This window comes from Arachis ipaensis, chromosome B09, assembly GCF_000816755.2.
Source record: "Arachis ipaensis cultivar K30076 chromosome B09, Araip1.1, whole genome shotgun sequence".
NCBI classification, from domain to species: domain Eukaryota; kingdom Viridiplantae; phylum Streptophyta; class Magnoliopsida; order Fabales; family Fabaceae; genus Arachis; species Arachis ipaensis.
This window is the reverse complement of record NC_029793.2, coordinates 78,279,183-78,341,135: the sequence shown is the minus strand read 5'-3', so window position 1 is coordinate 78,341,135 and position 61,953 is coordinate 78,279,183. Positions and strand designations below refer to the sequence as shown.

General features: G+C 37.9%; 1 protein-coding gene across 1 annotated transcript; it reads right to left on the bottom strand.

Moving 5' to 3' along the window:
* Window positions 7,186-26,890, bottom strand: LOC107617179 (uric acid degradation bifunctional protein TTL-like). Its single transcript, XM_021111497.1, has 6 exons — window positions 26,806-26,890; window positions 25,819-25,895; window positions 8,846-9,034; window positions 8,578-8,679; window positions 7,423-7,516; window positions 7,186-7,324 (listed from the first exon to the last, which is right to left on the bottom strand). The coding sequence occupies exons 3-6, from the start codon at window positions 8,852-8,854 to the stop codon at window positions 7,206-7,208; spliced, it is 324 nt and encodes a 107-aa protein (XP_020967156.1). The 5' UTR covers window positions 8,855-9,034; window positions 25,819-25,895; window positions 26,806-26,890; the 3' UTR covers window positions 7,186-7,205.

The window sequence follows — 61,953 nt, the reverse complement described above, 5'->3', positions numbered from 1 at the left end:
AATGAATTTATCTATGGGTCTCTTTAATTATTTCTAATAGAATAATTTCTAAAATTATAAAGTTTAAATTTAATAAGATAAGCAATTTATGCATATTTAGATTTTTCAAAAATGCAGAATGTTACAAGATGCATACGATGAAGAATAAGATTGGGAAGGTAATCAAAGCATTATGCAAGAAGGAATTCGAGACAATACTTCCTTAAGCAATCCTCGACAACACTACTCTCATTCACCAACTCGGAGAAGACTGGGATCTCCATAGGCCCCACAACATTCATAATATCACTCGAGAGTCCACCTTGGTTGTAACAACCCTAGTTTTTGAAAATCAAATAATTAGTTATTGGTGATTTATTTTAAGAAAATTATTTTACTAAAGGTGATTAAATAGAGATTCATGATAATTGAAGTTTAAATTAATTAGAATTTTTATATAAACTATATTAGATATTTGGTATGATTGAAATTATAATTTTGGTAATTGAAAAATAAGAAATAATTGTATAATTTAATTTAAATAAATTCTATTTTAAATGAATTATGTTATTAATTTGAACTCCTAGAAATTATTTTATTAGAAATGATTAGATTGATATTTATAAATACTTTAAGTTTAAGTCAATTAATATTTATGTACAATTTTTATTATAATTAATTATTTTATAAATTGAAATTAAAGTTTCAGAGATAGAAAAATAATAGAGATTTGTATGATTTAATCTAGAAAATTGATATTTGAATTTAAATTGTACTTTACAAAATATAATTAACTTGTTCATTTTATAATGTAAATTAGAAATAATTGATTGAACTTAACAATATATTGATAAATAATGTTCCTAAATATTTTTAAGATAGTATATTTGATTTTAAAATTATCCTACCCTCCAATTTTATCAAAATATCTATTCATATCTATCCATATTCTTTTATAAAATCGTAATTTCTAATCCTAAATCCCAAAATCCCCAAATTCATTCAGAAACCCTAATTTTCCCAATTCCTAACCCTAACAGATGCAGCCTCACCCTCCTCCTTCAACGGAACAAACACACACGAACTCACCTTCTCTCCCTTAGTTTTGCCGCGACATACACACACTCAGAACACCACACCTGCTCAGCCCATGCTCCTTCCGTCACACACCCACGTACTGTGAACGGAGTTGCATCTTGTCCAGCCTGCTTCGCCACCGCCGCCGTTATTATTGCCGACGAAGAGGGACGCCGTCGACGCTGTTCACGGAGGAAGGAGGAACCGAGCGAAACCCAGGGGAGGAGAGAGCCTCTGCTGCATCGCCACCGCGCCATTGTCGCACCGAGGCGTTGCTGTTGAAGCCACTCCTGCCGCTGCTGCTATTAGGGTTTGTTGCCGTTGATGAAGCTTCAGCCGCCGCTGAGGAAGGGAGCCCGAACGTCATTGCCGAACCACCGCATCGCCGTAGCTGTCACCGGGAAGGTTGTTGGAGCTTGCCGAGGATACGGTTCTGATTTTGAAGCAATTCATCCATGTCACTGCTTATCTTTATCCTCTATTCTGCCGCTGGGTTCCGTGAGTTGCCGGAGCCTCTCCCGCCATCAGAGCTGTTGTTTGGTTGATGCCGCTGCTGGAGCTCCGTTGAAGTTGGTCATTGTCGCTTAAGCCTCCCTAGTCGCCGTTGCCGTCCGAGCCGCCGCCAGTGGAAGTTGCTGCCGCCGCTGTTGTGTCTGCCGTGGGGAGAAACACGATGGTGGGAAAAGAACCTGTAACTGTCACTGAGCTCTGCCCCTATTTTTAGAATCTGAGAATAGCGCCACTGCCGCTGCTAGAGTTGATGTTGCTCTGCCTTTACTTTGAATTGTTACCGCTGCTGCTTGGCTGAAGCTAAGACCTTTCACCATCACTAGAGCTGCCCAGAATCATCATGGTAACTGCTAAGAGAACAAAACGGATGTTAGAACTGCCAACGGAGCTACTGGGTTTAGTGATTTCCGTGAGTTTCGACTTTGAGGTAGGGGATTTAACGTTCTTAATTTAGAATACCTACAAAGTTATTTGGATAATTGCAAATAGTTAATAATGATTAAGAGTTGATTAATTAATGTGAATTGTTTGGAATATGTTTGAGAATAGTTAGTTGAAGTGATTATTTTGAATTATGATTAGAATTGAATGTGGTTGTGGTTACTTTGAATTATAATTGAAATTATATGCGGTTGTGAAATGTGACTGAATTATTGATTCTGCGATGAATTGGTTGAGATTCTGATTTTGAGTGAATTATTGTCTTGTTTGATGTTGAATTGGATATTTGATGTATGGGAATGGCTGTGAAGTTTACTTGTGACTAGTTGAGATTGGTTTTGATGGTTATTGAAGGATTGGAACTAAGGGATTAAACTGTTTTGAGAACCTGTGATTTTCTGAGATAACATAGTAAACTTTAAGAGTATATAAATAATTTATTAATGGTTAGACTAATTTTCTGTGTCATGATTTATTGATTCTGACTTGGCTGTGATTGTGACTGGTTTCATTGTTGTAAGCGATTAATTGATGAGGTTGATTTTGGTTTGAGGCTATGCTTGTTACCTAAATTCTGGGTTACATTGATTTCTTAATTTGGTTGTTATTGTTGATTTAAGGTTAACTAGAGGTGATTTTGAGAACGGTTAAAGGATTGGAGGATGATTACTGAAATATTTTCCTAAAATGTGATCTTTAGAATAAAATGGTAACTTTGCTAATAACTAAAGAACTTTAAAAATAACTAGAAATATGAAAGGATGGTGTTTGGAATATTAGTTATGAATTCTGGAGGCTGGACTGATCTACCTTTAAAGGACGGTTTATGGAAACTCTGATTTTAAGTATTGTTAGGATGTCGATTGTTAAACTGATTTATGATGAAATGATTACTAAGATTCTGTTGTTGTGAAAACTGCTGATAAAAGGGCTGGTGATTTGTTGAGAAAGAGGGAACCCGTAAGGGTGGCTAAGTCCGAGTTTTAGGGGAAGTGCTGCCGAAATTTTATAAAATTTGAGATTTTATTTGAGAAGTTATTTTAGAAGATTTAAACTTCGATAATCATATTATTTGAGTTTTATTTAGTTAAGAAAATAATTATAATATTTTGAATTTGAATTACCAAGGAAGGGTTTATGTTTCGAACTTGAATTATTTAAGAAAGAAATTATGTTTTGAATTTGATTCAATATAGAAAGAGTTATGTTTTGGGCTTGAAATAAAGGATTACCTTTTTAGAAATTTGGTGAAATAATAGTATTTGAATTTGAATAGTAAGAGAGATGATTTTTGAATCTTTGTGAAGTTGGTAAACTTGAGAAAGAGTTTTATTTGATTACTTCTAATGAAAGGTTATGTTTTGAAAAGTGTTTAATGAATTTAAAAAATAAATGATTTTCTTGAGTCTTTGATAGAGAACGAAAATGAAAGAGAGTTTTAAAGTTGGCTTGACTAAAGATTGCCATAGCAGAGATTATGAACTGAATTGATGATTGAGATTTTTATGAACGAATGGTAAAGAGAAATGGCTTGAGCCAAGATATTGCAAAAGTGAAAGATGTAAAGTTTGTATAGTATGATTGAACAGAGAAAGAAAAAGATATTGCATAAGAATGTGAATGTGATGACGAATAATGAGAATGATAATGAATGATGGTAATGAGAATGATTATGTAATGATCTGATGCGTGAAGGCAGCCAGATAGATGGTGGTACAACCACTAAGAGCGCTTCCCCGGGATACTTAGCTATAATGCTATTCTGTAAATCAGAGGACTCTTACAGAGGTATCGAGAAAATACATAACTAGCATATGCTCCTGTAAGTCAAAGGACTCTTACAGTGAGTGTATGTGAGTGTGCTCCTGTAAGTCAAAGGACTCTTACAGTGAGTGTGTTGGGCAGACTAGCTCCGCCTTGTAAGTCAAAGGACTCTTGCGATGGGTGTTGCCAACAGGGAAGCCTTACCTGGTCAAAGGACTCCGGGTAACGTTGGGAGCGGGTATGTAACCGACAAATGAGCTCATTACCTGCACTAGGGCTAGACATGCATCATTCTTGTTTGCGCATTTGCATATGATTGGGTTTGCTCATTGTACTTCCCTGTGATTGTGCTGTTTGCCTTGTTGTGACTTGTTTGTATGTTGAACTGAATCTCTTGCTTGCACTATTAGTTTGTGAATGTATTAAATTGATTAAGAATTGATGTTTTGGTTGAGAATTAATTATGTGACTGATAGATGGTTAATGTGACTAGTTTCATATTTAGAATTTGTTTGAGTTTAGAGATTTTGAAGGAGGTAATTAATTAGCTAAAGTAAAACCAAAAGTATTTTCAAAAAGTTTTGATAAAAATATAGTTTCCTTGAGTATGTTAATTATTTTCATGTTAATCATTACTTTTACGGCATTCCCATTCCCTACTGAGAACGTGTGTTTTGTTCTCACCCCAAAATCTTCCACCCTTTCAGTGATACAGGTTCGAAGACTCAGTTTGAAGCTGTGGGCGATTGTTAGACCTTATTTATGAGTTAAGTTTTTGAACTGAGTTGTTTTCATAGAATTCCCTTGCCTTTGTTGCTTAAGATTTTATTTTATAAAGAGGGATAGGAGTTGTATCTAAGTTACACTTGAATTTGTTTGTATAATATTTACTAATAATTATATGATTATTATTATTTGGCGATGCTTGATATATGATTTGATAAATAAAAACAAAATTTTCTGGCATTTTCTACTAAAACTGAAACACGATATCGAACTAAAGGCTCAATAGTAAATAGTTAATAAAGGAAAGCAGGTTGGTAACGCCTTAATTTTGGTACGATCATGACGTTCTGGAAGTTGGGTCGTTACATTGGTAAATCTTGAAAAACTGACATAGCTCCTTTAACTTCCATTCCTTTCGAGCTCTCATCTTAATCCTTCAATCCTTTCAATATGTCCGACTTCATAAACTCTCTATTACCTCATAATATTCCAGTGAATTCCCGAGAATGACTATTCTTATCAACAACAGTTCACATAATTTAGTCTTGATTCATGTCCAATCGCCAACTCTGATTTCCGGCTAACTCACTCGAGGTTTCAAACTCACTCGTCATCAAGCGTCAACCAATTCAATCGATCTTATTATGTCAAAAACCTTAATAATCTGACATGTGCTTAACTACATTAATATAGCATTACCATCTCTCATTGTTCCAATCAATTAGCTAACTTATTACAATTCACTATCTTGTATGTATCAAGCTACTGAAAGCTTAAACCTCGACTTCAGGACATTTTTTTTCAAAACACAAACGTTCTAACTTACAGCATCCCAGACATACTAGTTTCACCTCTTCATCTATTAATCGTTCCCTGAAGAACTAACGCCTCGGTTCCAATTTTGTAGGGATCACGCACGACACTGTGATAAGTGTAAGTATGTTTAAAGAGACACAAATCTTAGAAAAAGAAAGAATAAGCTACAAGGAGAAAAGTTGCATAAATTTGAAAGGATACGTAATATCGCAACTAAGCAACAACATATAGGCACGAGAAAACGTCCTAAGAAAAAGGTCATCTCATATCTTAATAAGAAATTTGAATCCAAGAACTCCACAAGAGACAAGAAAAAGGTACTGATAAATTAGATTAAAGTAAGTTCAAAACTAATTAGAAGAGCATAAAGTTCACAATGATATAAAAGAACGGTTCGAATTAGAAGTAGCAACGAAGGTCAACTACCACAAAGTGTGCCAGAATGAAAATTAAATTACGAGAAAGAATCTGGAATCCAAAGAACTGTGATAGGAATAGTAGGCGGAGAAAAGGTGCATAGTTTTTGAAATAAGGCTTAGCTGAGTCAAGAAATACATAGTTTATAGAAAAATGACTAAAGTCGATCGCATTGTTCATAAAATTCATGAAAACGATTAGGAACACCATCATATAACATATTCACAAGGGATGGAAAAACTTAAGGAGGAATGAATTTACTTTTTCAAAAGGAAAATATGAAACCACATTTTTCAAAAGCAATACTAAAGGTATAAATAATGCACCACGTCAAAATAGATTCAAGTCAAAATAAATCATGCAAAATTTGTAAAATGAGAATTATTGGGCTATAAATTGAAACTTTTGGTCTCAAGAATCTTAAAGGATACTTAGGGGCATAATCATATAAGAATCATGCATAAAATCACAATAAAGTTGGTAGAAAATCAAGTCGGGTCTAAGGAAGAAAGTATAAAGTAAACTTTCTCCATCCATCAAATAGAGAATAAGTGATGCATTGCAACAAACAAATTTAAACTACAATAATAAAGTTCCAAAGTGTATATAAGGGGATGTATGCTGAATTTGACAATGATCTTATCAAAATGTCAAAAGTAGTTATGGGAACAGTAAAGTAAGAGGAGAACTAAGTTGAAATCTCTATCAAGAGGGTCAAAACAAGAACGCCAGGGAGAATTTACAAGGAAAGTCATATTGCACCAAAACACATTCAGAGTTGATCAAGAAATTACATCGTCCACATAATGAAATGCAAGATTGACAACAACCTTGTAGAAGAATCAACTTAATTGTTCATCAAGAGATTTAGTACAAAACTCCTATAGGGTTTCATAAAATGTGACGTATCGCCACAGGCCAACTTCAAGTCGTCTCAAGGATTTCATAGCTCATATGGAGGAATGTGAAGTCAGCAACCATGTTGCAAGAATCAAAAGGAGCAACTAAGAGTGTGATTAATCAAATTATGCATATGAAAACTCGAATCATGTTTTAAGAAAAGGCAATAAAATAGAAAATTTCAAGATGAGAAAAAAAGAAGGACAAGTGATTCGTCAAACAATATGGCAAGAATATAGCACATCCGTTGACATACTCTAGTTAAAAGCAATACCTAATGTTTTCCAAAGTTTGAAGGATTATTGTCCTGATAAAATGAGTTTTATTCAAAACAAGAACAGAAAGTTCACAAGCGAGAGTAGATGAAATCAGGGGTTAATATTTTTAGAATACAAGAATCATTTGTTGCACCAGAACAAATCTAAAATCAAATCAAGGAGCAAGAAATTTGTGAAAAAGGCTATAAATAGTGATAAGGAGAAACGTGTCAAAAGATTCATGATACAACCAGATACAGAACCAAAGTAATTCTTCTGGTGTTTTATTGGAGTCAAGAGTAAGCATTGGAGCATTGTTTATAGTAGAAACAACCTCTTGGAGCTATCGTCTTTCATAACATTTTCTTTCTGCATCGAGTCTTGAACCACCTCCCCTGTTTCTTTTGGAGTCTCTCGAGTATTCTCTCGAGATAAATCTAAAATTTACAACAGCGCCAAGTGAATCCAATGTGTTACCAATTGTCCAAAACAAAAAAGGTTTAGCATAACATTATAGAGCTATTGTTTGGCTTACGCTCCCAAAGTTGTGCAAGCTTTCTCTCTATAAGAATGAATTCCTCCCGAGACGTAATATCAAGTTCTACAGAAAGAGGATTCTCATATCGTGTCTGCGCAATGTCCAACAGAGCATGTATAAGTATTGAAAAGTTCTTGTCTAACTAGCAGTAATGGTATCACAATTCTTGATATTTATTACATTAATAAATATTATATTAGTTGAAAGTACTTTTGGCACTAATACAAAATTTCCCTCAATATACATCAATTGCAAAAGACCGACCCTTCCATAACACTTGGACATTATATTCAACCGTGACAATGTACGAGTGTTAAGAGAACAAATCTTACCTTCACCTCCTCCAGCATAGAATAAAATAGGATATTAAACAAATATATAAAAGGATAAAGACAGAAAGAATTTTATCAAAGGTGATATGGATTTAGTGAATGAATATTATTGAATTGAGTATGTTACAATACATGCGGGTCTTGGCATATATAGACTAGGGATTAGAGACTAGGGATTAAAGAAGCCATGCAACAGAAGGACCAATAATAGAGCCACTGTGTAATTGGATCCGTAGGCTTGTTTGTTCAGTGTATATGCAGCCAAATCAACTAAAGGCTTAAGAATTAACATGATTGATTAATAGTGTATGACTAAATTCAAACACTTCCTCTATCCTTATGTTCGATCTCTCTCATTTAATGTTATTATTATGTACAGCACTATAATGTAGATATATAGATAGACTATATAACATTATAGATAGATAATTAACTATGTGATGGAAATTAAAGTCCTATGATATCAACGGCATTTCTTTTGAGAGAGGAATGATGATTTCTGTACTTGTTTTGATTCCCTTTATATACATACTATTCAGCACCCTTTTGTTTTATGCTGTTATCAAATGATGAACTATAAAAATGAGTCCAGATTTAAGAACTAGGTATGAAGAAAGATTTTGTAGTCTAACCAGAACTTACCATTTATATATATGAAAGAATTATTCCCAATTCACACAATTTTCTTTAAATCTCCCGGGGGGGTGACAAATAATAGGAGATTACAAAATAAAAAATTCATGATGATAAATTATGGTTATATAAACGTGGCTTCCAAATCCATAGTGTACTGTAATTGATTCTTAAATCCAATTCTTACCTTCACCTCCTGCAGTATTTGGTGAGACAGTTTCTTGTCTGTACTTGTTATGAACACAAAGCCAAATTTCCTGCGGTACTTTCTTCCGAATTGCTCTAATTCCTGCAGTGTTGAGAGACTCAAACAAGGTAAGAATTTGGCCGTGTCCTTTGTTTATAATATAATAAGATCACTCAAATTACTGTTGTAGTTTGGAAAAGTAAAAGGAACAAACTGTTGTCAGACATATCAGAGCGTACCAACATAATGGGCCCAGGCGCAAACTTAGCAGCCTCATCTATGTACAGGTGTGCAGAGAATACATTCAGCCAAGATTGAATAGGCGATTTGTTGAACCATAAATCCCTTGCAAACAATGTTGCGTGCTCAAGCGAAGAGAACGGAGATGCCTGAACTATCGCCTTGGAAAACTAGATGCTAATGCCACAAAGAAAGAAGTCCCTTTCTTCCAATTTCCCTGATAAGTCCCATCATGAAACAAGTGAGTAAAATAACTTTATATATTCCTGTCAATCAACAGTTAAATCCTGCTGCTCTATTTTTAAAAAAGCAAAATCAAATATCTGAAATCCTTAATAACACTTGGCAATTATTCTGCCTATCAGAGAACCGTTATAAACCACCAGCAGTTGTGACATTCAATGCTAGTGCAGTAGCAAATTATAGTAGAATAGTGTTCAAATGCAACATATTCTTAAAATTGCAAGATATGTTCAAATGATACACCTTTCAGAGTCTTGCACAAAACACAACGAGCATTCTTCATGCATATGATAGCTCGATACTTAATAATCCAATGTCAATTTCAAAAAGATAAAATGAACATGTATGGTAGAATTAGCCATGTACCAGCACTAGTGTATATACATCAAAACTATTTGCTGGCTATGAGCATACATGGAGAAAGGATCATTATAAACTACTTAGCAAATAAATGTTAATAATTGACTACCACATCTTGGCAATGAAATTTAATTAAGAGAATATGTATCACACCAGCAACATTATGAACCCCTTAGCAAATAAGTTTAATTATGGACTACCCTAAATAGCAGAGAATTAAAAAAATTAGGATCATATAAGAATCAACATCTAGCATTCTTCGTTGCCAAACATATCTAAGAATCAATAGCCTCCTCTCTAGTATCGAAGGCATTATTGGTGGGTTCTTCTAAATCACCCTTCCTTATGAGCGAAAAACCTTCCATGTCACACTCAGCCAACCAAGTTAAACTCGGTTGGGGATAAAGTTCAAGTTCACAATGTTCATTCTTTTCTCCCATGTCGAACAAATCTCTTGGCTTCACATGGACTACTACACTCCAATTCTTATCAACGTCATCTTCCACAAAGTATACAAGGCAAGCCTCTAATGCAATAATGTACGGTTCGTCATCCTCTCGATCATCAGTATGTATTGGATTAGAGAAATTGACCAAATTGTGGCCCAAAATATCTTGCTTTATACCTCTACCAGATGTGGTGTTTGCCCAGATACATCTAAACAAAACGACTATGAATTGACCACTGTAATTCAACTCAATGATGTCTACGAGTTGTCCATAATACGAGAAACTACCAACCGCAACATTACTGTCGTGCTTGCTTGCATAACTTCTAGTGTCGGAAGTGACATGTACCCCGCTATTCTGGGTTTTAAACCCTTCTTCTATCGACCAGGTCCTAAACTTAAATCCATTCATGTTATATAAGCTGTAAAGCTGCAAGCTTGCACATTGGGGCCACATGCAAGCCACTGTAGTTCTTTCGAATGCCTGATGCTTCCTAAGGGAACCTAGTAGAGAACAGTTACACATTTCATATATATTTGAGATAGAAACAAGATAAGAGACCGTTGATAATAGGATCGATCACAACAGGCCTCACCTCATGCTTGAACCACTCAGGAAATTCTCTGTGCACAACACTGTCTATTTGAGACTAGGACCTTGTCTTGCTTCGCAACTTCCTCTTTTTGATGGCCCTAAAATCACTGGATAGATCGTAGCATTTTCATGTCAGAATCTCCATCTATAGTTTATCATTTTAGTATTTCATAACCTCAACCGTACTTACCCTATGAACATTTCCATAGCCGGGATATTGACCAAGACATAATGGTGAGCTTGAAATTTTTCAGCTGGTGTAAGAGCGTAAAATGAAGCAACCCCCATAGCCTTTCCTACCCCTGGGAACATGACTGCACTTTCACTATCCATAGGTTCACACGGTCGATCGTCAACATGCATTGGTCAGTTGATCCTACTCTCGACGTTATTAAGGTATCTTGAACAGAATATGATAATCTCCTCAGATAAGTATCCCTCAGCAATTGAGCCCTCTGGTCGTGCTCTATTAAGCACGTACTGCTTGAGACAACATAGGTACCTTTGAGAATATAACACGTGACTTAGTATGTACGGGTAATCGGGGTAAAAAATGTACATGGGCAATTGTTTGATGATTACCTTTCAATTGGGTACATCCACCAATAATGCACTGGGCCACCTAGTTGCACTACCTCGACAAGATGCACTGTCAAGTGAAACATGACAGTGAAGAAAGAAGGAGGGAAAATCATCTCCATACAACACAGAGTATGGAAAACATGATCTTGAAGGAGAGGTAGTTATTGAGGGTCAATGGATTTGCTGTATATTCGACGAAAAAAGGATAATAGCTCGGCCAGGACAGAGGACACTGGGGTAGGCAAAGCATTCCTTAATGCAATTGGCAGTACATACTCCATTAGAACGTGACAGTCATGGCTTTTCAAGCCCAACAACTTGCAACGTCTTAAGTCAACACAGCGAGAAATGTTGCTAGAGTACCCATCTGGAAAGACCACATTCTTGATAGTCCTTAAAAATACATCCTATTGTGGCTTGGTCATAGTAAAGATGGTGGATGGGTACTTTCCATCGTCCCGTGGCCACAGAGCATGCTTGATCCCCATCAATTGGAGGTCTTTCCTTGCTTTAAAGTGGTCTTTAGATTTACCTTTCCCTTTCAGTATAGTGAAAACTATGTTGTCGCACACATTCTTCTCTATGTGCATCACATCAAGATTGTAACGCAATCTATTATTTTCCCAGTATGGGAGCTTAAAGAATATACTCCTCTTCTTCCAACGAGACTCGTCTTGTATGGCGGTTTGCTGAAGGCGTGTCCTTTTTCCAGTAACTGATTGCACCTTACCAAGGTGGACATGCACATCCTGTAGTTGTCTCGTAATGTCTCCACCAGATAGTTTGACAGGTGGACCTCTATCCTCTATCTTTTCATCAAATCTATCCCAGTCCCATCTATATCTGTGGTTAGAATTCAGAAAGCGACGATGACCCATGAAATACCATTTGACTGTGTGTGAGCCGGTTAGTCTCAGCATCCAAATTGCACGCAAGACAAGTTCTCCCACCATACGTGTTCCACCCAGACAAGTTGTCGAAACCTGGAAAATCACTGATTGTCCACATTAACGTAGCATACATCCTGAAAGTTTTTTCTCACAAGCACTGTACGTTTCAACACCAACCCGCAACAGCTTCAACTCATCGATCAAGGGCTATAAGTAGACATTTATATCATTTCCAGGCATTTTAAGCCCAGGAATAATCATGGAGAGGATAAAAGAGGTGGCTTTCATGCAAATCCAAGGGAGCAGGTTGTACGGAATAAGAACCACTGGCCAAATTGAGTACTTCGAGCTCATGTTTCCATAAGGGTTAAAGCCATCGCTAGCCAAGGCTAGACGAACATTGCGTGGATCGCTGGAGAAGTCGGAATAAGTTCTGTCAAATGCCTTCCATGCCTCGCCATCCTGTGGGTGCCGATAAATACCATCAGAGCTATGACCTCTCTTATGCCACAGCATATTAGCAGCTGTCTTACTGGACATGTATAACCGCTACAAACGTGGAATAAGGGGGAAGTAGCGAAGAGTCTTCGCTGCTTGCAGTTTTCTATTCTTCTTAACAACCCTGTTGATCCTCACTCTAGAGTTCTTATTAGTCTTTTGCTTCCATCCTGATGTCGCACATCGCTTGCATTTAGATAGCTCTTGGTCGCTGCCCTGGTATAGCATGCAATCATTTGGACATGCATCTATCATCTTGTATGTGATACCAAGCTTTCTTATGATCCTCTTGGCATGGTGCATAGTGCTCGGAATCCTTGCATGCTCAAAGGCATGCACCAGTAACTCCAGTATCATTTCGAAGGCTTTGTTGCTCACTCCGCACATAGACTTTATATGATAGAGACTCACCAAGAAAGACAACTTAGGGAACTTTGAACATCCCGGGTATAGCTCCTGCGCTCCATCGTCGAGTAGGTCATGCAAGTTGCTGGCCTCGCGACTTCTTTCATTTGATAGGTATGGCAACTCCGCCCGATCCCTGCCAGCATGTTCCTTCACTGAATCGTCTTCGTCACCATGAAGTCATGGAAAGTCGAACGCCTCCTAAACCATGTCAAGCATTAGGTCTATGAGGTTTCTATTGGGTTCTACTTTTTGTCCTTTACTAGAGCTCTCTACCATGTGTAAAACCTGGTTAATTAGTGGATAATTAACTCATAAATTAAAATATATTCTAGAAAGTGAGAAATGAGATTTTTATGGTTTAATGTGATAGAAAAATTAAAAACGAGAATTTTGACACCAATTTTAAAGAAATCGGCCCAAGATTGGGCCCAAGGGCCCAGCCAAACTCTCATTTAATGAGAGAGCTCAGCACTCTCTCTCCTTACAACACTCACACATGCTAAAATTAAAGAAGGAAAATGGGGGAAACATGAAACCCTTGTTCCTATTCACATCAATCTTCCATTGATCATAACTTTTGATCCGGAGCTCTGATTGATGCACCGTTTGTGGCCACGCGACCATGGCATTGAGATCTACAAAACCCATAATAAATCTTAAGGTAAGCCACATTTTCCCCTTCAATTCCCAGCTCTTGATTTCGAGTTTATTGGGCAAAAATGTTGAAATTTGTGAGCTCCTTATGTTATATGATCAAATTAACTTGAAGGAAAGGCTTGTTCTAGCTCCCTTGGTCCTTGGGTAAGGTGAGATTCTCAACTCTAAGCTAAGGACTTAGAATTTTGTGATTTAGTGATTGAGTTAATTTCTTTGGGTGTGATATTATGGCTTAGGCTTTGTATATATGTGTATAGGAGCTTGATTGGTGATTTTTGGCAAGCCTTGGAGTGGAGCTTGTGCCTAGGAATCTATTGGTGAAGCATTGAGGCATTGGAAGTTGAGAAAAAGTGAATTTGGGAGTGTTCTGGGTAGAACGGGAATCTGGCAAGGTATGGTTTTGGTTTCCGGTATCTAAAATATAATGTTGTATGAAAACGTAGGCTAGTGGCCCTAGGATAAGATTTGGAATTATTGATATGATTAATGGATGATGTGACTTGTAGTATTATGTATGTATTTTGGTGGATTGTGAAATGTTGTGTTGTATGGATATATGGATTGATGTGTTTAATTGATGAAAAGGTTGAAGATCTAGTTGATGAGCATGTCTTTGGAGTATGATATTGATATGTGAAAATATATGGTGATTGATGAAATTGATTGTTGGTTTGGAAATTGAGAGAGGGAAGAATGAATAATGAATTGAGTTATGGAATGTTGATTATGATATGAGATTTGGCTAAATATGGTGGAATTAGTGGGTTGATAATTAAAAAGGGTTTTGGAAATAATTGATGTTGGAATGGTTGAGTTTTAGTTGATTTTGTGTGGATTGGTAAATGTATGTTTTGGAAATGGGGAGTTTATGAGTTTAGGTAAAAGTGAAATTTTGGTGAACTTCAACGGATCATATCTTGAGCAATTGTTTTCGGAATTTGATGATTTTTATATCAATTGAAAGATAATTTCATAAGCTTTACTCTGGTTTAAATTTGGGTGACATCTACATTTTGTGGAAGGAGATATGATCGTTGAAAGTTCGGGTCAAGATTTTGAATTCTGCAAATTCTGCAGAATTTGTGAGTTTTGGGTTGTGTGCGCACGCACAACCCTTTGCGCATGTACAACCAGTGGAATCTTGAGGCCTGTGCGCACGCACAGTCCCGTGCATCCATACAAGTGGAAATGGGGCTGCTGCTGGGCGCGTCAGCACGCTTTGTGCGCGCACATGGCCAAGGAAGTTTTGCAAGCTGTGGCTGTGCGTACACACACGTTAGGAATGGCGCGCTGGTGGTGGCGCTAGCAAATGTTGTGCGCGCGCTCCACCATAGAGATTCGCTTTCTGTGCGTACGCACAGACCTGTGCGTACGCACACATTTAAAAATACTTCTGGGCGTGCGCATGCACACCCTTGTACGTATGCACGCGACCCAGTTCTCTTCTAAAGCTTTTGTTTTCAAGCTCTTCACATTTCCAACAAGCTTGTAACCTTCGGAGATATTGTTTTACACTTATAAACCCTCAATTTCATTCGCTAAATCTTAAATTGATATAAATACCTAGTGAATGAGAGTGAGCTAGGGAAGATGGTAACTTGTGGAGGAAGAAAGGGAATGTTATGTTGAGTATGATGGATTATGATGATATGAGTTGTTGGGGAGGATGGTGGGGTATTGTATATGATATGGGCCGAATGGCTGAGTGTGATATGAGCTGAAAGGCTGAGTATGATGTGAGCCGAATGGCTGTGTGTGATGACGGTTTATGAATGTGAAAGAATTATGAATATAAGCCGGATGGCTAAGATGAATATTGAGTTATGGCTGAGGATAAATGTATATGTAAATTCATGATGGGATATAATAGATGAATAATGAATGGAAAGGTTGGGTGTAAGTACGTTTGAAATGTTTCTATCTGGTTGTAAGGGTGACAGGGCACCGATACCCTATAATGGTAAATGGGCGACAGGGTACAGATACCGTCTAATGGTGACAGAGCGCAAATACCCTCTAATGGTAAATCGGTGACAGGGCACAGATACCCTCTAACGGTGACAAGGCATGTAATCCCTCTAACGGTATTAACGCGCAATAGAGAAACGACGTCCGGGTTAGCTACCGGACGCGTCGGGTTGGCTTGATAACCGACAGATGAGACTCATCAGCCACTAGGACAGGCATGCATCATATGCATTATACCTTATTTGTCTGGATTGCCTAAATACTGCATCGTTATTTGCTAATTTCCTAATTGTCTTATCTGCTTCCTAGTTGTGCATTTCTTTGTTTGATATACTTGTGTTTGCATCTCAATTACTGTTGGCGGTTGGAAGGTTTGCAGGACTTGGAATGGGAATTTGTAGTTAGAATGGAGACCCTTAGTTAGTTACCTGTGTTTGATTTTTATGGTCTAGACTTGTTCATATGCTTTGATTATAATCTGGAAGTTCTAGAATTGCCTTCGACTTTCCCAGGACAATACATGTTAGATATTTAAGCACTGTTATCATGCTGAGAACCTCCGGTTCTCACCCATGCGGATTTTGTGGTTTTCAGATGCAAGACGTGAGGCATGCTGGAGACTTCCTTTTGGAGGAGATCCTTAGTATCTTGGGGTTTTATTTTGGTTATGTATACTTGTTTAGATACCATATTCTCCACTGTATATATATATATATACAGTGGAGAAACAGGTTTTGTATTTTGTCCTTTGTGTTATTTTGGGCAATTCCTTTATATATGTATATATACTTATATGCTCGGACCGGTTATCTTCGCAAGCCGAGTCCCGAGTTTTGATATATGTACCTTGACACTCTTGTATATCTCTTAGTGTCAGCTTGTCCTCTATCTGTTAATTTACGTTACCGATCGGAGTGTTGCGCGTTTTGATTTATTGGTTTTAATTTACCCCTTTTTCTTCAAAGGCCCCTAGTTATGAACATCCTTGCAATACTATACGTACTAAATTTTATTTTAGAGGTCGTAATACCTCGCCACCTCTGTTTTATGACTTAAGCATAAGACTCTGTGTGGTAGGATGTTACACCACGTGTCTCAAACCGTGATATACCCAAAATGTATAACTAGAAGGGAAAGGTTTTATTATCAAATGATCGTACGCATCGTCTCTAGTTTGGAGAAGGCGGAACCCGCACTTCGGACATGGACAATGTATCATCCCATCGGATGATGCATTGGCAAATGCGAAATCTAAGAATCTATTCAAACTGTCACTATAATCTGGACTAATTCGTGGTTTTGAAATCCAACTCTTATCAATGTCTAATTCGATAATATAATAGAACACTGAAAATTTAAATAATAAAGTCAGACTACCAATAATAACTGATAAAATAGCCATAAAATAAAATTGGACAATGACTCTTAAAATGAAAATAATAAAACACAGATACTATCCTTCAGAACAATACGCATCACACAAGATGATTTATTAAAAATTTCTTACTTATTGGAAAATTCTGCACTTTATAAAAAATTACTAGAAGAAAGAAATGCTAGTCATGATGAGAGGACTTCTGTGTGGTTTAGAATTCACAATAAATTCTCGTTGCAAGTATAGTTTCTAAACCAACAATAATCCTTTCATACAAAAATTTGTTTGTCACAAGTAACAAACCCCTAAAATCTATAAACCGAAGTATTGAACCTCGGGTCATTCTCCCTAGGAATTACAATAAAGTGTCTTGTTATTGGTTATGAGGTATGTTTTGGGGATTTTAGGATAAGAGACATGAAATGTAAATGGCAATGAAAATAAACTAACAACAAAAAAATGTCTTGGCAAGGGTTGGTGGTCAAGGATCTCTATCCTAATCACTAACCACAACATGAGAATTGGCAAGGATCAATCCCACTAAGTTAACCCCTAACTAATAGTAGAGGAAAGTCAAGTGAGCTATATCAATCTAAGTCCATAAGTCCTAGTTCTCCACCAAATCAATTAGTGAGATCTAGAGTTAATGGCTCCCAATCGTCAATCACTTGGACATTAGTAACTCAAGAGTTCCTAAGTTACCTTCCCAAGCCAAGAGCATAAAATTCTACTCTAAAATCCAACTAAGCATTTCATCAAACACTTAGAAGGCATAAAAGGAAAGTAAAATGAACTAAGCAATTGAGCAATAAAGGAGCATGAATCATAAATTGCATTAAAATGAAAATAGAAGGAACAAAAGTGCATCAAAATAAAAGTATAGAATTACATGAATTAAAAGCAAAACTTGAGAGAGGAAAGGTAGAAGAAGAAGAATTACAAAGAGAAAAGCAAATCAAAGCATGAATTAAACCTAGATCTAAGAAATTCTAATCTACATCTAACCTACTCCTAATCCTAGAGAGAAGTGAGAGCTTCTCTCTCTAAAACTAACTTTCCCTCCAAAAATTAAACAAAACTAAACTAGTGTGTAAAAAGTGTCTTGATTCCTCTTTATTCTTTGGGTTAAATAGCATCAGAAATGAGTTGGATTTGGGCCTGGGAAGCCCAGAATTTGCCCCAGCGGATTCACTTTAAGTGGATCACATGCGGACATCGGCGCGTACACGTACAGTGCGCGTGCGCGTCGATTGACAATTTTCTATCCACGCGTACGCGTCATGTGCGCGTACGCGTCGCCATGCAACCTCATAATCCACGCGTGCGCGGCTGCTGTGCGTGCGCGTCGATGATCTCATCCCAAATCTTTGCTTTTCCATGATTTCTCCATTTTGCATGCTTTCCTCTCTATTCCTTTGATCCATTCCTAGCCTTCTCAATCCGAAATCACTTAACAAACAAATCAAGGCATCTAGTGGAATTAAAGTTGAATTAAATTTATCAAATTAAAGCCTAGAAAGCATGTTTTCACACTTAAGCACAACTTAGGAGATAATCATGAAACCATGCTATTTCATTGAATAAATGTGGGTAAAAGGTGATAAAATCCCCTAAAATCAATACAAGATAAACCCTACGAATGGAGTTTATCAACCTCCCCACACTTAAACCAAGCATGTCCTCATGCTTAAACCAAGAATGAAGTAAGGGTATGGTATTCATTCAATGAAAACTAACTAAATGCAATCTACCTATATGCAACTTATCTAAATGAATGTAATTGCTTGGTCAAAATAAATCAATTCCCAAGAAGCATATATGCACAAGGGCTAAGGACTAGCAAATCTAATCAAATCCACAATTGAATTGAGTTATTAAAGATTTTTATGAACTTGCATGAAGAGTGATGATCATAGGTGAAAACATGTAATTGAGCAATCGAACCCTCACCGGATGTGTATCCGCTCTATTTCACTCAAGTGTTTAGGGTTGATCCACTCAATTCTCCTCTAATCATGCTTTCCAAGATTTGTTTTTTTTTCTAACAATCAACATTTATTCCATGCATGCATACAAGTATCATGAGGTCTTTTCTTTAGGTTGTAATGGGGCTAGGGTTAAGGTAGGATGCATATTTGGTCAAGTGAGCTTGAAATTTGAATCTTTGATAAGCTTAAACTTCCCACCTAACCTATGACATCCTATACAATTCAAAACTAACCTAACTACCCATTTTTTACTTTTTAACATACTCATGCATTTTCTTTTCATTTCACAACTCATATGCATTAATTTTATTGACTTTACTTTGGGGCATTTTGTCTCCTTTTTATTTCTTTCTTTCTCTTTTTCTTTCTTTTTCTATTTTTTTCCTTTTTCTTTTCTTTCTTTTTGTTTCTTTTCCTTTTTCTTTTGTTTTTCTATCTCATTTTTCTTTTTTTTCTTTCAAATTATATACAAGAGCATCAATGCATATGGTTTTACATTAATTATACATGAGCATGTACCCAATTCCCAAATATAGAAATACAAAACAAGAACACCCTTTTATCCCAATCCAATGTCCCAAATTTCCCACACTTGAATGACATACACACACTAGCCTAAGCTAATCAAAGATCCAAATTAAGGACATTTATTGTTTTTCGCCTTAGGCTTGTAATGTGCTAAAATAAAGAACAAAGTGGGTTAATCTTAGGCTCAATTTTGGCTAACAATAGAAGATAAAAGGTAAGGCTATTTGGTAAGTGAGCTATTTAAAATGATGGCCTCAATCATATAAATACATGAATACATAAAATAATGGACATAAAGAATAAAACAAATCAAAGATTACAATCATAGAAAGAGAATAATGCACACAAGAAGGAAAATAAGTGGTTATAAGATGTAACCACACCATTAGGCTCAAACTCACTTGCTTGTGTTCTTAGCTCAAAACATGTTCCACAATATATATAATTCAAGCAAGTTTTATGAAAAGTTTTCACTCAAATCAATTGGTGCCCTATAGATAGAAATCTTGAAGAACCTCATTATTTTGACTAAGCTTATTATGTATATATATGCAAAATTAAGAAAATGCAACAAAAAAAATCCTAAGAACCTAAAATGAAATGCAAAAGTGTTGGAATTAGAAATTTGTCACCCAAAATCGCCGATCGGTCGGACGACCTCCCCACACTTAAAAGTTTGCACCGTCCTCGGTGCACTCAAAGATGAGCAAGGGGGTACAGCGACTCTTTGGATTACTACCTTCAACTGGTAGATCAACCGATTACTGCGCGTTCTTTCTTCCGCTTCCATTTTTGCTTGTGGTGCATCAATCATGAAAAGTAGAAAATAACACCATAAGAGAAGAAAATACAAAAGCAAGGAAGCATACATTGTCGGAATGAGGTAAATCACTAGGATTGAGTGAGTGAATTAGTGTGACATTAATGACCAATAAGTGTGTGAATTCTAAATTGCACGCGGTTTAAAACACACATTAGCATAAAAGCTATGTCACTAAAGAGGCATGCACTTTACTCATTCTAGTATGCTTGAGATGCTTTAAGTAAGCTTGTAAGGTAAAACAAGCATTAAAGAAGCATAAGAGGATTCAAGCTAAAAGTGTATGGATGCATATGATCATGGAATACAATGCATTGAAGTAAATACACAACATCCATCAAGAGATTGCCTAATCGAGGAAAAGGATTGAAATTACATGTTGGCCAAATCATGCAATTCAAGAAGAGTTACAAGCTCGAAGGCAATTCTCATCACTTGGTATTCTTAAAAGGTAAGCATAAAAAACTCAAAACCAAGTAGCAAAATATAACCTCAACAATAAAATCCAACAAAGATTATAAACATAATGATGTTAAGATAACATCCCTTTTTAATACTCAGCAGCAATTAATGGTAAACAAGAATAACAATCCAACACTTACAATGAAAAATAGAAAATAAAATGAAAACTAACTAAAACTAACTAATCAACTAACAAACTAACTAATTAGTTAACTAAAATAAATGGTTATCAATGGTGTTTGGGAGTGCTGGATGAGGGGTAGAAGACGGGAAGAAGAAAGGAGAAGCAAAGAAATGGAAAGAGGAGAAGAAAAGAGATGTGTTGAAGGAAGGACATCCGCGCGTACGCGTGCACGGCGCGCGCGCGCGGATAGTGGTGCAATGGACGCGACGCGTACGCGTACATGGCGCATCCGCGTCGATGGCTTATTTCGAGAGTGACGCGTATGCACACTGTACGCGTACGCGCGAGTTGGTTTGTGCGAAAGGCACAATGTGCGCTCAACACTCGCACAACTCTCGGGTCAATGTATGGAGGAATGAAATTTTGGGATCCGCGCGTACGCGTACATGGCGCATCCGCGTGGTGGGGCAAAAATGCTTAATGCACGTGTACGTATGCGGTGCGCGTACGCGTGGATGGTGCTCTGTTTTTCAAAAATTTTCTATGTTTTTGCACCAATCCAAGCATTCCAAACCTCCGAACAGCTACCAAAATACCATAAAACCTTATTTAACATACTAAACTACCAATTAGACTCAACTAACTCAACAAAACATAAAATTAAACTAATTACCAATATGTACAAAATGGAAAATGAAAAGAATTTACCATGGTGGGGTGTCTCCCACCTAGAACTTTTGTTTATTGTCCTTAAGTTGGACTTATGGGGAGCTCCTCTCAAGGTGGCTTGTGCTTGAAACTATCTTTGAACATCCACCAATTCTTGAATCTCCAATAAACTCTATTCTTCAAAAGTAATGCCTCCAAGCCTTGATGAAGTTCTTCACAAACCATGGGCTCCCAAATTTGATCCTCCTTGTGCGATCCGGGATCCCACACTTTGTTTTGACACCCATCTTCTAGTTGATCCTCATGAGTCCAATTGGGTGGCATGACCTTAGAATTCTCAATAAAGTGACCAAACATTCTCCTAGACCCAAGCAATCTAGCTCTATACCAACCCTTGCTATTAAACTTTGGGCATGCAACCATCATGAACTTTGATTTACATTTCCAACCACTAACCATCTCCCTTTTGCTCTTAAAGCCGCAAATATATCTAAGTTGACCGTCCGTCTTAAACAAACCATATTCAAGGGGAATAATAAAGCTTAAGTATAAGGAATTTACCCACTTGAGTGAGAGAATGGATGGTGATGGCTTGGGGAGAGGTACCTCCAATGTCCTTGCAAGCTCTACTCCCTTATGTTCTTCCTTGTCAACCTTCACCTCTTCACAAACTTCTTCACTTTTAATCCTTTGTTCATCATTTTCATCTAACTCTTTTCCATCACTCAAATCATAAATGGAGGTTGAGAGAAATCTACCTCCACATCACTTTCTATCTCATTGGGAGAAGGTTCTTCAAATTCAAAAGATTCACCACCAAGAAGCTTGGATGCATCATCTTCATCACCAAGGGAACTCAATTTTTGCTCCATTCCTTCCAAGTCTTCATTCAACAATTGTCTTGGAGGTTGTGCACTCTCCTCCTCAACATCCAATTCAATATTCTTGGATAGGTTGTCTTCAACTCTAGGTTCCCATGGAGGGTCCGCGTCTCCTAAGTCTTCAACCGCTTCTTCCTCTCCTTCAATGATCATAGGCTCCTCTAATTGCTCTAATACAAAATAACACTCCTCATTTTCCACCAGAGTTTCCAATCTCTCCTTATGCTTTTCAGTTAATTCTTCACATGTGACCATGAGAGTGCTTTGAGTGCTCAAGTATTGGGAGGCTAAAATGCTTACTACCTTGGTCAAGGTAGTCACAAATTCTAGTGTCTCCCTTTGTATTTCTCCTTGCCCTTGAAGTATAAGGCTAAGGATTTCATCCATTGAGGATTGGGGTGGATAAAAGGGTTCATTGTCTTGGAGAAAAGGTTCATAATAGGAAGGGAGTTCTTCTTGGTAAGGGTATGGTGGTATATATTGAGGTGGTTCTTGGGAGTAGTGATCTTGGAGTGGTGGTTCCATGTATGGCTCATATGGTTCAAAAGGTGGTTGGTATGGTGGATATGAATTAGGGTCATATGGAGGCATTTGATGTAAAGGGGCTTGTGAGTATGGTTGAGGTTCATGTTGAGGATATGGCTCATAGGCATATGGTGGTGGTTCTTGAAAGTCACAAGGAGATTTACCATAGCCATTAGATTGATATGCATCATAGAATGGTTCTTGTTCATAGTGTATTGGTGGAGGTTGTTGCCATGAAGATTGATCATATGCATATGGCTCCTCCCACCTTTGGTTATCCCATCCTTGATACACATTCTCATTATAGTCCTCATTTCCTACAACATAGTTAGAACCAAACTCATAGCCAAAATGAGAATTCATGATTATAAGAGAAAATGAAAATAAAATCAAATAAGAAACAAAGAAAACCAAATCCTAAAACTAACAAGAGCTAACAAAAGTAAACATATTCACACTATCCACATATATACAATAACCAATAACACAACACCATTGCAATTCCCCGGCAACGGCGCTATTTTGATGAGAGGACTTTTGTCTGGTTTAGAATTCACAATAAATTCTCGTTGCAAGTATAGTTTCTAAACCAACAATAATCCTTTCATACAAAAATTTGTTTGTCACAAGTAACAAACCCCTAAAATCTATAAACCGAAGTATTGAACCTCGGGTCGTTCTCCCTAAGAATTGTAATAAAGTGTCTTGTTATTGGTTATGAGGTATGTTTTGGGGTTTTTGGGATAAGAGACACGAAATGTAAATGGCAATGAAAATAAACTAACAACAAAAAAACGTCTTGGCAAGGGTTGGTGGTCAAGGATCTCTATCCTAATCACTAACCACAACATGAGAATTGGCAAGGATCAATCCCACTAAGTTAACCCCTAACTAATAGTAGAGGAAAGTCAAATGAGCTATATCAATCCAAGTCCATAAGTCCTAGTTCTCCACCAAATTAATTAGTCATATCTAGAGTTAATGGCTCCCAATCGTCAATTACTTGGACATTAGTAACTCAAGAGTTCCTAAGCTACCTTCCCAAACCAAGAGCATAAAATTCTACTCTAAAATCCAACTAAGCATTTCATCAAACACTTAAAAGGCATAAAAGAAAAGTAAAATGAACTAAGCAATTGAGCAATAAAGGAGCATGAATCATAAATTGCATTGAAATGAAAATAGAAGGAACAAAAGTGCATCAAAATAAAAGTAGAGAATTACATGAATTAAAAGCAAAACTAGAGAGAGGAAAGGTAGAAGAAAAAGAATTACAAAGAGAAAAGCAAATCAAAGCATGAATTAAACCTAGATCTAAGAAATTCTAATCTAGATCAACCTACTCCTAATCCTAGAGAGAAGTGAGGGCTTCTCTCTCTAAAACTAACTTTCCCTCAAAAAATTAAACTAAAGTAAACTAGTGTGTAAAAAGTGTCTTGATTCCTCTTAATTCCTTGGGTTAAATAGCATCAGAAATGAGTTGGATTTGGGCATGGGAAGCCCAGAATTCACCCCAGCGGATTCACTTTAAGTGGGTCACGTGCTGACATCAGCGCGTACGCGTACAGTGCGCGTGTGCATCGATTGACAATTTTCCATCCACGCGTACGCGTCATGTGCGCATACGCGTCGCCATGCGACCTCACAATCCACGCGTGCGCGGCTGCTGCACGTGCGCGTCGTTAATCTCATCCCAAATCCTTGCTTTTCCATGATTTCTCCATTTTGCATGCTTTCCTCTTCATTCCTTTGATCCATTCCTAGCCTTTCCAATCTGAAATCACTTAACAAACAAATCAAGGCATCTAGTGGAATTAAAGTTATATTAAATTTATCAAATTAAAGCCTAGAAAGCATGTTTTCACACTTTAGCACAACTTAGGAGATAATCATGAAACCATACTATTTTATTGAATAAATGTGGGTAAAAGGTGATAAAATCTCCTAAAATCAATACAAGATAAACCCTACGAATGGGGTTTACCAAGTCCCAAAGCCAAAAAATTGAAATGGAAAATAAAACCTTAAAAAAAAGAAAAAGAAAAGAGGCGTAGACGTTAGAGTTAGGAACATACTTAAGACAAAAGCATTAAAGAACTAAACAATCAATTCTAGAAAAAAAAAAGGATTTTAATAAATCTACAGTTATATAAATAAAAAACAACTAATAAATAAAGGGCTTAAGATAACTAGTTTTAACATGCACGTCAAGCTTATAAATATATATAAGTTTGGTTACTTACTATATGTGTACTTTTTAATTAAATAATATTAAGTAAGGTGCAACTCTGGTATGGAAACCTAACTATTATATATGTACTCCAGTCACAAAATTATTGTTATTGTATGTATACATGAGAGTGCGGTTCACCTATATTACTATCTTGATAAATATATAGCCGTGTTACTTGCTATTTGCTAAGGTGAATATTAACGAACATTCTAGAAGCTAGTACTGGCTATCAAATAATTTACCGCATTATCCATGTGGCATGCGTAAAAGTCATATCTACACTTTTATGTTGAACATTAAATTTCTATTTCCTAGTACTTGATAAAAGGATTTAGGGGCTCACACAAAAATCATGCACTTCTCTCTGAAAACAACATACCATGTTCTTTTCTTCCCATCCAATTTCAATCAGTAAAATCTGTGTAGATAAGATTTATATATACACCTGCTACTACCAAAAAAACAAAATCTGAGTGCCGAAATTTTATCAAAAGATAAAAAAAAGGTGAGACAATATGATGGAAATTTGGAAGCATGCTAATTGAAGTTCAAATTAGCCTCATGATTTGTACATAACACTCTTAAATTTTGCTGTTTCAAGTTGGTAGAACAACTTGAGTCATAGAACAAATAGATCTGTGAAGTGATTTGCCATTAATTTATAGGTCTTTAGATTAAAAATAAATACTTGGTAAATTCTCGAAAAGATTTTGTGCAAGACTCATTGGTTCTTAACAAATGAAATACCTGTCATAGTTGAAGGTACAGGGACGCACCCCAAATAATTTATTTCAAATCTTCGAGATATCCACTCGTCAGAGAACCTGTTTCAAGGCAAAAAAAAAAAGAATACACAGATAAGTTTAAGTTAAGAAAAATTTAGAATATTACTCCGAGAGATGTCTAGAGCCAAATTGAAACCATTAAGTAGCCCTGTAATGAGCTGGGGACCAAATAGAAACAAGAATGTGCCTATAGTAAATTATCAAAATGAGATCACAAGTGGGAGGGTGGGAATGAGTATTATCAAAATGAGTTTCAAGGGTTTTAATTTTATCCTATGTCATGGAAGAAAGCAGAACCCATAAATTATCTCACAGGAATTTAAAAAAGAAATTAGAAAAAAATGAAAAAGAGAAAAAGAAGATGGTAACAAACATATGGGACTAATGATTAACTCAACTTGAACTTATTTGTATGAAATTTCAGATAATCCAAAAAATGACATAATTGAATGTGAACAAAGTAACATAAGGACGATAAATATGCACAATGACTGATTTGTGGCAAAAAGTGGTGCTCCTACTGTCTTAAAGTTTCTTGCTACAAAAGACAGCTAGTACCCACATAATTGAGATTTTGACTAAACATAGCACTTGTCACCATGCCACAAAAGCAACCATAAAGAAGAAAGCCAAAACTCCAGCAAAGTAGAGAGTGAATGAGAATAAAGGCAAATAAAATAAAAAAGTAACAAAAGCATGTCAGATTCTGAAAACATATCAAATAAACTATTGTATTCTATCATAATCAAGTCTTAAAAAAGGCCATTATAGTCTGTGTACGTTTTACTATTGAGGAAAATTAAATAATCAATAAAACATAATTCTCTAATTTAAAGTCTAACACAACTTTGTAATAAATGAAAGGTAGAAAATACAAACAATATTCAAGCACTGGCCTAATCAACAAAATAAGAGCAAAAATAACAAAATTGAGGGGTAAAAAACCTACAAGCAGTAAATCATTTTCTTAGCTTTCATAGCTTTGCAGATAGAAATAATCTCTCAGATTATCTCCCCCCAATCTCAACCAAAAATAAAGAACCCATAAGGAAGAGAAATTCAATGAGAAAACCACAAAAATATAAAATTTAATTACAAAAGATAAATATGAAAGGCAAAGCACCAATAAAAAAAATGGATTTGCATTCATTCTACGTAAGTGGATCCCATCCCTTTTTGGCATTATTTAGACCATTTTAACTTTCTATTAGGAAACTGTCAATAAAATACTCAAGAAATCCCTAATGAATATTTTGTGCATATTAGAATTATATATGACAAAGCTGCAAAGTTTGGATTGTTGAATCGTGCTGTTGTATCTGCAGCTTCTGATCTTGTTCCAACTCTAACAGTTGAGCAACTTGACTTCGAAGCTGAGTATTTTGTTCTTTCTCTATCTTATGTTTATTTGACGGGAAAATATGCTTTATTTAATCACTAAAAATAAAGCTGTTTATTTTTATAATAGAATTGAAATAGGGAAAATTTAGAGATGGTCATATGAAAAGGAGAACTGTGTGTTAACTCTCCTGCACTAATTGGCACAAAAAGTAATGTTAATAGTCCATATTGTAGGAAATTGTTAATAGTCCATCATGTTAATGGTCACACCCTTACTTCAGATTTATTTGCAGATTTAATCGCATTGGTCTTTTGTGCACATTCCTTTTAATCAGTGATGAGGCGAAGCAATAAACGCAAACATATCAAGACCCAGGGGTTCAAAAATTGGGAAAAAGTTGAATTTAAATGTTAAATTGGGGAAAAAAATATTGGGCAAAATTAATAGATCAATGTTGTTCAAACCATAAATTCAGAAGGCACAGAGATTAACTTGATGGAAAATTAATTTATCAACAGCCACTGAAATTAAATTGGGACAAGGGAGAGGAACATACGAGAGAGAAGGGAGAGTGTGTGGTCGGTAACGCACAACAGAGCAAGGGCAAGGGAAGGGATACCGACGAAGACACTGGGATGGATGGTTGGGGTGTCTGCCGACGACGTCACGGATGTTCACGGAGGAAGGAGAAGGCTTGGATGACCTTTTTCACTTTACCTTCGGGCGCAGGAGCTACACAACGGTGGGAGGCGACTAGTCACGGGGAAAAACGACGACACAGATATGGCGGCTGGAATTGACAGAGGGATGAGTCACGACGGCGGGGAAAGAAGACCAGCGGTTAGCGCCTTTGCTCTACTAGCGTTCGCGCTAAAAGAGGAAAGGTTAAACGCGCCAAAATATTTTGGTAGGGGTATTTTAATGGAACAACCCCTCCCCCCACCAGGTTATTAGATGCGGTTGGGGTCCAAAACAACCACCAATTCGGAACAATTGGAACGGAGCCTGATTACACAACAAGAACCGCAGCAGCTAACTTGATTTGCGGCGTATTTTGGAAACGCTGGTAATTTTGCGCAGCTAAGAGCCGGTTCTTTTGTAGTATACGCTTATCACGTGGCACGGTAAGAGTACATGTTTTGTTACAAACTAATCAAGAAAGAATATCTAACATCTTTAAAGACTTAAGAATCATTATTATGAGAAACCAAGTTCAAAGCCAAATAAAAGAACACATGGTTCATAAGGAGGAATGTGAGCAATATCAAGGATAAATATTTCAAATGTATCAAGTGAATAGTTAGGATTACAATCGATTAGAGATATGCAAGAGCGATAAACAATGGTTAAAATATAGTTAAATCTTATTCCAAAAGAAAAATTTGAAGTAAGAAACTTCAACACAAATGATAAAAGAAGGAAATGGAGCACTGAGTTACGCGGCACTAACAAAGATTATACTTCGAAATGAAGTAAACCCTTAAAAGTAACCTCTAACGTCCCCAAAATCTCGTGATTTGTGTTACCTATTACTTTTATTTCGTCTATAATAATCTATTAGTGTTCCTATCTACATAAATCATTAGTGTTAAGTTGGCCAGACTTAATACCATGAGAGATGCAACGGTCGACTAATAGCATTAGTCAATAGACAATCATGCATTTGAAACTCAAACTCTTGTCACTAGGACAAGTCCTACTGCATGATAGACACCCAAAGTATGCAGTGAAGCATAGTCAGTCTATTCCCAAGGCTCTAACGGAACGAACTGCTATGATACCATAATGTAACACCTTAATTTTTAGCACCTCATGATCGCACTAAAAGTTCGGCCGTCACCTACCTCTACTCCTTTAATTTGATACTATATTTATTTAATATTGAGCTTTTGGGAATACGAACCGAAACCTTTAATTAAGAAAACAAAGATCCTTTATTTTAAACCACTTAACCACAAAGGTATATATATATATACATAGGATTAAATACATAGACTTAGTTCAAGATTCTTAAAAACAAATCCTACCCCTCTAAAAATAAAAAAATTAATAATAAACGACGAAGGAAAAATAAATTCTAACAACTCAACTCATGAACATAATCTTCTATGCTCCTATAGCTCCACAGTAAGCCTTCGCACCTGTAGCTGAAAGGGGTTGAAATAGGGGGTAAGAACTCGGGAGTTCTTAGTAGGGTTGGGGTTAGAGGTTAAGTTTGTTTTATTATGTTCTCAGTCAATAACAATAGTCAACAAAGAACAATCCAACTCAGTAATTACAGAATATAGAATCCAATCACAAGCACACGCAATCATAGAAAACATAATCACAAACAAATATGTGCAAACAAGGATATGCATGTCTAGTCCTATTGCAGGTAATGAGCTCATTTGTCGGTTTCGACCCGCACCCGACGCAATCCGACTCGCAAGTTAGATAAGGCATTCCAGCGGCATAACCTCTGCAAGATTCCAACCTCTTGCAGGCGCTGATTCTCCAGCTGAAGTATGCCAAACATGACCTCAGCAAGTACTTGCAGGTGCTGATTTTCCAGCTGAAGCATGTGACCCATGTTCCTGGAAGCCATTCCATATTTACGGGCGTCCCCACATAGTCATTCACATACAAAGCCCATGGCTTAACATTTTTATATCGGCACCATAACTATTTACTTTTCGTCACCTTCTCGTGACCTTTAAATCATTCTCATATCCAGTGGCAAACAGTATTTTAAAGCGTTTTCTTTATCTTTGCCCTCTACTCTTTCGTGGCAGAGATCTCTTTAGTCAATACATTCTTTTAATTCTTCTATTCTCTGTTATTTATTGAATTATATTTTGACTTAACTCAGCAACCTTTGTCTGAGTTTAGCTTCTAGTGCCATAACCTCTGTAAGCAACCTCTATCTTACAGGTATAACTCTCTTGAGCCGATGTATGCAGTAAGCAACCTCGGTCTTACAGGTGAGTGACGTGGCGGAAATTGGTGAGTTAAGAAATTATTATAAGAGATACGTTGCAAGTATAGTTCTTAACCAACCAAAAATCTGCTTATCAATTTAGAAGGGTTGTCATAAAATTAGAATTAAAATACTGGGAGTATGAATCCCAAGTCGTCTCCTAACGAGTTGCAGAAAGATGTGCTATTTTATTAATCAGATATTTTCCAAAAGGGTTTGAGTTGATAAACAGGAAATTAAATCAGAGAATTTATGTAAATTAAATAAAAACCTTGACTAGGAGTAGATTAGTTGGAAGCCCTATCCTTGATGGATTTCTCCCAAGATAAAAGTGATAATTGAAGGTTGTTCTGCTTAGTTATCCTTTACTAGGTAGAGGAAAGTCAAGCGAGTTGGAAGGCAATTTCTATTCACAAGTCCTAATCCTCTCCCTTGGGAAGGACTAGTGTCAGTGACTAGAGGGTGATCTAACGATAAACCTAATTACAATTTTTCTCTTGAGTGTTCCAACTCAAGGTTCTCCCTTCAATCATCTCCCAATCAAGTTATGGAACTACTCGCTCATTATGAATGTAAATTTCACAAAATAAGAAAGAGAAATAAAGAGAGACATGATAAATAATAATCCAAAAGATCAATTGAAATAAAAATAGTTCTTTTATTAATAAATTCTAAAAATAATCCAATAGTAATTCTGAACAGAGTAATGATATGAAAGAGTAAGTGACAAGTAAGGGAAAACAAACTAGAATGATGAAATCTTAGCGGAGGTAATAACTCTTCTCAATATCCCAATCCAAAAGCAATAAAAACGAAATCCTAAAAACTATGAATGTGTAGAGAGGAAACCTAGAGGAGGAGTAAAATCAGATCTAAAACTAAAATTATGTGGAATGAATGTTCTCCCCGGTCTCTGCATGTTCTCTGGCTCTAATCTGCTTTTCTGGGCCGAGAACTGGGTCAAAACAGGGCCCAAAATCGCCCCCAGCAAATTCTGCAGATTCTGCAGATTGCGCACGTCACGCGATCGCGTCATCCAGGCGTTCGCGTCATCCAGCGTTTTGCCTTGCCACGCGTGTGCGTCGTCCACGCATTCGCGTCACTTGTGCAGTTTCCAATCCATGCGTTCGCGTCAGGCATGCGAGCGCGTCACTGCAATTTCCTCTATTTTGCGTGGCCGCGTGAGCCATTCGTCTGCGTCACTTCTCGCTGGTCATCTCCTCCATTTCTTGTGTTCCTTCCATTTTTGCAAGCCTCCTTTCCAATCTCCAAGTCATTCATGCCCTATAAAGCCTGAAACATTTAACATACAGATCACGACATCGAATGGAATAAAGAAGAATTAAAATACATAATTAAAAGTCTCTAGGAAGCAGTTTTCAACCATGGAGTAATTTTGGGAAGGAATTGTAAATACATGCTAAATTAATGAATAAGTGGATAAAGATTCGATAAAACCACATAATTAAACACAATATAAACCATAAAATAATGGTTTATCAACCTCCCCACACTTAGACATTAGCATGTTCTCATGCTTAGTTGAAGGAGATAAAATAAATGAGTAGGAACATGTAAAACTCATGCAATGCAATGTAACCTATATATGTGAATGCAACTATATGATTCTTGTCCACTTGGTCAAAAGTAAATATGCTCTTCAAGACAATCACAAATCAAATTCCACTAATTCAATTCTTATACAGTAACAACAGATAAAAATGCAAGAAGGTAGCTCATGAAAGCAGGGAACATAGAATTCAAGCATTGAACCCTCACTGATGATGTATGTACACTCTAGTATCTCTAGTGTATAGGTAATCACTCTATCCTTCTCTAGTCATGCTTTCTAATTTTTGTTCTTCTCCTAACCAATCAACAACATTTAATATACCAATGCCAACATCATGAGGTCTTTTGAAGATTGTAATGGGGCCAAGGTAAGAGTAAGGGTACATATAAGGCTAAGTAAGCTTACAAATTGAATCTTTAATTAACCCAAGCTTTCACCTAACACACATATATACATTCTATATAACTTAAATTTCATACCTAGCTATCCAAAATTTCCCTTTCACATTTCTTACTCATGTATCAACTTTTTATTTTAATTTTATCATATATGCATTGATCCTTGAATTTTCAACTTAGCATTGGGGTAATTTTGTCCCCTTATTTATTTATTGAATATTTTTTTTTAAATAAACATAGCTTATCAATGCACATAGATTTTTAATTTTTCTTTTACAGTTTTGCATGAGTAGGTACCCAAATTCCCATTATATTATCATGACACATTTCTTTATTATCTTTTGTTCCCACAATCTTCCCATACTCAATTAACACACAATTCTACCTCAAGCTAAGCAAAGATTCAATTGGGATATAAAATTATTTTTCCGCTTAAGGCTAGTAATGTGGTAAAATAAAGAACAAATGGGATTTAAAGGCTCAAAGTGGCTAACAAAGGTAACTTAAGGGGTAGGCTTAATTTGGATAAGTGAGCTAAACAAATAATGGCCTCAATCATATGCAAGCATATAAATATATTAAACATTGGACATATAGGACGAAACAAAATATAGATTACAATAATAGAGAAGTAAACACACAAGAATAAAATATTTATGGTTAAATAATGTAACCATGTGTTTAGGTTCAAAGTCTCACAGGTTGTGTGTTCTTTAGCTCAAAAACCATGTTTCAAATATAACTTCAAGCAAATTTAACATAAAAGTTTTGATTAAAATTAGTGAAATTCAGTTCTAAAAATAGGGTTTTAGAAAAAACTTATTGTCTTTTCAATCAAGTAGATCATGCATGCAACTAACCTATTACTATGCAATTTATCCTATTCTACAAAAGAAAAACTAACTAAATATCCTATTTTATTGGTGTTAAGGAAGAGAAATTACATCTGGAAGTTAGGTACTGACCGACCTCCCCACACTTAAGGCTTTGCACCGTCTTCGGTGCCATCTGTCAGGAACAAAGGTGGGCTGGTAGCAGTATCTCCACAGTCAGGACCGTCATGGCTCCCTGTGCTGGTAAAGAAAGTGGAGTCCGGGGTGTCTGGGTCTTTGTATTTTCCCATAAGTAGCTCCTTGAGGTATGTGAATCGGCGCTTGTTACAGCGCTCTCTTAGCTTTGCTTTGTGTTCCTGCCGATCCAACCTCTCAACAAATTCAGCAATACGGGTCGGGAGGATAAGAAGGTATTCATTGTTGTAACTCCTTTCAGCCAGAATGGGGAACATCTGCTCACAGTAGCGATTAATAAATCGGGTAGTATCCTTTGCTGGGAAGGCTTTCTATTTCAACCTTTATAATTCTCTTGATTTTTTTTGTTGAGGGCTTAACTGCAGTTGAAGATGGCTCAGCCACTAATGCTCTTTTTGTTCTTCTTCTTGTGGGTGGTTTGGGAGTAGCTTTCTCCTTGCCTTTCTTGGTGGCCATCCTAAAAGAAAAAAAAGAAAAAGTATGTTAAAATGTCAAGGGTTGGAGCAAGGAAGAGAACGGGAAATGTGGTAATTAATGCACATTAAAAGATGAATGATGTTAACACATGGTCATGACTACATGTGAAAACTCATCAATGGAAATATAGCAAGTGCATATGATGACAATTAAATGCAAGGTATTTATTGGCATGCAGGCAAAGGCATGAGTAGCATAGATCAAGAATTCAATGTTCAAGTTAGATTACCAAGCCTTTCAAACTAATAACCTATTTGTAATGGCAAATATATTGAATTAATATGATATGAGAAAGGGTTTTGTGGAAAGCAAGCATTTTAGAGTAGTAGGATAAAAGATTTTGAAAAACAGTGCACAATGCCAAACGGGCGTTTTCACAAACACATAGCATGCATGGTAAATAAGCTAATGAAAACAATAAATTGAACATGCAAGCAACCCTTAAAAATTAATATATAATTGCCAAACAATTTTGCAACAATCCACAAGCATATAATAAGAAACAGTGACCCAATTAAATTTCCAACACCAATTAAAAGAAAAAGAAAGAAAAAGAAAACATGGATAATGCAAGTAAAAAGAAAAAGAAAAGGAGAAGAAAACATAAAAATAAAAAGAAGAATAGAAAAGTAAAGAGGGAAAAAGATAAGAAAGAACCTTGATAATGGTGGTGAGAGAGAGAGAAAGTAGAAAGTGAGAAAGAAGGAAGAAGGAGGAAAGGGGGAAAGAAAAAAATAAGAAGGGAAAAGAAAAAGTAGGATTTGGAGAAGAGAAAGATAAGATATTTTGGCAGATTAGGATAAGCTGTGCGGCGCAAGCGACAAGAACGCGTGGGGTACATGTTCGCGCAGAAGGGGCTTATAAAAATTGACGCGGACGCGTGACTCGTTCGGTGCTACTGGCGCGAGGGGAGCCTCGCGCTCGCACAACTCTCTGTTCGAAATTCATTGTTGCCAAATTCCAGGGTGACGCGTTCGCGTGGTGGACGCGATCCCGTGGGTGGCCAATATTGGGATACGACGTGGACGCGTGGGGTACGCATTCGCATGGTAAGGCTTGTGCGTCTAGTGCTAGTCCAGCCACGTTCCAGCACAACTTTCGGCCCTGCACCCTTTCTTACGTCGATTTTCGGGTCACGCGTCCGCGTGGGTGACGCGGACGCGTGAGAGGCATTTTTTCCAAATGATGCGGATGCGTCAGTGACGCGGTCGCGTGGGACAATTTGTGGCTAAGGCACGCCTCCAGCCACGCTCCCGCGTAACTTTCTGTTTGATTTATTATTCTTTCTTACTCATCTGCGACGCGGACGCGTCGGCGACGTTGTCGTGTCGCGTGCCCCCTTTTTTTTATAATATGAAAATGAAGATGTAAACTATAGGCAATAGTACTGAGAAGAGTTATTGAAAGAGAAAATTAAGAAGAAAGAAAGGAACGATCATACCATGGTGGGCTGTCTCCCACCCAGCACTTTGCTTTAACGTCCTTAAGTTGGATGCTCTAATAGCTCAGTCTTCTGCTGTTGGTGGATCCTCCAAGAGGAAGATTTCTAACTCCTTGTTTTTCGTCACCTTCTCACCATGATATAGCTTTAAGCGATGTCCATTAACTTTGATGAATTCAGATCTTGAAGGATGACTCAGGTGGAAAACTCCGTATGGCTCAGCCTTCTCTACTCTATATGGACCTTCCCATTTTGATCTCAACTTGCCTGACATGAGCTTCAGTCTAGAGTTGTAAAGGAGGACTAAGTCCCCAGTTTGGAACTCTCTCCTCTTGATGTGCTTATCATGCACAGCCTTCATCTTTTCCTTGTACAGCCTCGAGTTCTCATAAGCTTCTAGGCGAAGGCTTTCCAATTCTTGCAGTTGCAACTTCCTTTCAGCTCCAGCTTTCTCAAATCCCATGTTGCACTCCTTCACTGCCCAAAAGGCTTTGTGATCTACTTTAACTGGGAGGTGACAGGCTTTTCCATAAACTAAGCGGAAGGAACTCATCCCAATGGGTGTCTTGTATGCAGTTCTGTATGCCCAGAGTGCATCTTGTAGCCTGGTGCTCCAGTCTCTTCTATGAGGTTTGACTATCTTCTGCAATATACGCTTTATCTCTCTGTTTGACACCTCGGCTTGTCCATTAGTCTGAGGGTGGTAGGCTGTTGCTACTTTATGAATTATCCCATGCTTCTTCAGTAATCCTGTTAGTCTCCTGTTACAAAAATGGGTGCCTTGATCGCTCATGATTGCTCGTGGTGATCCAAAGCGACAAATAATATGGTTTCTAACAAAGGAAACAACAGTGTTAGCATCATTAGTGCGGGTGGGAATTGCTTCCACCCATTTAGAAACGTAATCTACAGCTAACAATATATAAAAATAACCATTAGAATTTGGAAATGGACCCATGAAATCAATGCCCCAAAATTCAAAAATTTCACAGAAAAGCATAATCTGTTGAGGCATCTCATCCCTCTTGGATATATTACCAAACCTTTGGCATGGGGAACAAGATTTACAAAATTCAGCAGCGTCTTTAAAAAGAGTAGGCCACCAGGATCCACAGTCTAAAATTTTTCTAGCAGTTCTTTGAGGGCCAAAATGTCCTCCACTCTCAGAGGAGTGGCAAGCCTCTAAAATGGACTGGAATTCTGATTGAGGCACACATCGTCTAATTACCTGGTCAGCGCCACATCTCCATAAATATGGGTGGTGGACGAAATTGTGATTACACTTTGATTATGTAAAATTCATTGTTCTTTCTTTCCCTGGCAATGGCGCCAAAAACATGATGCCAATACCATGGTTCACAACTTCGCACAACTAACCAGCAAGTGCACTGGGTCGTCCAAGTAATACCTTACGTGAGTAAGGGTCGAATCCCACGGAGATTGTTGGTATGAAGCAAGCTATAGTCACCTTGTAAATCTCAGTCAGGCAGATATAAAATAGTAATGGGGTTTTCGAAAATAGTACTAAAATAAGGATAGAAATACTTATGTAATTCATTGGTTAGAATTTCAGATAAGCGTGTAGAGATGCTTTCGTTCCTCTGAACCTCTGCTTTCCTGCTATCTTCAACCAGTCAATCTTACTTCTTTCTATGGCTAGCTTTATGTAAGGATGTCACCAGTGCCAATGGCTACTTTCGATCTCTCTCGGGAAAATGATCCAAATGCCCTGTCACAGCACAGCTAATCGTCTGGAAGCATCACCCTTGTCAATGGTTTCACCTTATCCTCTCAGTGAAAATGATCAACGCACCCTGTCACGGCTGGCTTTTTGCTCTTGCCTCTTGGTTTTAAGAGCTTTTGGCTTTTTCTGCTTGCTTTTTCTTTTTCTTTCTATTTTTTTCGCCTATTTTTATTATTATTTTTTTTTTCTGCAAGCTTTGTTCTTTGCTGCTTTTTCTTGCTTCAAGAATCATTTTTATGATTTTTCAGATTATCAAATAACATGTCTCTTAGTCATCATTCTTTCAAGAGCCAACATATTTAACATTCTTAAACAACAACTTTAAAAGACATATACACTGTTCAAGCATTCATTCAGAAAATAAGAAGCATTGTCACCACATCAATATAATTAAGCTAAGTTCAAGGATAAATTCGAAACTCATGTACTTCTTGTTCTTTTGAATTAAAACATTTTTCATTTAAGAGAGGTGATGGATTCATAGGACATTCATAACTTTAAGACAAAGTTACTAACTACTAATGATCATGTAATGAAGATGCAAACATAGATAAGCACATAACATAGAAAACGAAAAAAAACAGAAGAAATAAGAACAAGGAATAAATCCACCTTAGTGATGGTGGCGTTTCCTTCTTGAGGAACCAATGATGTCCTTGAGCTCTTCTATGTCTCTTCCTTGTCTTTGTTGCTCCTCCCTCATTGATTTTTGATCTTCTCTTATTTCATGAAGGATGATGGAGTGCTCTTGATGTTCCACCCTTAGTTGTCCCATATTGGAACTCAATTCTCCTAGGAAGGTACATTTTCTGGACTAAAATCTAAGTATTTCCCCTGAACCATGGTGAGATAATTCTTTGGGTTCGGGTTCTTACTTTGATCATGGTTCTTGGTGATCCATGCATTGGCATAGAACTCGTGAACCATTAGGATGCCGACTTGTTGGATGGGATTTGTTAGAACTTCCCAACCTCTTCTTTGAATTTCATGTCGGATCTCCGGATACTCATTTCTTTTGAGTTTGAAAGGGACCTCAGGGATCACCTACTTCTTGGCCACAACATCATAGAAGTGGTCTTGATGGGCTTTGGAGATGAACCTTTCCATCTCCCATGACTCGGAGGTGGAAGCTTTTGTCTTCCCTTTTCCTTTTCTAGAGGATTCTCCGGTCTTAGGTGCCATCAATGGTAATGGAAAAACAAAAAGCTTATGCTTTTACCACACCAAACTTAGAAGTTTGCTCGCCCTCGAGCAAGAGAAGAAAGAATAGATGAAGAAGAAGAAGAAATGGAGGAGAGGGAGAGGGGGTTGTGTTTCGGCCAAGAAGAGAAGAGAGGGTTGGGTTGTGTAAAAATGATTTTGAATTTTGAAGGTAGGTGGAGTTTATGAGGTAGGTTTATGGGGAAGAGTGGATGGATGTGAGTGGTGAGGAGGTGATGGGAAAGAGAGATTGAGGTGATTGGTGAAAGGTTTTGGGGAAGAGTGTTTATGGGATTTTGTGAAAGAGGGGTGAGAAGAAGTGAGTAGAGGTAGGTGGGGATCCTGTAGGGTCCACAGATCCTGAGATGATCCTGTGGGGTCCACAGATCCTGAGGTGTTCAAGGATTTACAACCTTGCACCAAATTAGGCATGTAAAATGCCCTTGCACACAACTCTGGGCGTTCAGTGCCAGGTTGGTGCCCATTTTGGGCGTTCAACGCCCATTTGTTGCCCATTTCTGGAGTTGAACGCCAGAACCATGCTTGTTCTGGGCGTTCAGCGCCAGCTCCTCTCCAGGGTGCAATTCTGGCGTTCAGCGCCCAAATGATGCCCATTTTGGGCGTTCAGCGCCCAGATACTACCCATTTTGGGCGTTCAGCGCCAGAACCATGCTCTGTTCTGGCGTTGAACGCCAGGCAGATGCTTCCTCCAGGGTGTGATTTTTCTTCTGCTGTTTTTGATTCCGTTTTTAATTTTTATATTTATTTTATGACTCCACATGATCATGAACCTATAAAGACATATAACTAAGAAAGATATAGTTAGATAAATAAAAATTGGGTTGCCTCCCAACAAGCGCTTCTTTAATGTCAATAGCTTGACAAGGTTTATTCCTAAACCAAGGTCACACAGAGCCTTAAAGATCATGGTGCCTATGGTACAGGGTATTATGAACTTTCTAGGATCCTGTCTCTTCTGAGGCAATGTCATTTGATCCAGATCACTTAGTTCATTGGTGAACAAGGGAGGTTCATCTTCCCAAGTCTCAATACCAAATAATTTGGCATTCAGCTTCATGATTGCACCAAGAAACTTGGCAGTTTGCTCTTTAGTAACATCCTCATTCTCTTCAGAAGAGGAATACTCATCAGAGCTCATGAATGGCATAAAGAGGTTCAATGGAATCTCTATAGTCTCTAGATGAGTCTCAGATTCCTTTGGTTTCTCAGAGAAAAACTCCTTATTGATCACTAGACGTCCCAGGAGGTCTTCCTCCTTGGGATTCACATCCTCTCCTTTCCTCACAGGTTCGGCCATGGTGCTTATGTCAATGGCCTTGCACTCTCCTTTTGGATTTTCTTCTGTATTGCTTGGGAGAGTACTAGGAGGGATTTCAGTGATCCTTTTACTTAGCTGGCCCACTTGTGCTTCCAAATTTCTAATGGAAGATCTTGTTTCATTCAAGAAACTCACAGTGGCCTTAGATAGATCAGAGACTAAATTTGCTAAGATAGATGGATTCTGCTCAGAATTCTCTGTCTGTTGCTGAGTGGATGATGGAAAAGGCTTGCTATTGCTAAACCTGTTTCTTCCACCATTATTAAAGCCTTGTTGAGACTTTTGATCCTTCCATGAGAAATTTAGATGATTTCTCCATGATGGATTATAGGTGTTTCCATAAGGTTCACCCATGTAATTTACCTCTGCTATTGCAGGATTCTCAGGATCATAAGCTTCTTCTTCAGGAGAAGCCTCTTGAGTACTGTTGGATGCAGCTTGCATTCCATTCAGACTTTGAGAAATCATATTGACTTGCTGAGTCAATATTTTATTCTGAGCCAATATGGCATTCAGAGTATCAACTTCAAGAACTCCCTTCTTCAATAATAGGGATCCTTTATACTACAGTATAGAGGTCCTTATGTTAGTGGAAGAAAGGAGGGGGACAAAGAATGTAATGTAAGGAAAGAAACACACGGGTGAGGGAAGCAGAGATGTGAGATGAGGGGATGTTAGTAGATGAATAAATAAATAGAAGGAGATGAGGGAGAAGAATTTTCGAAAATTATTTTGAAAAAAGGGTTAGTGATTTTCGAAAATAGTTTTTGAAAAAGGTTAGTAATTTTCGAAAATTAAAATAAAAAATTAAAATAATTAGTTAATTAAAAAGAAATTTTGAAAAAGAGGGAGATATTTTCGAAAATTAGAGAGAGAGAGTTAGTTAGATGGTTTTTGAAAAGGATAAGAAACAAACAAAAAGTTAGTTGAAACAAATTTTGAAAAGATAAGAAGTTAGGAAGTTACAAAAGATATTTTGAAATCAAAATTTTTTTGAAAAAAGATGAAATAAGAAGATATTTTTGAAAAGATATGATTGAAATTAATTTTGAAAAAGATTTGATTTTTAAAATCACAATTAATGACTTGATTCACAAGAAATCACAAGATATGATTCTAGAACTTAAAGTTTGAATATTTCTTAACAAGTAAGTAACAAACTTGAAATTTTTGAATCAAAACATTAATTGATTATGTTATTTTTGAAAATTTGATATAAAAATAAGAAAAAGATTTTTGAAAAACATTTTTATAATTTTCGAAAATAACTAAGAAAAATGAAAAAGATTTGATTTTTGAAAAAAAGATTTTGAAAAAGATGAGATTTTTAAATTGAAAATTTGATTTGACTCATAAAAACAACTAGATTTTAAAAATTTTTGAAAAAGTCAAATCTAATTTTCGAAATTTTGAGAGAGAAAAAGGGAAAGATATTTTTTTGGTTTTTTGAATTTTTAATGATGAGAGAGAAAAACATAAAAAAGACTCAATGCATGAAAATTTTGGATCAAAGTATGTGATGAATGCAAAAACACTATGAATGTCAAGATGAACACCAAGAACACTTTGAATGTCAAGATGAACATCAAGAACATATTTTTGAAAAAATTTTAATGCAAAGAAAACATGCAAGACACCAAACTTAGAAATCTTTCATGTTTAGACTCTATGGATGCAAAAATACACATGTAAAACAAGAAAAGATGCAAAACAAGAAAACATCAAGATCAAACAAGAGGACTTACCAAGAACAACTTGAAGATCATGAAGAACACCATGAATACATGAATTTTCGAAAAATGCAAAATGAATATGCAATTGACACCAAACTTATAACATGACACATGACTCAAACAAGAAACATGAAAAATATTTTTAATTTTTATGATTTTATGAAATTTTTTTGTATTTTCTTTTAATTTTTTCCAAAATCATTTTAAAAAAGAAAAATAAGGATTCTAAAATTTTTAATATGAATTCCAGGAATCTTATGCTCTTTAGGATGTGTGTGGTTCAAAGATTAAATTTTATTACCAAGTAATCTCATTCCTAGGCATTATATTCCTAGGAATGAGATTACTTGGAATATATGATTCCCATATTTGAATTGTAATTACTTCCAAAGATGCAAAATCTATGATCAATTATATACAAAGCAACAAAATTCCAAAATCCACCATCAATTGTCAACAAACATTTCTTGAAATCAAGCCATCACCAGTTGCTACACATTCTAGTTCAAGAGGAACTTTAACTAGTTTTCCATGGATCTTAAAACCTGATATAATGGCATCAGGAACTAGGGTTTTAGCTACTTATATTCCTCACCGCTCAAACCAGGAACATCTCTCAACAGTGCCATTAGCTTCATTCTGCGCTCAGCTCCTTGTTAGGATGCTTAAATCAAATGCTTAAAACAAAAGTACTGATAACCCATAACCCTATCATTTCTTTAGGCCTCTTATCATACTCATAACCCAATTAGTTTCAACATCCAATTATGTACCTTCTTGTAGGATTAAATTATAAGTATTCCATCAGAAAGAATTCTATAGCAGCAAGTGCTATGCAAATAAATGAGAGAACCAAGCTATCTATGACATGAAACACAATGTAAATAAAAATAGAACAAAAAATAATAACAATAACAATAAAAAGAGGAATTGAGTCAGATGATTGGTTAGGATCATTTTGTGAACTAGTGTCTAATGAGATGGGTGCTGAGATTTTGGCTTTATCATAAATCGATCTTTTCATTAAATTTCATTAAAGTTAAACACACATCTTATTATCCGATTTTGAAACATGTGCCTTGAAAAACCTTTCAGACAGAACCTGTAGCAGGTGCCATATAAGGTGGAAAATGATAGGCCTCTTATTATACACATAACCCAGACAAAAAGATTACAAGGTGGAAAAAGAATGTAAAAATCACATTCATTCATGATATATTTGCATAGAGGCATTGTGCACTGATTCTTCATATACATGTATTTAACCAATTATCGAACTAATTCAACTATTAATCATTTGGAAAACTAGAACAAGGAGGATCTAGTCTAGCTTCCCCAGCATTAGCTCTTTTCAACTTGATAAAGAAATTGAAATAAATTTTAAAGCATCTTAACAACAGGCACAGACCTTAGATAATGCAGTCATACAAAATATTCCTTAGATAATGCAGCCAAACAACAGGCACAGAGCATATATTAAGTTTCAATTAAATTCATAACTATGTTTTATCTATCAACAATTTATCACTGGTATTTTATATGAAATGTGTAACAAGAGAATTAAGGATACTATAATCAAAGAGGTCAGAACTGAAACTCAAATCACATTCCAATTCCAAACAAATTAAAAACTGAAATCACATTCCAATTCCAAGTACATACATAAGGTTGAAAAAACCTAGAACAAACCTAGAACAATTGTTTAGACGAATTGAAATGGATCTAGAAAATTGTTTCAATTCCAATTTCATTGAAACAATAAAACACATTACAATTCCAATTCCAAGTACATTCTAATTTCAATATTTCAAACCTAGAACAAACCTGTGCTTGAAAAAGATCAACAGGAACAGGAAGATGCGAGGAGAGAGAGGGGTGAGGGAGACGACACGAACAGGAAGCACAACTCGAGCAGAGACAGAGGCGAGAGATGCGCGAGCAACCGAGCTCAGACGAAGGAGAGAGACCAGATGCGAGCACGAGCACGAACACAAACGCGAACACGAACGAAGGTGAGATGTGATGATGAACACGAATGCGAACAGTTGGTAGTGAATCTTCCTTCTAGAATAAGGAGCTCGGTGGTCGTGCGAATCCAGATCAGCGGCGAGGCGGCGCCGACGTCGGTGGAGCCTCCATGAATTTGGGGGAAAATTTGGCTAGGTTTCGTTTTCATGGAGAAGTTGCTCTGCTAGGGTTTAATTTTTTGTGAAATGAGTGAAAAATCTGAAGAAAGAGGGTTAGAGTTGAAGGGCATTTTAGTCTTTTTGCATTGTGATATACATTCCATTCCCATTGGAATTAAAGATAACCATGGGGAAGATGGGAATGAAATGGGTGGGATTTTGATTCCAGGGAATAAAATATACCCAGGAATAAATTTTTAACTCTTGAACCAAACATGGGAATAAGATATTCCCATCTCAACATTCCTGGGAATACACTTGTATTACCTCCAACCACACACACCCTTAGTCTAAAGCTCCAATCAAAGGGTCAGGCATGGCTTAATTGCCAGCCAAGCTTTAGTATGCTATTACATGCATCAGCTAATTTGCTAAGAAAGACAAAGAAGCTCTTCTCTTGAGTATAAGTGAAACCTCAGTCCAAAAGAATTTAGACATGGTTTTACAGCCAGCCAGGCTTCAACATGCTTCATGAAACACTAGAATTCATTCTTAAAAATTCTGAAGAGAGAATATATTTTTGAAAACATTTTTATTTTGAAAATGTTTTTTTCAAAAACAAAGGACAAATTTTTGAAAGATTTTTGAAAAATTTTTTTGAAAACTTTTTGAAAAGAAAACGAAAAGAAAGTTACCCAATCTGAGCAACAAGATTAACCGTCAGTTTTCCAAACTCAAACAATTCCCGGCAACGGAGCCAAAAACTTGGTGTTGTTGCCGGATCAAACTTGGCACTGATGTTACCGGACCAAAAGCTTGCCGAAAACTCGAACAATCCCCGGCAGCGGCGCCAAAAACTTGATGCCAATACCATGGTTCACAACTTCGCACAACTAACCAGCAAGTGCACTGGGTCGTCCAAGTAATACCTTACGTGAGTAAGGGTCAAATCCCACGGAGATTGTTGGTATGAAGCAAGCTATAGTCACCTTGTAAATCTCAGTTAGGCAGATATAAAATAGTAATGGGGTTTTTGAAAATAGTACTAAAATAAGGATAGAAATACTTATGTAATTCATTGGTTAGAATTTCAGATAAGCGTGTAGAGATGCTTTCGTTCCTCTGAACCTCTGCTTTCCTGCTATCTTCATCCTGTCAATCTTACTCCTTTCTATGGCTAGCTTTATGTAAGGATGTCACCGGTGCCAATGGCTACCTTCGATCTCTCTCGGGAAAATGATCCAAATGCTCTGTCACAGCACGTCTAATCGTCTGGAGGCATCACCTTTGTCGTTGGTTGCATCCTATTCCTCTCTGTGAAATGGTCTGATGCGCTGTCACTGCATGGCTAATCATCTGGAGGTTCTCGATCATACTGGAATAGGATTTACTATCCTTTTGCGTCTGTCACTACGCCCAGCACTCGCGAGTTTGAAGCTCGTCACAGTCATTCAATCCCAGAATCCTACTCGGAATACCACGGACAAGGTTTAGACTTTCCGGATTCTCATGAATGCCGCCATCAATCTAGCTTATACCACGAAGATCCCAATATCTCAGACTCGGTCCCCTGTATTGGTAATCTAAGAGATATTCGTTCAATTGAAGGTAGAACGGGAGTGGTTGTCAGGCACGCGTTCGTAGGGAATGATGATGATTGTCACGTTCATCACATTCAGGTTGAAGTGCGAATGAATATCTTAGAAGTGGAATAAGTTGAATTGAATAGAAAACAGTAATACTTTGCATTAATCTTTGAGGAACAGCAGAGCTCCACACCTTAATCTATGGAGTGCAGAAACTCTACCGTTGAAAATACATAAGTAATAATGGAGTTCATTGGTCTCGGCCCCAGAGGGGAACCGGAGTAACCAAGTCCGCGAATACAATGATAAAAAGTTCTATTTATAATAAACTAGTCACTAGGGTTTACAGAAGTAAGTAATTGATGCATAAATCCACTTCCGGGGCCCACTTGGTGTGTACTTGGGCTGAGCTTGAAGTCTACACATGGAGAGGTCATTCTTGGAGTTGAACGCCAGCTTTTGTGCTATTTTGGGCGTTGAACTCCACTTTGCAACTTGTTTCTGGCGCTGGACGCCAGAATTGGGCAGAGGGCTGGCGTTGAACGCCAGTTTGTGTCGTCTAAACTTGGACAAAGTATGGACTATTATACATTGCTGGAAAGCCCTGGATGTCTACTTTCCAACGCAATTAGAAGCGCGCCATTTTGAGTTCTGTAGCTCCAGGAAATCCACTTTGAGTGCAGGGAGGTCAGAATCCAACAGCATCAGCAGTCCTTCTTCAACCTCTGAATCTGATTTTTGCTCAAGTCCCTCAATTTCAGTCAGAAAATACCTAAAATCACAGAAAAACACACAAACTCATAGTAAAGTCCAGAAATGTGAATTTAACATAAAAACTAATGAAAACATCCCTAAAAGTAACTAGATTCTACTAAAAACATACTAAAAACAATGCCAAAAAGCGTATAAATTATCCGCTCATCAATGGGTCATCCCACATATAATATTTAGACTCGCTTTTCAGCTTGTCTCTTTGATGCTTAGTAAAGTTTGGAGGAAAAGTGCGGCTAACTAGATAATTAGCTACAGGCGCATACCAAGGGACTACTTCAGATACTGCTTGCAGGTTATCAAATGGGAAATTATCATTTATAGGAGTGGAGGTATCCTTAATGTGCTCAAGGCAACTCAAGTGGTCTGTCACTAGATTCTGGTTACTACTCCTATCCTTAATTTCTATATCAAATTCTTCTAGTAGCAGTATCCAACGTATAAGCCTTGGTTTGGACTCTTTTTTAGCTAATAAATACTTTAGAGCTGCGTGGTCTGAGTACACTACTACTTTAGCACCAAGTAAATAGGCTCGGAATTTATCCAGAGCAAAAACAATAGCAAGAAGCTCTTTCTCAGTAGTAGTGTAATTAGACTGAGCAGTGTCCAAAGTCTTAGACGCATAAGCAATTACAAAAGGATCATTACCTTCACGCTGAGCCAGCGCTGCTCTTACTGCATGGTTGGAAGCATCGAACATGATTTCAAATGGCTGGCTCCAGTCTGGTCCTCTCACAATTGGAGCTTGAGTCAGGGCGGTCTTCAGCTTATCAAACGCTTATTTGCAATCCTCACTGAACTCGAACTCAATATCTTTCTGCAGTAGTCTGGATAAGGGTAGTGCTACCTTACTGAAGTCCTTAATGAATCTCCGGTAAAAACCTGCATGGCCAAGGAACAAACGGACTTCCCTTACAGAGGAGGGGTAAGGTAAACTAGAAATAACATCCATCTTTGCTGGATCTACAGAAATGCCAGTATTAGATACAACATGTCTTAGTATAATACCATGTTTAACCATAAAGTGACATTTTTCAAAATTCAATAAAAGTTTGTACTGACACATCTATCTAATACTCTAGATAAACTATCCAAGCAAAGGCTAAATGAATCACCATAAACACTAAAATCATCCATAAAAACTTCTATACAGTCCTCAATAATGTCAGAGAAAAGACTCATCATGCACCTTTGGAAAGTAGCTGGTGCATTGCATAAGCCAAAGGGGATTCTCTTATAAGCATAAGTGCCAAAAGGACATGTAAAAGTAGTCTTTTCCTGATCTTCAGGAGCTATATGGATTTGAAAATAACCTGTATAACCATCTAAAAAACAATAATGGGATTTACCTAACAGGCGATCAAGCATCCGATTAATGAATGGCAAGGGGTAATGATCCTTGTGAGTGGCTTGGTTGAGACGCCTATAGTCAATGCAAACTCTCCATGAATTCTGCACTCTAGTTGTCAGAAGCTCTCCATGCTCATTTCTTACTGTTGTGATTCCAGACTTCTTGGGCACCACTTGTACTGGACTGACCCATTCGCTATCTGAGATGGGGTAAATGATATCTGTTTCAAGTAGCCTGGTCACTTCTTTCATGACAACTTCTAAGATAGTGGGATTCAATCTTCTTTGAGGTTGATGGACAGGCTTTTCTCCCTCTTCTAGGAATATTCTGTGCTCACAAACTTGAGGGTTGATGTCTACTATATCCGCCAAGCTCCATCCAATTGCTTTCTTGTGTTTCCTCAGCACACTGAGTAGCTGTTCTTCTTGTTGAGAAGTCAGTTCCCTTGCAATGATAACTGGAAACTTCTGTTTCTCCTCAAGGTAAGCATACTTGAGGTGTGGAGGGAGGGGCTTTAAATCCAATTTCTGCTCATGGTCAGGCTCTGGATTATCTGGGGCTGGTGATAATGGCAAAATGCCCTCATTGTCCTCTGAGAGTGTCCCCACACTTGGACCTTGTCCTGTGTACTTCTCTTCTAATTCCTCCTGGTGAACTTCAGCCACAGTTTCATCTATGATGTCACACTGGGAGATAGAAAGATCATCTAGAGGGTGCTCCATAGTTCCATGTAAACTGAATTTCACTATTCTGCCATCTATTTCAAAAGAATAAGTTCCGGAAAATGCGTCCAACTTGAACTTTGAAGTCTTCAGGAATGGTCTTCCAAGCAGGATTGATGATGGCCTTTCTGAGTCATTAGGGGGCATCTCCAGGAAATAGAAGTCAATGGGAAATGTGAGCCCCTTAATGCTCACTAATACATCTTCAGCAATTCCAACCACTGTAATAATGCTTTTATCTGCTAACACAAAATGAGCTGCCGACCTTTTTAAGGGAGGGAGCCTCAAAATATCATATATAGACAAAGGAATTATACTAACACATGCTCCTAAATCACACATGTAGTCAGAAAATATCACACCACCAATAGTATAATTAACCATACATGGACCTGGATCACTACACTTTTCAGGTATACCCTCCATTAAAGCAGATATAGAACTACCTAAAGGAATAGTTTCTAATTCATTAATTTTGTCTTTATGTATACATAAATCTTTTAGAAACTTTGCGTATTTAGGTACCTGCTGAATAACATCAAAGAGGGGAACAGTTACCTCAATCTTTTTGAATATTTCTACCATTTTGGGATCAAGTTCCATCTGCTTCCTGGGCTTCCTTGCAATTTGTGGAAACGGAATAGGAAGGACGTTTTCTGCAGGGTCTGCCTCCTTTGGTGCTTCTTTCTGTGGTTGAGCTTCTTCTTCTTCAACCATGTCTTGTATCTCCTCTTCCTCTTCAGCATCCTCTACTTCCACCACCTCTTCAGCTGAGGCGTGTTTTGATGGGATTGGCTCCTCCTGATTCTTCTCTTGCAGTGTGGTTCCGGACCTTAGGGTGATGGCATTGATGCCACCCTTTGGATTGGGTAAGGGTTGAGAAGGAATTCCACTGGAGCTTGCATCTTGAGTGTTTGAAGTATTGGGTGATGCTAGCTGAGATGAGAGCTTGTATAGTGGATGCTAGGCCATTAAGTGAACTTTCCATGTTCCTTTGTCCTTGTGCAATGGATTGAAGCGCTTCGTCACACGGAGAGGAATTAGATTGAGTGATCTGTGGAACTTGTTGTTGGTTGTGTTGTGCTCCTTGGGATTGCCTCAATTGAGGTTCTCTGTAAGGCTGGTTCTGGTTCTGCTGCCTGTTGTTGTTATTATTCTACCTCTGATATCCTTGATTGTCTCTGCCTCCTCTGTTATTGTTGTCCCTCCAGTTCTGGTTAGAATTATCTCTCCAACCTTGGTTGGAATTGTCTTGCCATCCATGGTTGTAGCTGCCACCTTGATTGTATCCTTGGTTGGGGCGGTCAAAAAAGTTATGAGTGGCTGCCACAGTGTTGTCTTCCTGCTGGAGCTGCGGACATTCATCAGTGTAATGGCTATAATCAGCACAGATTCCGCACACTCTCTGTGGGACTAACTGTTAGCTTTGCTGCGCTTGTTGATTCAACTGCATCTGCTTCAGTAAGTTGGTCATTTCACATATACTCTGAGTCAGAGCAGTAGTTTCCTTACTAGAAGATACCTCTGCAATAGCTTTTGACCGGCCTTGTTTCTGCCTGTGATTCCTAGTAGATTCCGCCAAGTCGCTGATCAATTGCCATGCTTCATCAGTGGTCTTGTACTTTTTCATAGACCCATTGCTAGCACTTTCTAATGTGGTCTTATCTTGGGGCCTCATGCCCTGTGTGACATAGCCGAGCAACACTATCTTGTCAATCATATGGTGGAGACATGCTTCCAGAAGGTTGTTGAAGCGCTCACATTATCCTTGGGTAGTTCGATTTCTTCCTTGATGGAACCTATTCCAAAGAAATGTGGTGACCCTAGACCTTGTTTGGTGTCTTGTTGTATTGGCGGACGCATTTTTCATGATTGTATGTGTGACTTGGGAGCTTGTGTAAGCATCATGCCACTTTCTATCTATGTGCGGTTGAATTTAGCTTTATTAAAGAAGTCGGCGGCGAGGTTTGCCTTAGCCGATAAAAGTGTGATAACAGTGCTGGGAATAGCGGAAGATGTACTTGTGGCGATCAAGGATTTGGTTTTTCCGGTTGACTTTTACATTCTTGAAATGCCCCCAACAGAAAATAGAAACTCATTCTCCGTTCTACTTGGTAGACCCTTCCTCAAGACCTCTAAATTCAAGTTAGATGCCTTCACCAGCACATATTCCTTTGAGGTTGGAGACAAGACTATCAAGTTCAATTTGGAAGAAGCCATAAAACATCCTCCCGAAGAATATTCCGTGCTCCGATGTGATGTAATTGATGAAGTGGTAGCGGAAGTGCAAGAAGAAAACCACAACAAGTTGTGCTACCCTATTGTTGAGGAGACAGATGGCCAAGAGGATGAACATGAGAAAGTTGTCAAGAATGAACTCCATGAGCTTGATGAAAAGGAACCTCAGTTTGAGGTAAAAAGTGAACTGAAGCCCCTTCCATCTCATTTGAAGTATGCTTTCTTAGAGGACAACCAAAGGTTTCCGGTCATTATTGCTAGTGAGCTTTCAAGTGAAGAAGAAGAAAAGCTCCTAGATGTTATAAGAAAGTACAAGAAAGTAATAGGATGGAGCCTAGTGGATATTGTGGGAATTGACCCCGCAAGTGCATGCATAGGATATTTCTCCAAGATGGAGCTAGGCCGGTTAGGCAACCGCAAAGGAGGCTCAACCCGACCATCCTCGATGTAGTGAAGAAAGAGGTCACCAGATTACTGGATGCGGATATCATATACCCAATCTCCGACAGTGAATGGATGAGCCCGGTCCAGGTTGTTCCCAAGAAGTCGGGCAACACAACGGTCAAGAAGGACGACGGTGAAATGGTCACTAAAAGAGTACAAAATGCGTGGCGAATGTGTATTGATTACAGAAGACTGAACGCCACTACACGGAAGGACCACTACCCCTTGTCCTTCATCGATCAGATGTTAGACCATTTGGCGGGTAAATCTTACTACTGCTTTCTTGATGGATTTACCAGCTACTTCCAGATTCATATTGCTCCTGAAGATCAGGAGAAGACCACATTTACTTGTCCGTTTGGCACCTTTGCCTATAAAAGGATGCTATTTGGACTATGCAATGCACCTGCTACTTTTCAGCGGTGCATGACGAGTGTCTTCTCCGATCTAATGGAGAATTGTCTGGAAGTCTTTATGGATGACTTCAGCGTGTATGGTACTTCATTTGATTGTTGCTTAGAGAACTTGGCCAAGGTCTTAGCTAGATGTGTTGACACTAACCTTGTCTTAAATTTTGAAAAATGTCACTTCATGGTACGACAAGGTATAGTGTTAGGACATGTAGTATCTCATGAAGGCATTTCGGTGGACCTGGCCAAGGTCGATGTTATCACCACTTTACCTCACCCCTCATCTATGAGGGAGGTCCACTCGTTTTTGGGACATGCAGGATTCTATAGGCGCTTTATCAAAGATTTCAGCAAGATTGCTTTGCCATTGTCGCGCCTACTCCAGAAAGATGTGGATTTTGAGTTTGACAGTGAATGTGTGAAAGCTTTTGAAGAGCTAAGGAGAGTTCTTACCACGGCACCGATTGTGCGAGGCCCCAACTGGACGTTGCCATTTGAGATAATGTGTGATGCGTCAAACCATGCTGTAGGTGCCGCGCTTGCACAACGCGATGTAAACTCCCTTATGTCATTGCTTACTCTTCTAAAACACTGGATGCAGCACAATCCAACTATACCACTACTGAAAAAGAACTCCTAGCTATTGTTCATGCTTTAGATAAATTCATATCTTATTTGCTAGGATCAAAGATAGTGGTATACACGGATCATGCAGCCTTAAAGTACTTATTGACAAAGAATGAGTCAAAGCCTAGACTCATACGTTAGATCTTGCTTTTGCAAGAATTCGACATTGAGATTAGGGACCGGAGTGGATCTCAAAACTTGGTTGTGGATCATTTAAGCCGCAATGAGAATTTGAAATTTGATCCATTTCCGATCAATGACTCATTCCCGTTGGATAGTTCGCATGTTGTGTCGGATAGCTTTCCTTGGTTTGCCCCAATGGTGAACTACTTGGTTGTGAAAATCTTCCCTCCCAACTTTTCGAAAAACCAAAGGGACAAGTTAAGGAGTAATTCCAAATACTATATTTGGGATGACCATCACTTGTGGAAGAGGGGCGTGGACCAAGTAATTCGAAGATGTGTCCTGGAGTCAGAAATCCAACCAATTCTTAAAGCTTTCCATTCATCCGAATGTGGTGGCCACTTTGGCCCACAAAGGACCGCTAAAAAGGTGTTGGATTGTGGATTCTGGTGGCCAACCTTATTCAAGGATGCTAGCCGGTTATGTGTGTCTTGCCATCAGTGTCAGAAGTCGGGAAACACATCCCAAAGGGATGAAATGCCTCAGCAACCTATGTTGTTCTGTGAGATATTTGATATATGGGGCATTGAATTTATGGGACCGTTTCCCAACTCTAGTGGGTATCTGTATATTCTGTTACTGGTTGACTACATGTCAAAGTGGGTAGAGGCCATACCTACCCACCTTGACGACGCCAATACCGTTGTTTCTTTTATTAGGAATAACATTGTATGCCGTTATGGGTCGCCACGAGTAATCGTGAGTGACCAATGATCCCACTTTTGTAACAGGAAGGTAGAGGCATTGCTCAAGCGCTATGGAGTGTCGCATAAGGTTGCTACTGCTTATCATCCGCAAACAAATGGACAAGCAAAAGTGTCCAACCGGGAAATTAAGAGGATTTTAGAGAAAGTGGTCAATCCACAAAGGAAGGATTGGAGCCTCCGGTTAGGAGATGCACTATGGGCGTATAGAATGGCCTAAAGACTCCGATAGGGATGAGCCCCTTCCAGATCGTCTATGGTAAGGCATGCCACCTTCCGGTGGAGATTGAGCATCGAGCCTATTGGGCGGTAAAGTAGTGCAACATTGATTTAGCCAAGGCGGTGAAGCCAGGAAGTTACAATTAGAGGACCTTGAGTGTTTGAGGAACGAATCATATGAGAATGCCCGGATTTACAAAGAAAATACTAAAGCATTCCATGACCATCACATCCGGAAGAAGGACTTTCAAGAAGGTGATGAGGTCCTCCTCTACAACTCAAGGCTTCGATTCATGCCTGGAAAACTCCGTTCTAGATGGGAAGGACCTTTCAAGGTGAAGGAGATAAAGCCCTATGGAGTGGTGGAGTTGTTTGATCCCAAGAGTGAAGCAACTTTTAAAGTGAATGGACATAGAGTGAAGAAGTACCATGGCTACAAGCCCCCAAAAGAGCTAGAGGTGTTCCTATTGGAGGATGCACCAAGAAGAGAGGAAGCTTAAGAAAAGGACCGTCCAACTTAAGGACGTTAAAGAAAAGTGCTTGGTGGGAGGCACCCCACCGTGGTAAGATCTTTCTTGTGCATACCATCTAGTTTGTAACCTTGAATTTTTGTGAATTTTGTGATTTCTTGATGATTGATTAATTGCATAGGAATGCTAGTTTTATTCTTCTTGTGAATAGATAGGATGTTCATATAGTTTTCATCATTTTTCTATGGATGAATTGCTAAAGTAGGGAGAATGCTATGTTTTGGATAGTGCATGAAATTGTGAAGTATTCTCTTTGACTACTAGCTTAAGCCCCTACCAAGAATGTGTTAGAATAGGTCTTGTTATGTTGAAAAAAAAAAGCGAAGAGAAAAAGGAAAAATGGGCACCGACACGCCAGCGCACTGTGCGCACGTGCGCCGGTGGTGCATTTCCTACTCTTAGGCCAAAAACCCGAGAGTCATGCCCACTTCATGCACATCTCGCGCCAGGCATTCACGCGTCCGCGTACTTGCCGGCTGCGCGCACCATTGCAAATCACCCATCGACGCGCAAGCACACTGTGCGCGCACGCGCCGATGGCGTTATGTGGACTCCCTGGTACAAAAACCAGAGAGTTGTGCCACACTTGTGCCACTCTTGTGCCAGAACTGACACGTCTGCGGATTGCCTGCATCTGCGCCGGTCGCGAATTCCTTAAGGCACGCATCCGCGCAAGGTGTGCGTCCGCGCGCCTGCGCTACTCACCAACTCTGGTACAAATTCCAGAGACTCATGCCAACCTTGTGCCAGTCTTGTGCCAGGGACACAACGGACCTCGCGCGTGCGCACCACTGACGCCCACGCGTCCCTTGCCAAAACCTCACCGACGCGCCAGTGCACTATGCGCGCGCACGCCGGTTGCGCGAATTAGTTTTAAAGCTTCGCGCCTTGTTCTGTTTCCCTTTCTCACCTTCTTTTATATCTTCTTTCTTCTTCTTCCTTCTCCATCACCTCTTCTTTCTTCTTCTTCTTCCACTATCCACCACTACCGTCTCTGGCCACTCACCGGCGATGACCACCTCTTTTGGTGGCACTACATCTCTCCTATTTCTTTCTCATCTTCACAAAAGAAAATTCAACCTTGTTCTTTTCTACTTCTCAAGGTTCTACTTCTTCCATTTTTTCTCTTTTATTTTCTTTGCATTATCTCTTCTTCTAGTTAGATTCTTCTTGTTGCTTTACTTAATTTCTCTTTTAGTTGCATGATGATATTCCTTACCTTTTGTTTGCTTACTTTTCCTTTTCCTTATTTTTTCCATGGATGTTAAATTTGAGTTTAGTTTGCTTTAATAGATCTTTTGTCATTTTTTTTCCTTATCTTTGCCAATATGTGATGTTTATGTGATGATTGTTGTTTCATCTTGGGCTTTAAATTGATTGAGTATTTTATAATTGCTCTTTGCTTGATAATTACACACCAAGTGTTCGAGGAAATGCATCAATGCTATTTTGGTTTCTTTTAACAATGTGCTTTCAATTGGGTGCTTTCCCTTATTCACTTGTTGTCTTCTATACGCATTGAGTCCACTTTGCTTATTGATTAAATACTCATTGAACATGACTTGCCCTTTGTTATGGATGCTTGAGACTATCCTTCTCATGCCATTTTGCATGCTTCACATCTTCCTCACATCCCATGCCAAGTGTTATGACCCATGTGTTTATGATTAGATTATTGCAATGTTTCTTTTGGGCACTACCTTTCACTTGCATGTTTTTGTTAAAATGATTCTTTGGGTTTAATGTTTTCTTATTTCTCTTCTTTTCCCAGGATGGCCACCAAGAAAGGCAAGGAGAAAGCTCCAAGGAAACCGGCCGCAAAGAGGGCACCCCAAAGATCAACTTCTAAGGCGCACTCTTCATTAGGAGCCAAACCCCTATCCAAGAAGGCCAAGATACCCGCTCCTATTGATGAGAAAGAAAAGAGCAAACCGGCAAAGGATTCTTCAAGGTTTCCTAACCGCTTCTGTGAACTTGTGTTCCCCTCTATGATTGTTAGGAACTATCATCCTGAGCATCTACTCGCTCCGCCGGACAAGGTTGCTCCCTATATTCTATCCCGCATTGAACGGCGAAGATGAGAGTTTCTTTTGAGGAAACCAAGGGAAATCAATCTCTCTTAGGTGGAAGAATTCTACACTAACTACCATCTCTCCTCTCTTCAATCGGTATACATGCGCCGGAAGCAAGTCTCGGTTTCAGAAGAGGCTATTCAGCAAGTGCTTAATGTCCTACCGGTACCGAGTGACATGGATGGCTACCAAGAAGTCTTACGTCAGTGAGAAAAATTTGGATTTGATTGGGACTCAATCCTCCGAGTCATTGCTGAGCCAGAGACATTTTGGACCCAAGGTCGACTCCGGATGAGGCCTAAGTCCATCGACGCTCGCTTCCTCACTATAGAAGCTAGAGCTTGGGCCCAGATCCTATCCCACTATGTGCTACCTAGCACCCACAAGTCGTCCTTCACGGCGGATCTCGCCTTGCTTGTTTGGTGTGTTCTCACGGAGAGGCTGGTGAACATTCCGTTTCTTGTCAAGCAAGCGATGAGTCAAGTTCACGCCCGGGGTAATTTGCCATTTCCAGCATTGGTATCTGATTTAGTTGCTGCTGCGGGTGTTCCTTGGGAAGCCACGGATAGGAAGATTATAGTTCTGGCTAAGGGCGATGTGGTCCCAAGCGGAAAATACTTACATCTTCCTATGAACAACCCAAGCCTTGACATAGCCCTCCCATCTACTATACCTTCCACTTCATCACCACCACCACAGCAAAGATCCATACTTCAAAGGATAGAAGATCTACACTGGAAGCTTGATAGATATGAGCGGCGCAATCAACACCGATACACTTACATCAAGAAGCTTCTGCGTTGTGTTACCCCTAGCATGGAGGAGCCCGAAATATTCACATCCACCTCAAACCCAAGTGATGGGAGCTCTGAAGGAGAGGATAGTGACAGTTTCGGTCCCGACCGCCCTTTGCGCATTGTTCGTAGCACGGAGGACCGTGCTAAATTCTAAGTGTGGGGAGGTCGTTCGACCGATCTCCATGGGTAACAATCTCTTCCTTTCAATACCCATGGATTTATCTTTTGCTTAGTAGTTAGTACATTGTTAGTACATTGCATGTGTAGTTAGTTTTGCTTGTAAATACTCCTTGCATGATAGTTAATTTTTATAGAGTTGCTTGGTCAAAACAATAATTTCTTCCCCAATAAACTGTGTTTTGGGGTACCCTACCAAATTTTGAAAATTTTTTGCAGTAAACTTGCTTTAAGAATGTATTTTGGAACAAAGTGATTAAGCTAAGAACACAAGCATGTAAGTTTTGAGCCTATTGCATGGTTACATCTTCTAACCACTAATTCCCATTCTTGTGTGCATATCTCTCTCTCTATGATTGTGATCCTTGCTTTGTCTGATTCTATATGTCCATTACTTTGTGTATGAATGTATTTACATGATTGAGCCATCATTTCAACAGTCACTTTTCCCAATTGGCCTTAACCCTTTTATCTATCATAGCTAACCAATTTTGAGCCCATGATAAACTCTTTTTGTTCTTAAATAGAGCACATCAACAACCCTAAGCGAAAAACCATGAATGTCCCTAAATTTGGATCCTTGATTAACTTAGGTAAGCTAGGATGTATATCATTCAATTAGGAGGGTATACTTGGGAAATTTGGGTAGATATATAGGTGTATAATTGTAGTGTAATTGAAATTCTAGGATTTGGGAACATGCTCATATATTGAATGATTGAACTATATGCATTGAAACTTTTGAACACAAGGCCCCAAGAAAAGGGGATATATATATATACATAAAAAAAAAACAAACAACAAAGCAATTAAAGGGGACAAAGAAACTCCAAGACAAAGTAACAAAAACAATGCATATGGAATGTGAATTGAAAAAAATGCATGAGTATGCAAAAAGTGAAACTCAAGGGTTGCTAGGTAATGTATTATAGTTGTATAAGTTGTTCTATGTGTCTAGTGGGATCCTAGGTTAATCAAGGACTCAAATTTTAAGCTCACTTGGCCATATACATCCTTAGCTTCACCCTAGCCCCGTTACAACCCATGAATAAGACCTCATGATACTTGTAAGCATGCATTAAGTAATTATTGATTGTTAGATGAAAGACAAATCTTGGAAAGCATGATTAGGAGAGGATTGAGCAACGAACCCTATACACTTGAGCGAATAGAGCGGATACACTTCCGGTGAGGGTTCGATGCTCAATTCTTTATTTTCGGCTTTCACAAGCGTTCATCTAGCAAGTTATATGCACTCCTTAGTGATGTTCAATTTGGTAGGATTCATGAGCTACATACTATTTTCACCCCATATGTTCACATATGTACTTGGAGGATAGATTTGCCCTTGACCAAGTAAGTAGATGATTTTACATTAGTTGCATGCACCCACTTAGGTAGTTTGTATTTCATAAACCCTTTCTCACCATGATCTTTAGTCTTTTTATTCTAAGCATGAGGACATGCTTGGTTTAAGTGTGGGGAGATTTGATAAACCCCAATTTTGTGGTTTATATTGTGTAGAATTTGGGGAGTTTTGTCAATATTTCTCACACTTATTCACAAGAAATGCATGGTTTTGTGTTCACTTCCTAATATTGCTCCATGATGAAAAACATGCTTATTTTGCCTTTCAATTGCCATATTTTAATCCTTTTCTATTGCCATTCGATGCCGTGATGTATTTGTTGTGTGATTTCAGGAATTATAGGGTAGGAATGGCCTAGAAGAGAGGAAGAAAGCATGCACAAAAGGAAGAAACATGAAGATTTGAATTTTGGAAAAATCAGCGTTGGCGCGCACGTGCACTCCACGCGCACGCGTGGATGAGGACGGCTGGAAACGGCGCGCAAGGATGGACGCATCCGCATGGATCAGAGGATTCCTATCGACGCGCACGCGCACATGGCGCGCACGCGCGGGAAGCTGCACGTGACCTCATTAAATAAAATCATGCCTGGCGATTTCTGAGGCTCATCCGGCCCAGATTCAAGCTATTTTTGCATGAAAAAGACCCAAGGATGCTAGGGGGAAAGGGGGGATCATTCAATTTACACTAAGACACAATTTTAGCTAGTTTTTGGGTTCTTTGTTCTTCTAGAGAGAGAAACCCTTGTTCCTCTCTAGATCTAGTTTTAATTTGATATTCCCTTGTTGAATTCTGAATTGGATCTTGTTAATTACTAGTTTTGGTAGTTTAATTTGAATTCCTTAGTATAATTTTGCTTAGATCTTGTGTTAGTTTTATGAATTCTTATCAATTGTCATCTTATACCCATTTTATGAATGTTGTGAATCTTGCTTTTTGATGTTACATTGTTGATTTCTATGATTAATTGTGTTGTTTGGATGATTGTATATTGACAATTTTTAGTGGGTACTTGTTAATTTCAATTTAATTGCAATTTGAACATGTCTTTTATTAATGCTTACCAAGTGTTTGATGAATTGTTTACCTTGATTATGGAGTAGTTCTTTTCACTCTTGGCCTAGGCTAAGGGAATTGGGTAAACTTGAGTCATTGGGTCTAATGGATTTGATTATTTGGGAGCCCTTAGTGGTCAATTTGATAACCATTGACGCTAACCTTCTATTAAGTCAATTAGTAGTGAGGTTAGAACTTATGGGTTGATGTTGACCAAACCATTTGACGTACTTCAAGTATAGAAGTAGACTTAATGAGTTTGGTTCCTCATAATTGTCAAGATATGATTATTAGACAAGGATGGTGACCCCAATTCCCATACCTAGCCAAGAGTTGCTTTTATCATTCCTATTTGAAAACCAAAATTCTTAATTACTTGACTTAGTTATAGCTACTTGTTTAGTTTAGAATAGAATCATATTGGATGTTACTTTGTTAGTTTGGAATTGCTCATGTCTTGCTTAGTTATCTGAATTAATTTCTTGCATTTTAAGATTGCTTGCTTTTTAAGATTCCCATTTTATTTTCTTTCTCATGACATGCAACCCCAGAATTCTAACCAATATTGAAGCACATGTTTTCCCATTCCTTGTGAGACGACCCGAGGTTTGAATACTTCGGTTATTTCTATTAGGGTTGAACTTGTGACAACCAAATCCCTCTCTAAATTTGATCCTCGAGGCTTGTTATCGGTAGAGCTATACTTGCAATGCAACTTTATTGAAAGATTCTCTACCGACATAGTCCACGAGCGTGCATCAATCCTTGTGGCTCCTTCCATCTGTGATTGTTTCGACCTTGATGCATGTTCCTGTTATAGCTTCCATTCCTTTCAACAACATTAAAACCAAACTCAAAGCGACGGGAGTGAGAACTCATAGTAGTTAATAAAAATTAAAAACAAAAATAAAAATAAATAAACAAGCAAAATAAAATATTTACAATAACCAATAATAAGGCACACAATTGCAATTCCCCGGCAACGGCGCCATTTTGACGATCGGATTTTCTGTCAGTAAAGAATTTCACAAATAAATTCTCGTTGTAAGTATAGTTCTAAACCAACAAAGAATCCTTTCGTACATAGATTTTGGTTGTCACTAAAGCAAACCCAATAAAATTTATAACCGAAGTATTTAAACCTCGAGTCGTCTCTCAAGGAATTGCAGGGAAGTATGATTTATTATTGGTTATGGAAAAAGGTATATTTTTGGGATTTTGAAATAGGGAACAGGAAAATAAATTGGCAGGAAATTAAATTAATAACTAGAAAAACTCTTGGCAAGGTATGAGAACTGAAAATCCCATCCTAATTATCCTTATCAAGTGTGATGAGAATTGTTTTTTGCTCCCACTTAGTTAACCCTTACTAAACAAAGGAAAGTCAAGTGGACTAATCAATTTGATTCCTCAAGTCCTAGTCAACTCCTATGGAAAGACTAGCTTTAGAGGGATCCAAATCAATCAGCAAATTCCAATTTTCAATCAACAGCTGAGTTTGACAACTCAAGTATCACCAATTACTCAACCAAAGCCAAAAGGAGAAAAATCCAAATTATTTATTTCATAAATAAAAGAAAGCAATCATAAATCTGAAATACCTCAATTTATATTAAATAGAAAATCAAATTAAACATAGGAATCCATAAGCCAATTTGGCAACATAAGTAATTAACAAGAGAATAAATAAACTAGAAAGCTAGAACAAATAAAAGTAGAAGAGAAATTAAATTAAAGGAACGTTGAACCTGGCATTGAAGAGAAACAATCCTAACACTAAGAGAAATCCTAATTCCTAAAACCTAGAGAGAGGAGAGAACCTCTCTCTCTAGAAAAATACATCTAAAAACCTAAAATTCTCCCTATTGAATGAATGATGATTGAATAATTTGATTCCCTCATTCTCCAGGCTCTATTCTGTGTTTCTTGGCTTAGATTTGGGCCGAAAAAGGGCCCAAAAATCGCTGGGGGCAAATTCTGCAGCTTTCTGCACGTGGCGTCTGTGACGCGAACGCGTAGGTCATGCGTGCGCGTCATTGGGAGATTTTCCTTGTCATGTGTATGCGTCTGTGATGCGTACGCGTCGTTTAATTTGTGATCTGTGCCAGGCAAGCGTCCGCGTCATCCATGCGTGCGCGTCGCTGCCATTTTCTCCAAAACTCTATTTTGTGCGTTCCTTCCATTTTTGCATTTTTCTTCTCTGTCTTCTAAGACATTCCTGCCCTATAAAGCCTGAAAATACTTAACACACAGATCACGGCATCGAATGGTAATAAAGGGTAATTAAAATTAACATTTTTAAGGCATAGGAAACATGTTTTCACATATATCATAGAATAAGGAAGGGATTGTAAAACCATGCAAATTATATGAATAAGTGGATGAAGAATTTGATAAAAACACTCAATTGGGCAAAAGATAAATCATAAAATAGTGGTTTATCAAGCACAAATTGGGAGACAATCTTGAAACCTTGCTATTTCATTGAATAAATGTGGGTAAAAGGTTATAAAATCCCCTAAATCAAGCAAAAGATAAACCCTACAAATGGGGTTTATCAACCTCCCCACACTTAAACCAAGCATGTCCTCATGCTTAAACCAAGAGTGAAGTAAGGGTATGGCATTTATTCAATGAAAACTCACTAAATGCAATCTACCTATATGCAACTATCTACATGAATGCACTTGCTTGGTCAAAATAAATCAATTCCCAAGAGAACATATATGCACAAGGGCTCGGGACTAGCAAGTCTAACCCACAATTGAATTGAGCTATTAAATATTTTTACAAACTTGCGTGAAGAATGATGATCATAGGTGAAATCATGTAGTTGAGCATCAAACCCTCACCGGATGTGTTTGCACTCTATTCGCTCAAGTGTTTAGGGTTGATTCACTCAATTCTCCCCTAATCATGCTTTCCAAGATTTGTTTTTCATCTAACAATCAACATTTACTCAATGCATGCATGCAATTATCATGAGGTCTTTTCTTTAAGTTGTAATGGGGCTAGGGTCAAGGTAGGATGCATATTTGGTCAAGTGGACTTGAAATTTGAATCTTTGATAAGCATAAACTCCCCTCCTAACCTATGACATCCTATACAATTCAAAACTAACCTAACTACCCATTTTTCACTTTTTCACATACTCATGCATTCTTTCCTTGATCACAACACTTATGCATTGATCTTTATTGAGCTTCACTTTGCTTTGGGGCATTTTGTCCCCTTTTTATTCCTTTCTTTTTCTATTTTTTTCTTCTTTTCTTTTCTTTTCCATACTCTTCTTTTTTGTTTCTTTTTCTTTTTCTTTTGTTTTTCTCATTTCATTTTTTTCTTTCTTTCAAACTATATACAGGAACATCAATGCATAAGGTCTATACATTTTAATTATCACATGAGCATGCACCCAATTCCCCATATTTACAATAAAAATACAAAACTACCCTTTTATTCACCCAATGTCCCAAGATTTCTC

Excerpts from the sequence above, each read along its gene's own strand:
- LOC107617179 (XM_021111497.1), bottom strand. Across the intron at positions 7,517-8,577 it reads AAATACTGCAGGAGGTGAAG|ACACGATATGAGAATCCTCT; the intron begins GTAAGAATTGGA and ends GACATTGCGCAG. Across the intron at positions 7,325-7,422 it reads GCTTGCACAACTTTGGGAGC|ATTTATCTCGAGAGAATACT; the intron begins GTAAGCCAAACA and ends TGTAAATTTTAG.